General features: G+C 43.4%; 1 protein-coding gene across 6 annotated transcripts; it reads right to left on the bottom strand.

Annotated features, from left to right (window-relative positions):
• Nucleotides 1-20250: 20250 nt before the first annotated feature.
• BCAS1 (brain enriched myelin associated protein 1) lies at nucleotides 20251-58062 on the bottom strand. 6 transcript variants are annotated; one of them, XM_031616155.2, is made up of 12 exons: nucleotides 57959-58062; nucleotides 57765-57846; nucleotides 51980-52560; nucleotides 46682-46840; nucleotides 46082-46126; nucleotides 41900-42037; nucleotides 39202-39237; nucleotides 38664-38867; nucleotides 32941-33105; nucleotides 29052-29117; nucleotides 25549-25818; nucleotides 20255-21330 (listed from the first exon to the last, which is right to left on the bottom strand). In XM_031616155.2, the coding sequence occupies exons 1-12, from the start codon at nucleotides 58025-58027 to the stop codon at nucleotides 21256-21258; spliced, it is 1890 nt and encodes a 629-aa protein (XP_031472015.2). In that variant the 5' UTR covers nucleotides 58028-58062; the 3' UTR covers nucleotides 20255-21255. The 6 variants fall into 6 exon arrangements, with proteins under 6 accessions (XP_031472051.2, XP_031472034.2, XP_031472025.2 ...); XM_031616174.2 differs by lacking the exon at nucleotides 38664-38867 and having other exon boundaries at nucleotides 20253-21330; XM_031616165.2 differs by lacking the exon at nucleotides 41900-42037 and having other exon boundaries at nucleotides 20253-21330.
• Nucleotides 58063-72089: the final 14027 nt, after the last annotated feature.

Raw genomic sequence — 72089 nt, 5'->3', positions numbered from 1 at the left:
GCAAGTGCAGACGCCCATAAAGCACTTTTACACCTCCTCTGCGTCAGGTCGTTAATGCCGAATAAACGCTACCATCTCCATTTCTCCGATGGAGAGTGCAATACAATAGGAAACCGTAAATCATCTAGGTCATTTAGAGACAAACGCAGCGTCTTATTCCACATTTATTATCACTCACTGCAACAAAGTAACTCAGCAAAATGTGTGTTATGGGGTGAGTTTTACCCCCATTGCCAAGCGGCTCGAGGGCAGCTGGAAACTGAGCAAAGCAGAGTGCCTGCGTGGAGTGTGATTCGTCATCGGGATCTTACGTGCTTTTGGTGCCGTGGGGACGTAGCTAACAGAGGAGGGTAGCTACAGCACTAATGATTTGTTTTCCACAATTTGGGAATATCAGTTGTACCTCTTTTTCCCCACAGTGGGAATCCATTCTTAATATTTACAAGCAATTCACTTGTAAGCAGGTAAAAACTCATGCTCAGAATCAAATTACTGCACTCCTGATGATACTTCACAAAATGAGCACTTTATTAGGAAACAAAAGCTTCCAGAGAGACTATTTAACGATAAGTACATTGGTTTCTTTAATACTCCAATGATAATTGCTAGTGAGACAATTATTTTTCTTGCCCAATGACTTTTCCCTCCCCTAGTGAGAATTGGTATAGTCAATACTTAGAGGATAATATAATTATCGAGTTCATTAATAGACAATATTGCTTTTCCATTCATTAAACTAGATTTGTGCATCTGTTTGAAGAAGGGTATATAATTCCCCAGCAATGCAGTGTGTAGTTTTTAATGCTCTCTGACAGCTAAAGGAAGAGCCGTGTGAACCCAGCACTGTGTGCCCATTTCAGTGCCCTTTGCCAGTGAGAAAAGTCCTTCCATCGCAGGATTTCCACATCAGGTCTCCCCCAGCTGGCTGAGTCTGTGCTGCAGCACAGCATTCCTGTCTCAGGGGTAGGTGGATGGAAATAAACATGAAATATTTTTTGTTCAGCTATCCCACTCTGCAGCCAGCCGCAGTCATTAGATGATAGCAGGTGTAAACAAGAGCTGAGTAAGCCATAGAAAGGTTTGAGTTGGAAGGGACCTTTAGGGGTCATTAATCCAACTCTCCACAACAAGCAGGGACACCCCCAGCTCCACCCGATGCTCAGAGCCCATCCCTGGCCATGGCTGCAGGGATGGGGCACTGCCTCCTCCCAGCCATGCTGTGCAGTGCCTTACAGCCCTCAGCACCCAGAGCTTGTTCCATACACCCAGTCTAAATCTCCCCTCCGTTAGCTGTCATTTCCCCTTGTCCTATCACAACACTGGGAGGGACATCCCAAGCCTGGAATCACACTGAGCTCAGGGCCATTGCAAACCTGCTGAGGGTGCCCCCAGCACATCGTCTGTGTCATGGACGAAGATATTAAAGAGCAAAAGGGTGAAAGGTAAATCAGAAAGGCACTCTCACAGATAGGATCAGACTCTCACCAGGGCAGAATTAGAAAGTAGAGTCAACGACAGAGGTTGTTTAAGCTACCTACATGCAGATGCTCCACCATGAAACATCAAAACAGCCTTCTTCCCTTCTTACAGCACTGCAGAGCAGCACCGACTTCACTGTGATTAAGATCAGCATTACCCAGTTTTACCAAAACCTTATTCTTTTTATTTTAAATGGTATTAATTCTGAAGGTTTTGGAATCTATTTGGGCTTTTTACTCCATAAAGTTCTGGTCATTTTAAAAGCCAAATTTCCATATCAATCGGAGGAAGAAACTTATCTATTAATTTCTGTTTGTCCCCACAGATAAAATAAATGTGCACACTCCTCACACAGCACCTTAAGGTAGTGAGGAGGGGAGCAGTGAGGCAGCAGCACACCATGCGAAGGCATGAGCCCTGAAAGGAAACCAAATGTAAGAGAAAACTGTGGAGCTTTATAAAGCAGAGAACCAAAAACTAAGCCTCTCCTAAATACCATTTCAAACTGAGTAGTGGGAAAAGATGCCGAGCAAGTGGACCAAGACAGGGACTTTCACTGAACATTCAGCACAGTGTCAGTAATTTGCCCACAGTGAGAACAAACAAGCTGCAGTTGTATCATAGTACCGCAGCACATAATGCTGTTTGAGTTTCCCTTCTGTATGGTTTTGTATGCTGGGTGCTGATAAAGATCTTTTCCTCTAGTTTCATGTTTGCATGGTATTCTTGTGTAATGGCCAAACCTGTCTGGTTACAGATTCTCCTGTCTCTTCTGATTAATCTTCTCCTCTCTGGACCCCACAGGAGAACCTAGGAAACTTTCGGTGGGTTTTGGCCACTTGCTGCATTACCTGGGCTGTTGCTCTGTTTCAGCCATGCATTGCTCAAAACTCAGCAGTCTACTCTGAGCACGGCTTGAGTTTTTACTTCTGTTGTTCAGAGCAACTTTTCTCTGAACCCAGCATTAGGAGCAATCAGTGCCATAGGTGTACAACACAGATATCCTGGTGTCACTTGGACCCAGAATTTCAATTCCTGGTCTGCAGGGAGCCAAGAACAGCACAGCTGTTACAAACTGTGTGATTCCAGGCTTGTGAATTCCCTCTCACTTGACAGCAGTAAACAAGAAACTCTGGATTCTTTAGTTTTCAAATGGGGAGGCAACATGTAGTATGCAGTACCAAGAGAAAGCACGCCAGTGTCACATGCAGGCATTCCAGTGGTGCCAGCAGTGTCCTCTCCCATGGCACAAACTAATGGCTGGAGGTTAGATAGTCATCCATTCCTGCCAACATCAGGAAAATGAGCTACACCTGCCCTGTGGGGTACTAGAGCTTCAGCCTGGAGAACCTGGCTGTATGGGAACGGCGGGCACCAAAAGGTGAATTAAATAAAATTATTTGAGGTGACATTCCCATAGAAACTGTTGCTGCAGCAACGAGGCCTTAAGTCTCTTAAAAAATAAGTAATAACAGCAAAAAGGACTTTGTCTGCTGAGCTGCTTCTTCAGAAAGGAACATTCTACCTGGGCTCTGTTCTGCTCTTGGCATACCCAGCAGGTGCACAGCAGGATGGCAGCCACCACTACACCCCATCCATATTTTGAGGCACTTCATCGCCCTTTTCACTAACAGCATTTATGAGCTCCCCTGGAACATGAAAAGAAAACAATGCGTTTGTCTACAATGTACTTATTTTGAATGGCTAATTGGGAAACAGGGGAGGGCTCACACATGAAAGTTGAAGAGTAGTTCTTAGCAATGCTCACTATTACATTTGCCAGATAGCATTTGCCTCCAACCTTTCAAACCAGAAGTGGAACAGATGTTCATGAAAAGCCAGTTAATTTCCTGCCATTTGTGAACCGATTAGAAACTGAAACATTAGCACACTGACACTTCTTTATTTTTAATCTTGCCCATGTTTAGAAAGGAAAAGAACCACCGGGAGCTAAGGTCTGGTTTTCAGAGAGGGGTGGCCACACATTTTTATTTCCTCTTTTAACCCAAACCTGTGCTGCCGAGGAAATAAAAGGAAAGCAGGACAGACTCCCTGCAGCCCAATAGGAAGCAAACCATCAGCTGATGCAGCACAGTGAGCACAGGGAAAGGCATCGCTGCCTTCTCACCTCCTCCCACAGCTGCTGAGCTCCTGAACAAAGGCTCTGAGGCTGTTTGCAAACACCGCTATGAAACAGGCAGTTCTGCTGTACAGGTCAGAGTCAAAAACTCCGTATTCTGCCCTGTAATGAGGAAGAAGGAAGGAGGAACTTTCCCAGTTCTAGTTTTCAGCAGCAGTGTTATGGAGCTACATCCATAGCAGGCCAAGCAGGATCTGCTCTCACAGTTCCCAGAGCAGAAATCCAGACCCAGGTACAAATCTGCTATCAGCAGGCTGGATTCCATTCTAAACTGAATGCTGTTTCCAAATCTACTTCAGGGTCAACTAGCTTTTGTTAGACATATTTACGTGCTCTTATTAATCCCAGTGGGAGCACCTCAGACATGCATTATCAGCAATTTCTGTATTCCTGCCCCAAGAATGCCTTTTGCTCTCCCAGCTGATATGCAAGAAGTTACTCAACAGTAAGACAGGTCAGAATTTTTTGGACCTGACCAGGTTGTGTTGAACAGTCACCATTCGCTGAGCCTGCAGTGCATTGCTGACCTCATCCTGGGCTGAGGGAGCCCTGGCCCCAGCCCAGGCTGTCCCTGAGGCAGCTGCTGGGGCTTCTGCCCCCCCACCAGGCTCAGCACTGCTCTCACAACGACACATGGGGGTCCCAGCTGGTGGGGGGGGGTTGGAAAACCCACCATCCTAGGACAAGCAGCGCGTTCAAAGAAAGCAAAACCAAACAAACACCTCATTTTTGCAAACTGGAAACCCTGCTTTTCCAGCCAGCTGTACCTGGGAGTGATTAAAAGATGAAAAAAAAAAAATGCAGCAAGATTTCTGAACCTAAGCTCGAGGTTTAAAGGACAAGAATCTGCCAGGAAAGACTCTCCAGCCGGTCACTGGGACAGTCAATGCTGAATATCCTTTGCTCACATCGTGCATACATCCACAATGGGAAAGGCATATGCTTTCAAGCATGTAATGTATACATTGCTTATCTTTGCTTATCTAAAGCCTGAGCAGCGCAACTGTGATCAAACAGAGCCTCAGTGAGCTGTGTGTGTGTGTGTGTGTGTGTGTGTGTGTGTGTGTGTGTGTGTGTGTGTGTGTGTGTCTGCACAGAAATGCAGGGCTGGTGTACAGTTTGCTGCTGAAAGACAAAAGCTGATGCTTCTATGAAAATTGTCTTGACTGCAAAGCTATTCCAGCCAAGGTGTGCCTTTCTGGGCGCATCTGGAAATGCACATAATTGCTTTTCTGATTGAGTTTCATGTTTTAGTAACAGGTGGTTGGACTAATCCTCACAAAGTGGCATGCAACACAAAGCTTAACTCATCCCGACACTGCTTTTCCCGTATTGAAGCAGCACACACCCAGCTTAAAGGTTATGAAACATTTCAGTGAAACTCTGAGCTCTCTCCCCCCCCCCCCATATATGTGCAGTGAAGACGTTACACAAACGTGCTCACCTCTACTTTATCCAAGACCTTCAGGCCACACCTTTGATTGGAATAAATCAGAGGAACTAAACTAATAGCAGCAGGATGGTGCACGTGCTTAAACATAAAGCCCATGGAGTTTTCAGTTTCTCACAGACTTTAGCTCTCATTCCAAAGATTTGCTAAAAAGTGCACAGTTCCCCTTTAAGTCCCTTTCCTTACTCCACTTTCCAGTTTTCTTTACTATTTAATTCCTTTCTTCTTCCCACTTCTACTGCTCCTCTGCTTCCCTCTCTACTGGGGGAGGGGAAAGGGAAGAATAAGTGCTTTGTTGTCCCTCCCCTCCCCCAGCCTGCCAAGTTTGCTTCTCCTCCCACCCTCTGGAAAACTGCATTTCCCAACCATCTGAAAAAAAAAAAAAAAAAACCTGCAGTTTTTAATTGACAACGTAATGTTTGAAAAAGAAGAGAGGGGGGGAAAAAAAGGCTTTGTGGGCAGAAAGAATGCTTTTTTTTTTTTTTCTGGCCATGTGATGCGTAACTGCAGAATGGGGCTGTGCATCTCAGTGCTACATTTGTGATCACATCACTCCCACCAGCGAGAGTAAAGCAAACTGAACTCTTTGGGAAGTGAGAGGAGCAGCTCTGCTCCCCCCAGCGACTGCAGCCCCGCATCCTCATCCATTGGGCTCCAGGTCTGTTAGGGTTTTACTTCCCTGCACTCTGTTCTGCGGGCATTTCCTATTCCCAGCTCTTCCAGTCGCCCTTTACGAGGTGACCAGCTGTTAGAATGGCAAGTGGCACCGCGCAGCAACGCGAGCTGCAGCCCATGCACTCCCACAGCAGCACCCCAGCATTGACAGCACTCTCCATGCCATCCCTGCTGCACTCCCTGCTTAGTTCTCTCTCAGCCTTAACTTCACTCCCCAAACTGACAGCTTGGAAGAGGCGATTTATTGGCTCACATAGGGCCAATTGCAGAATGAACGATTTCACATAAACCATAAATGTGCTAAATCAAATCATCATCAGAGACTGGACAAAAAATGAGTCACAAACTGATTTTAAAGTCATACAAATCCAACTGAGAAGAGCTGTGCTTGGAGAGGAACGTGAAAAAGCTGAGACCTCATTTGCACAACGGTTATAACCCTGATCCAGAGCTTTAGAACTAAAACCTACACAGAGATTTACAACTAAAACCAAGCCTTAACTCTCAGCTCTGGGGCACGCTGAAAACCTCCTGCCTCCAGGCAGCTCCTATCCCTGCAGCTCTGAAAGCACAACCCAGCAGATAACCAAAGTGAAACCAAAACAGCATCAGCCCAACTTCCCCGTGAGCACAGGGCTTACTCCAGACTTCTGCTCCCGAAGCAGGAAGGGCTCTCCTAAAGCCTGACACATGCTCCCCCCCCTGGGCAGCACTCCACATTTTGGGCCCCAGAACAACATTCTTTCATCCAAAAGCGGCGCTTTGTGACACATGAATTATAGCAGCCATTCTTCTCACATAGAGTCATGTTATCACCAAGGTTGGAGAGGATCTCCGACATCACCCAGCCCAACCAAGACTTCCCCACTAAGCCATGTCCCAGCACACTCCAGAGCACAGACAAATGCTGAAATACCAGGAGAGTGAGAGGAGCAATGGCCCGAGCAGAAATCCTTCTAAAACTAAAACTCATAATTTAAAAATTGCACTAAAAATCTCCAAGTAAAAACTGCTGAATGAAGATTAACACTCATATAGTCATCCACAGTCAGAGCCTGCTTGTACATAACAGCACTGAGGTGTTGTCATATTTATGTTTTATAAACCCAGACTAGTCAGAAAATAGCCCTGGGAGTCCCACACTGCCAGCGAGGTTTGCAGTGTTTTTACACTTCCAGGTAACTCCCCCTGTTTAAATGGCCAAAGCAACAGCACAATTCACTTGTACTAATTCTTTTTATATCATTATTTGTTGTGGTTTTCTCAATGACTATTAGTCAACAATGCTGGGACCACAACTGCAGTGCAGAGGTACAGGGTGAGGTGCATGCTGCAGTGTTTCCAAGGCATCTCTGAGAGCCATCAGTCTGCGTGCTGGCCGTGCACTGTGCCATCATTTGTGCACGCAGTTGCAGACTGTTTGTGCTCATGCATTAAATGAACACTGTAAGCACTGCCAAAAGAAAAGAAAAAGAAGCAAGTATAACAGCAGCAAACCTAGATTTGTGCATCTTTGTGTTGAAGAGAACTGAAGAAAAGCAGCTGCACCATGAGCCCTGATGCAGTGCTGGCTGGGAAGAACAGTCACAACTAAAGTTGTTCTTAGAGCAGTTCTGAACAGCTTTAAAAAAAAAAACACAAAACTTAATGTAGTTAATAGATGATTGCAAGACCTGCCATCTCCTATCCCAACCACCAAATGGGAAATAGCAATAACAGAGTGCGACTTGTGACCCATCATGTGACCAACACTGAACAAAGCTGAATCTCTTCCTGCACTGTCTGCAGAGCAATCACAGGACAGGGTTTGTTTGCACGAGCTGGTTGATGAATCACTGCGAACGAATAGATTCGAATCAGGTGGTTTAGAAACAAAAAGGAGTTAAATTAGATAATTTGTGATGGCTGCGATCAAATTTGTAAGCAGCTTGTTTTATCTCATTTCTTTTTGTCTAAACAGACCACTCAAGGCTTAAGGCACTTCAGTGTTGCTTTCAGTGAGCCAGACTGAGCAATACTTTGAGTGATGAATGAGTTGAGCCTCCCACAGTTCAGACTCGGGTTGCTTGTTTGGTTCAGTCCAGTCTCGTTCGAAACCCATGACCCTCACTGGTGTTATGTATACCACTCCCTACTCCAGGCACTGTGAGTCTCATCCTTCAGCACATCCCTTCTGCATGGAAACCAAAGCAGCCCTCTCTGTGTCCATAAAAGCAGCAATGGCTCCCAGCACAGCAGCCTGGGATAGCTTATCAGCAGCTCCACATGGGTCAGGTATAGATCCCCAAATCTCCCTGCGTGCATCAATCCAGGATTAGAGTGTTTGACTTGGGTCTATTTTCACTTGGTGGCCCAAGAAGAAGAAACTGCAGTTGCTGCTTCAAAATGGAATAAATTGTCCTGCCCGCAAAATATTGATCTCTGGGTCCCAATAAGCCACCCCACACCTCGCATCCTGCATCCCAAGCATGTGAGAGATCGTCCTGTCAGAGCTCTCTGTAAGGAGCTTTATCAACAAGCCTCAAATAAGTGATTTCTCAGAGCAGAGATGTGCTCTTTCTAAGAACACAGATATCTCTTCTGAAAATCTGCAGCAAGACATTTGAGCAGCACTGGTGCACGTGGGAAGCTGCATTTCACAAGCATCTCACCACGCTGCCTCCACTCCATGTGCCAATAAAACAGGGCACTGGCCCTCGGAGGTTAAGTGCTGCATTTATTTGGCCTTTAAGTTTTGATAGAGCTTTAGCTGCTGTGTGATCTTTATTAGAAGCAAGGAGATACTGTGCAGCGTGTCAGGCAGCAGCAGATGTGAAGGAGTGTGTGGTTTCTTTTGTTTTGTTTTTGACTCCTAGCAAGTCCTGACAGCCCTGCAAACATTTGACCAGACGCTGCATATCAGCACACAATGTGCATTTCTTTATGCTTTTTTGTTTCAGGTTTTCATTCACCGTAGTGTGGTTATGGTCAGAAAAGAACCATCTGAAAACACACCCAGCCCTCCCTGTGATAGGCCTTGCTGCTGTGTTCACCACAATAGCTACAGGCACGTTACAGGACGAGGCAGCACATGAAGCCAACCTGTGCAGCTGCCCACACTCACCCCATTGATGCTCCCCATCGTGCACAGTGCAGGGACACTTCCCAGAGAAGAACTTGGAAGGAGCTTGTCACCATAATCAAGTCTCCATGCCCACCCAGCTGCTCCTCGCTGCAGCTCTGAGTTTGCTGGTGAGCTGATTGTTATGGCTGGGCCTGAAATCAATGGAAGTAAGCAATCAAACAAGGTGCTTTCTATCAACCTGGGTCACATTGCCTGAAGCAGGTCTGGGACCAGCCGTGCCAGCAGCAGGCAATGTAGGGAATTGGGCAGCTGGGAAAAGACATCCCTGCCCCACAGACAGCCACCACCTCATGCAGGGAGCTGCAGCTCACACTCATCCCTGAGGTTCCTCATGCCCCAAGCATCCCAAAACAAAGCTTGCTCAGAGCTCCAGTGCTGGAGGAAAGCCACCTCTCTTCTTCCATGAAGGTGACCACGTTACAGCAGTGGCACTGCAGAAACCACGGGTTTGGCAGACAGGCAATAGAAATAGCTGAACAGGTTATCCCACCCTCGCCGATGCCTGGCAAAGCCATAAGGAAATGCAAAGATCGTTACTGGACCAACTGACACATTGTTTTTCTCCTCCTTCCAGATAAGCCCCGAAACAGAGCCCTCCTTCACAAGCAGACCAAAGCAGAGGCATCCAAGCAGAGAGACTGAAAACAACAACTGCACATCTATGTTCATTGCTGCGTTTGAGAGAGCAGAGAGGTGCTTCTGGTGGGATAGGAAGAGTTGCTGCAGGGACAGAATGCAGAGCACGTGGCTTCCCAGAAAAACAGCCTTTTCATTACTGCCTGTGGAACACGCAGGGGTTGCTAAGGTCTGCAGAGAGGGGACAGCACACCTCCAGCACAACAGCAGCAGCTCCACGTCCGTGATATTCAACATCCAACTGCATTCTGAGTCTGAGAACTAACATTTCTAACTAACATTTCTTTTTGGAATATTTGTGGGCTCCCTTGAAGATCAAAGTCTCAGAAGACAAAGAAGGCAGCTGTGTAAAAACAAACAAACAAAAGCACTCTGGGGCTCTGCTAACTCGGAGGCTTTTCTCCATCACACGATTCAAATGCACATAGAATCAGAAATACATACACAAATAGATACCAAACTTCTCAAGGATGAAAACACTGCAGTTGTAAACAGAAGGGCCACAAAAATAATATTTTCTTCCTCTTATCTAGGCGCCCGCCCCCTCCCAATAACTTCTGTTTTAACCTGCGAGTCGTGATTAAAGGACAGCCCGCTAATTGCTTCAGCCAACAGGCTTAAATACTCATTCTTATCACCAAAGAAATCACAGCGCAGAGCGGTGCCCGTCAGAGCCAGCCGAAGGACCCGAACATTCTCCTCATTTACACAACGATTCGATCCGGGTCCGTGACTCACATCTGCCTGAACCAGAGCGCTGACAGTGACTGCCGGCAACTTCAGACAGCCCTCGTGTAGGAGCCGTTCCCTATCTGCAAAGAGAGGGTTCACAATACGCTTTTTTTCCATTATTAAGCTGAAATACGTATTAATCAGTTTTAGAACCGTTTCACCATTTTCAGTCTCAGGAAATGCCATGGTTCCTAAGAACTGCAGCCAGAAAGCAGAACCCCGTTGTGTCAACAACTGCAGCAAAAGACCGAGACAGTTCACACAGCCAATGCCTACGTATAGGGAAAGTGGGAAATTAGAAGTTTTCTTTTATGCCAAAAGGGTTAAAGGATAATGCACACTCTGTAACTGCTAAGTGTGCTCGTTAAACCCAGCTGAGTTTGCATTCGAAATAATACAGGCAATGCCGGGAGATTGCTCCCAGGCTTCATTTCAGGGCAGGGAGCACAACAAGCACAGGGCTGGTGCAGGAGAACATCATTTCCTTCTAACAGCCACTGATGGCTCTTGCACTCAGGTGTCCCGCAAGGGATCCCCATTGCCCCGGTCCGTGTGAGGCTCTCGTTAACAACGCGGCTCTCTGGGGATGCTCAGCCAGTCGCAACAGGTATGGCTGCACTCCTACCTCACTCACACGGTTATCACGGCAATACGGTATTTAATTAATCACGTACATAACCAGGCAATTAATTATCTCAGGAGGCGGTTACACAGTTATCTGTCTGATGCACGAACCAAAAACACAGACCCAGCGGTGCAGCCGCACACACACGTGTGGCAAACCAGCGGACCTGGCTTAATTTCGAGCACTTGCCAGCCACCATCAGCATTTTTGTGCCAGGCATCCTTTGTCAGTTAGATGGCGGCGATAGGTGGGAAAGGTTTACATCAGGATCTGAAGGTCTCGGGCAGAAAACCGATCGATGCTCTCTGAGCAGGTTGTGGTGACAGCAAACAACGCAGGGTGCCCGCCGAGCAGCGCGGGGGGGCACACAGGTAAGCGCGTCTCTCCTCCAACAGCCATCTGCCCCAGCAGGGCTTTGTCCCCCTCTCGCCATTTGCATTGCTTTTATTTCATCCTTAATACGAACAGGGCAGTAAGAGAGGAACAATCCCACTTCCACAATAGCACAAAGAGTGACTTCCGTGTTATGGTGTCGGCCAAATCTCTCTTGACCTTTTTGTTTCTTCTGCATTTGAAAGAGAAAGAGAGAAAGGAGCGGAGAATGCATCTTTTCATATACATAAGGCACTTACTCTCTTTCATTCTTTTTATTTTTAACGGCATTTCTAAGGTGCTTACTTAATGCTCCTGTTAAACTATGCACCGCTGCCTATTTAAAGTACGTTATTATTTTTTTCGGGCTTAAATACATTCGGTTTTGAAACAGATGAAGCCTCCAAAACTCTCATTCCTCCCTTCGGCTCCTCATCACCCCGCTCCCCCCGGGTTGCTGAACCCCGCGGGGTTCCCCAAGGCTGCAGGTGAAGCTCGGTGCTGCCCCGAGCGGGAGCTCAATGGATCCAAACATGCAGAACGAAACCACACCGCGATGGTGTTTTATTCTTCGTGTAGAGAAGCTGGGTTAGCAGCATCGCCGAACAGAGGCTACAGGGCACAATATCTAAGTTGAGTAATGAATCACGGAGGGTAAAAATAAAAAATAATTAAAAAATACCCAGAATAATAAATAAAACGTGAAACGTATCTGATGAATACCCAGAAAGGAACGCACAGAAAGGAAGCTGCAGGCGCGGAGCTGCGCGCTCAGGGAGCGCTGCTGAGCGGAGCACCGCTGGGGTGAAACGGCTCCGGGAGATTTTTGGGGGCAGCTTTCAGTGCCCCACAGAGAGGAACGAGCCTCCAAAGGACAGCACGGCTTGGAGCCCACCGACACGGCGGCATCGCTCCCTGTGCCGGTCACGCTGGCTTCGCCCGTTTCTGCTTTTAGCCTCCCGGTTTCTATGAATGGGACAAGGAAAAAAAAAAAAAACAACAACCTGCAAGAGCAGCTCGGAGCGCTTCCAGAGACAGAAGCATCCGAGACCTGAAGCCAGGAGCCCTCCAGCGGCACGGGAGAGAAACGCGCGGCCGGAACGCGGCGGGCGGGTGGGGGGGAAGAGGGGGCAGCGCTGGCAGCTGATGGAGGAGCGGCCTCTGCATGGGGGGAGCTGAGGGCACTCCGCTGTAACCGCACTGCTGCTGGCACACAGCACCGCCCCCCCCTTTTTCTTCTTTTTAATATCACACAAATATTGAGAGAGGTACAGCCGGGAACCTTTGAGTATTCCCTACTTAACGCCTTGTTTTTAAAGCTGAGAAAAAATATATCAGTTGTGCAACAGTGACATCACCACACAAATCTGGCCCTGGAAGGAATTATATCACATAGTGCTTATAGGAACTTAATCCATGAGGTCCCAGGAATGCTGGATGCTGTGTGTACATGCACGCACGCCTTGACAGAACTGCTCATGGAAAAATCTGTTTCAGACTGTCATTTTTGGACAGAGCCACTCATTCTTGCCCTGTTAAAAAGCGCTTTGTGGGATTCTACTGGTGCTGACATTGGGTGAATTTGCAGGATCAAAAAATTGTGTCATATACAGTTATAGGACAGATTTTAATCGAGTTTGGTAATCTATGGGATCTTATCTATGTCCTGACTAATTAAAACAGAGGTAACACTGCTATGGACAAACAAAGGAGCTGCATCAGAACAGTGGGGCTAAGTAAGAAAATAGGAAACAAATCACAGGCAAACCTTAACATACTGGTAGTTAAAAATACACATAATTCCAGGAAAGTACTTTTCATTCCTGCAATAACAGCAGCAGGTTTCTCGGGTTCACTAAAGAGAACACATCAAACATGACAGCATCCCAGCACATAACAGTGCAGGGGGAAGTGAAGCCCAGAGCAGGAGGGCTGGATGGAGATGGGATTCAGCTGTCACGTGAGGAAGTGACTTGGGGAAATGACAGCTCTGCTTTTCTGGCAGGAAGGGAAGGGAGCAGCCTTGCTCTGTGCAGCCTGAATAGAAGTGGACAGGGTTGCAATTACTCACTGCAAGACTGAGGCAAGTGCTGCAGATCTGTGCAGTGTCACTTTGCCCTGCTGTCCCAAATCAGTTTCAGACGTGTCACATGCCAGAGTCACACAGAATGTAGCTGCAGTATTTATCATGCTGGGAGAGGACTACACCAGTCATGATCTTCACTACTAGATCTGCTCTGCACTCTGCAGTTCACTTTAGGTAACTCTGACTTACACTCATTCAGTTACAGTAAAAGCAAGTTGATTTCTCACATGTGAATTATTTTAACATATGTTGAAACCCATAGAAATGGTGGTAAAGCCTCATGTGAATTCAAGTTTATGCACCATACTTTTTATATATTGCATATTTGTTAGACTGGAAGCTGATGTGAGGATTGGGTTCTCAGTAACCACCACCTCCAGACTGACCTGAAGCTTAAGAACGTGGTCACCTTTCTGATATACATTAATACATATATATAGCCTGCTAGCCAGTTGGCTTCGGATCTCTTTCTGTATGAAACACATGTTGGTATTTGATTACTCGCTATAATAGCGTCCATCTGTGAGAAGGGCTGCAGTGCTAATACACACAAGAAAGCAGTAATCTCATTCTCAATACCATGAACTGTTTTATCTGCTTTTATCTTTTATATTTCCCTGCTGAGAACAGGTTGTGCATAGGGCTCTGGGGCAACTTCTTTGCAGTCCTTCCACTGTGAACACCTCCCCTTTCCACACCTCCCCTTTCTCATTCAAGCTGATCCTTTACACAACCCAGCGTCGGTTTTCCTGTCATGTTCATCATCTGGCCCAAAGCCAAACCTCCTCGTGGGCCGGATATTAAATCATAAACAGTTCAGGACTAGTTCTGGTAATGGAAGTCGAGTATCAAATGCAATAAGAGGGGAAAAAAAGTCAGTGTTGCTTAAACGAGGACGTCTCACTTCAACAGTGACAACATGGGTGTCAGGGCTGGAAGCATCATCCCCCAGAGGCAGTTACCAAGCCTACCTTGTCTCAGGTAACATACACTGAGAACAATCAAATTAAACACATGCATACACAGCTCTGCTTTATATCTTCTTGTTCAGCACGTTGGGAAGAGCCCAACCCATCCCTGCATGGCCCAGTCCCCACTCAGCGTGGAATCTCAGCCTGGGATCTCCCAGCAGCAGCACAGACACAAAAAGCTCCACAGCTGTACATTGGCCCTTCACCTGCTCGTTTTACTCTACACAGAGCCAACAGCAAGACTGATTGCAACCACGACTGGATTAAAGATCTTTTCAAATATCTGAGATGCTTGCTGGTGATGATGGCTGGATTACTTTCATTGGCTGTAATTCTCATCTCAAATGATGAACTGAGATCTTTCAGAAGTACTTTGATACTTCCCATTCACTTGTTGGTAGGGTAGAGATCACCTAAAAGCGTTAAGACGAAGTCAGACAAAGAACAACACTTAGATCAATGGACTAACCCACAATACACATATTTGATCCTGAAAACAAAAACAACGTCCCCAAACCTACAACACTGTTTCTGATGAACACTTCAAGTCCATTTCTGAACTCAGCGGCTTTTTCAGCTTGTATGGGAAATAACACCGCGGTTTTACGAAGAGCCCAATGGGGAGAATAAGTTCAAAATAAACGAGAAGGTTGAAATATGCCAATAGCATCAGTTTAAAGGGATCACCACAGATCTCCCTGTCAAAGAAACAGCATTCGTCAGAAGCTCTTTGAGAAGTTGGAAGCCAAGCACCCCAAACAGGAGCATGCATAACCATGAGCTGCTTGGGAAATTCCTGGCAACCACCACCTAAGAACAAAGATACATCTGTGAACAAAACGCTTAAGGAACACTCTTTGCAAAGCCTTAAATACCGCTTCTATCCTAGAATACAGACATTCACAAGTCGTTTTGCCAGCAAGCAGTTGTAATTTTAGTACAATGTTTGTTTCCAAGTACTTGAAAGCACCTACTCTCGTGTAACGGACTAGAAATAGTCACTGCCAATTTCACCCCGTCTGCAGAAATCACTGGTTTTTTCCTCCCTGAAGCTGGAAAAATGAAGCACAGATTTATCAGAAAGAAAGAAAAAGGAATATCCTCTCTAAATACCCCCACTTCCAACATATGGTTTAGTTTCAGTTTCCTCCAAGCTACAACAATATGCTTCACAGGAGACAAGATGACGAATGCTTGATTTTGGGCTCAGGAGAAACAAACAACTTTCTCTAGAAGCACATGCTTTGTTTCAAAGTGACATTCGGTACAAACCCCGGTGTCCGTATTGTGTTACATCACTGCAGGTCAACGGCCGGGACTGACACGGGACAAGGCAGGCTGCCCTTAAGCCTTCGTGCTCTGCTCCTCCTGGGCACTCCGCACGTCCCAAGTTCCCTCTGCACCTCTTCTAAATCACAATCAAGGCTGACTACGAGCTTTAAATTCAGAGGCCGAGAAAGGGATTAACCCAGCAACCGCTTCAAAATGCACCAGAGGAGCGTCGTGCACGGCGTGCACAGACAGCAGCGCTGTGATGCAGCCGTGCCAGGAGCCATCGCACACCGAGATGCTGCACACAAACCTCCTGCCTGCAAAGACATGCAGCCTCCTCTCACCACGGCCAGTGCAAAAAGGCAGAGCTTGCTGTTGCTCTGAGGAGGATTCCCACTACTTCTGCCTATCAGTAAGTTTACATTTTAGCACAGCCATTCACCTTTAACAAAGTATCAACCGGGATCAGAGTTGTTTATGTTTCCAGGTTGAAGTTAAGTGGCTGAATCCACGTTTAAACTCGTAACAAAATCACCTCACTGGCTGACATCACCGACTTACAGGTGCACAACATTCCCAAATCCTTCACAAACGAGCCAAGATATTGCCACAACCTTCCCAAACCAGCCACACCACAAACTCCACAAGACCTAAAACCAGACAGGCTTGCTTAGTAAGGACCAACATCCCCTTCAGAGGCCATAAGACTCCCCATGAAAGACTGAACACACACACCAGTACAGCACAAACCAAACCACCCCCCACCCAGCCCATCTGCCCCCATTAGGAAGCAGACCACTCCTACCTGGGTTCTCTCTGCAGTCAATCCCCTCCCAGGGCAGCTGCCATGCTACCTTTATATTCTTTCCCAATCCCTCTCAAAGAGAGTTTAGCTCCTTTACTGCCACCAGCTGTGCCGGCCCACCCCACGGCGGCAGTTAACCCTTGCAGGACCTGTGTGTGTCCCACCGCCACAGCAGACTGTGGGAGACAAGGCCTGGTTTCCCTCATAAGCTTACCAGTAGGATTGATTGGAGGTTAGAGAGTGCGAGAGGGGACCCCAAAAGTTTTTCAGGAGCAGACATTATGTTTCTAAAAGCCTTAGTATGGATTTAGTTACACTGGAATGAAATTTACATGGCTTGTGGTTCTGATGGAGTCCTTTGCTATAGCACAGTTGTAAACAACCACCAAAATGCTTCTGTGCCCAGCATCAGTGAGTTCCCTCGGTACTCAGAGCTGTTCCACATTTACCTGGGTCTGCTTCAGGATTGGGATTGTGTTGAGGATCTGTGTCATACACTGCTGTGGTCATAAGGGACCCCGCTGCTCTGTGTCAAGGTGACGGGGCAGTGTCAAGTGCTGCATCACCTGATTACAGTGGGATGTGATAAGGGAGGAATTTGGACTTCGTACCTTTCCGGTTTAAAAGCAAATTGTTAATGCTTCCTCTGCAGGATTAAGAAAAAAAGCAAAGAATGTTGATAAGGGATTTATTTTTCTTCAAAGCTTTTGATAATTTGTTCTCAAAAAAAAAAAAAAAAAAAAAAATGCAGTGTTGAAGGAATCTGTTCAGTCCTTCAGTCTCTGTCAAGGCGGGTGCAGAATTTCCTGTTTTTGTATTCTCAGAACTGCTAAACTGCTGAAGTTGCCAGTAAAGACTTGGGTGTGTTATCCAGAAGAGGTGGAGCCTATAGCAAATCCAGCTTCTTCACTGATATTCTCAGATGAATATAAAGAAATTACAGCTATCCCATTTCTGTGCTCGCAAGTGGGCTCAGTCCCCACAGCCACAAATCCTCTGCACTCTAACCCTGTGTGTATTTATTGCCATGCTATCCTTTCTCAGTCTGAAAGCACAGATTTTCTTGCATGCCTTCCCAAAGCCAGCTGTAAATGCTTACATACAGAAGAGCACAAAGGCAGGCACAATGCTGTAAAAGCACAAGGTGCAGGGCTAGCAGTGTGACACACAGCCACATGTACCCACCCTGGCAGCAGCTCTGTCCATTCCCTGGCTGGAGCCTGCTTTCAGTGTGAGCACACCTCCCCAGTTATCTCTAACGCACAGCTTTGTCATTAAGGGGCAGAACACAGCTCCTGCTCCCAGCTGGAGTGCTGCTCCAGCTCCATACCATGCAGAGGTGGGATACAGGCCTGGCATGGCCAACAAGTAGACAGCACAGGTGTGAGGTGCTCTCAGGTGTGTTCCTTTCTTTGCTGGTCTTCTCCTTGGAAACACAATTCAGCAAGTAGTTTCGGTAGACATGCAACCCACAAGGAACCTCAGAAGATGTATTACACAGGAACCAGGCCATTATTATGATATTTTGGGGCATATAAGCACGGCTAAGACAAAGCTAAGACAACATGAAAACCGCAAGAAGTAATGTACCATGAAACTCAGTGCCCCAGCAGCCTGTGCTCTGCATGACAGTCTCATGCTCAGATGGGCACCCAGGCAGTGAGCAGCCCAGCATGCAGGCAGTGGGGCTGAGGGCACCGGGACGGTGAGGGGCCCAAGGGCAGCCCTGGGGCTGGGCCTGCAGAGCAACAAGGGCTGCTCAGAGCCTCCAGCCCTGCTGCCATGCACAGGACAGGCTTGGAAAGGGTGGTTTGTTGTTGTTGATGTATTTTGAGAGAGGCTGTAGGTGATGCTTAGACCAAACAAGTACTAGCTGCTGAAGTGCAATTATTTATTTTGTGTGTACTGGTAATTAGCGGCTGGTTATGCATACAATTAATGGGTGGACTGTTTAAAACCGGATATGACATTGTTCTGTGTGTTGTACGAGGCAGCGCAGGGCAGCTTAGCTGGGAATTATCTGTAGAACCCACCTTGAAGTGTAACGAAGTTAGACATCTGGACAGATTCCAGAGAAAAGCAATTGAGCTCTGATACACTTTCAAAGGAGATGATTTGCTTTCAGGCTATGAAAACCCACAGCACCCAGGCTGCTGCGATGGTGCTCATCTCCACATGCTTGGACAGAGCATGGCCCAGCCCCAGCCCTGCACTGCATGAAGGAGGGCAGACCAGGGGGTAAATGCCTGTCCACCGGAGAGGAGTGCTTCACACGCAAAAAGCAGCAGTTAAAATCCATTCCCTGGCTTATTTATATCATCATGAGATCTCATTCTGTCCTTAAAACTCTTTTGCACGTGCATACCTGAAGCAGTCTGATCTGCTTCAGTTCCCCTCAAAAGATCTTATGTACAAAACCAGGGCTGTTTGCTGACAGCACAGCCTAAATGCAATGCCTTGGTTTGGCTGCTCTTCTCCTTTGTCTAGGATTGCAGTCCTTCCCAAAGCTTTGATTTCCCAACGACTCGTTAAGCTTTAGCGGGCCTGAACACAACAGCTGTACTTTCATGTTTCTTATACAGCATGTGGAATGCGGAAGCTCGACTTCACTGGGGATACATCTCCTAAGACTTCAGTTCCTCTTGGGACTCCCTGTGCTGCATTATAAGAAGGCTGACTCGCTTCCTCAGAGCTCTCCTTTTCCTGTTGTCAGAGAGGAATCAAACAAAACGGGGAATTTCTCTGCAGGAGGCACTGCCAACAGAACCCTTATTTCATCTGCAATAACAGCTCCGTGGCACCGAGGCACCCGCAGCCAAACTTGCTGTTTTTCTTGTTTTTCTGCCAAGAGGATTTCCTGATTCCTGAAGTTAACCCCACTGCCAAGGGAAAGGGACAGAGCACATCTCAGCAGCCCTCATTGCCTCAGGAGGACAGAATGGCAATCAGTGCAGTTCTGCTCCAGAAGCACTGACCAGCAAAGAGTCATCTTATACAGAAGATCTGATCTATCCATAATGTAATAACATTTATACTATCTGCAATGCAGTAATAATAATATGGTGCCTATAATACGATTAATTAGCTTGTTGTTTTTCATTTAAAAATAGATGAGGTGCTATTCTAATACAGAGGCAATTACATGGGGCTTGAAGTCACAGTTACAGCATGATAGCTTATTCTCTTTTTCTGATGGCATTCACTGTGCTGATATCTAGCTCTTTCATACACACATGTAACCATGCTGATTGTCACACTGTAGCCTTGCATTCACTGATTTAATTAAAACTGTGTGCTCCTGTGGCATAGACCAAGCCTAAAACCATTTTGTTTTGTTGCGGTGTTGGATATAACAATCCCAGTTCTTCCCTCTTGATGTCATAAACGGAGATCCAGGTCCCACGCAGCAGTAGAAGTACACTGTTATGAATCAGGTTTGAAATCTGTAAGCAGTCACTGATGGTGATATCTCTGTATGTTAAAAGCCCATGGAGCCTGGGAGCAGAACAGAAGGTGCTCCTATAACTCAAAGGCCTTTTGTCTCTGCTTTCTACACCTGAAGCATGGGTGAGTTTTGGTGGTCTGCATCGAGCCCACAGGGCAGTACAGAAATACTGTCCATCTCCAGTGATTCCTGCAAAGAAAAATGACTCTTTTACCTCGTTCTTCTTTGGCTCATTTCTAGTTAGAAATGTGGTCCCACAGATCTTACAGAATTCACATTTGGTTGCCTGTAGTAATCCTTTCTCAAATAACGACAGCTATTCACTTCACAGGCAGGACTTCAGTGTGTTGATTTATACCTAAAGGTCACATCAATCATCCGAGAACAGGGATGTAAATAAAGAATTTTGTCTCAAGAGTAAAGCAGCTTTTAATTTTTTTTTTAAAGGATTAGTATTTATTTATTTAATCATAAGGAGCCAATAACGTACAGTACTGCATCTTTCAGACACAAACGTGCCTTAAAACATCAGGCTTACGGCTCCTTGTTTGAGTGAGCCCAGGGCTGAATAAGGCACCAACACCTCTGTTTTCTGTAAAATTTATTAACCACAGTTATTACAGGAGCCTCGTGAAGCAGGGAGCTGCCTGGGCAGCTTTGATTTTATTAGGATTAATTACAAATACGAATATAAACAAATATCGGAAGCAGCTAAGCATTTCTTCCTATCATCTGCCAAACATTAGGAGCAGGATCGGAGGCGCAGCCTGGCGTTAGGGCAGCGTGGGGACGCGGCTGCCCCCGTGTGTTCCATTAGAACCTCAAACAGCTTTAAATTTGTTATCCTGCCTCGCCAAGACAGGAGAGAAGTTGCCTCAACCACGGAAAAACCTTTGCGTTTTAGCTTTGTAATTTACATTAATAACCAAGACGAAGCGTAACTTTAGAACCGCTGATTCTATCGGACTGCAGGCTTATGGTTAATTTCAGCACTATAGAAAACCACAAAAGGGGACTTGGTTGTTTTTACATTTGAGTATAACGTTTATCAGAGGAGATTTTCTTTTCCTGGCTAATTTAAAGCTCTCTAAAGCTGAGGATTTGTTGCTCACACCCTGCTGCACAAACTGCATTCCTTTGTCACGTGCACTTTTTCTGCTATTTATTTAATTCACTGCCACTTTCTTACCTTACATTCCCTACCTTCCACAGGCTAAAAATCATCCACATGACCTTTCTTTAAATATACTACTACACATTCTTGATGATCTTCACATTTTCTTTCTAACATCTAAAGAACAAACCCTGCAAATGATACACCTTACAAGATACTCCAGCGTTTGCTTGAGCCTTGGGCATTTGATGACAGCCACCTAAAGGAAAATAATGCGTCATCTCTGGTGCAGGTGAGCTCACAGGGAGCTGCCCATCCTCCCACAGCCATTACTTGGATTTCCCAGCAGGTAGGATAGACACTGGATCTGTCTGCACTTCAGCATCAGACATCCTTTTGGAACCCTGTGGAATAAGATACAGAAATGTATAAACTTTTTTTTTTTGGTTAGGTCAGGGATTACATGTTAGAGCTTTGCCAGTAGACATCATCCACTCATTCTCATTCCTGCCCTTTGCTTTTCCTAATTGACTGCTCACTTAGTTTATATAAGTATATGAACACATCCTGACAGTCCCAAAACAACGCCGCCTGTGAGTTTGCTTAACTTATTATTTTAATGTATCTTTAATATAATTTTCCCAATCAACATAAAAAGTGATTGTGCTTAGGAGGTGGACCAACATACCGGAGACATGTTGCTGCTTACTTTCAGCATTACAGTTCTGGCCAATTCTCACTAAAATATCTCTGGCCTAAATGGTTTATTGAAGCCATGCTGGGAGCCTCTCAAGCATGATTAATAGTGTATTATAGCCAGCCTTGGTCTGCTCTGAGTTAAAGGAGCATTAAATACTTTCATGCACGACAGATATTTGACAATGTTAGAGCGATAAAACTTTTCTACACGACACATATAATTCCAGGTCTGGAACCAGTTCAAGACACTAATCCAGTTTAGGTTGAGGAAGTGTACAGATCCAGCTTTGCCAACTAAATTTTTGGCTAATAATTAATAGAAACGTGGCTCTAGTTTAAGGTACCTTGACCTGATTTTGCTGGCCTTAAAGCCATTGAATCTCAAGAACACAGCAGCAAAATGGATCCACAAACACGAAGAGATGGCTGTTAACAGTGCGTATGGATGCTGGTTCTGTTTGTAGCCCCATGCCTAAATCATTGCAGGCTGAGCAGAAAAACACAGTGACAGTGTTAAAAGGGGCTGTGTGCTTTCTCTACAATATGAACTGTGCAGAATCGTGCATGAAATGTCCATTCACACAGCATGCTTCATACTGGGAACCTGACTCATCACTTTGAGACACCATGGGACTATTCTGTGTCATATGGGGAGAGAAAGACCTCAACTTCCTCATTCCTTTCAGAGAAATAAGATCAGTGTTTTTTTTAGAGCGATTAGACTTCACCGCACTGATACGCCTTCAACTTTTCACCTTTGTAAATCTAAGTATAAAGAAGAACAGACAGCAATTGCAATGGACTGAAAACATTTCCTGCCTGAACATAACTGCAGTCCTGTGCTGGGGTGGGTGAGTGAAACACCATTGCTGGCAGTGGGTTTGCTTCTAGTTACATCATTTTGAAGATGCTAGAACAGAATGATTATTGTTTTGTCACTTACGTGCAGCAACAAAGAAAAGCCACTTTAAAAAAGTAGCAGGCTGTAATGTCTGTCACACAATGCCAAATGTCATTTGTTTGGTGAATGATTTGTTTGCATCATTAGGGCTCGTTCAGCAAAAACCTCAAGTTAGATTTCCTCCCCTATAAGACTCACTTTGAGCTGCAGCTATTCCATCCAACACGTGAAAATACTGAAAATTTCTATGCTGACCTACAAAACAAGATGATACCATTTGCCATCCTTCCTGTAAATGATGCAGATTGGGTGGAGGAAAACGTAGGGGAGGTAAAGCTCATTTCAGATAATCCCCGTTTTGACTCATTTAGCACATTTGCAGAAGTGTCTCACGTTATTTGCCAATAGAGTCTCCCTGCTGCACCCATTTTCAAGGTGATTGCTGAGCAAAGCAGGAAGCTGTGAGGGAGAGGGCTGATGATTCTTGCTAAACTGGAATTTCCAAGCACCACATAAAATAAAGAACTTTGTTCCTGCCCTTTTAATGGCCAAATTCCAGCTCTGCCATCGGATTCTTAAGCACAGGTATTACTGCCCATGTCTCGCTCTCAATTACTCTGCATGGCCCTTTTCAGTGCAGTGAAAGTTGTCTGCATTTGTGACAGCTTGGCTGGAACACTTTGGGCAGAACGCCTCCAAGTGCACACCCAGGAATGTCACAGTGTTGGAGGTTGTTTTTTTTTTGATCAGAAGTTCGTGTCAGATCTGAACAGATCAGAACATTTCCCACGTGCTGAGCACTCCCAGCTTCTGACAATGTCAGCACGAGTTATTGTAGCTCAGAAAATGATGTAATTATTTGTTCTGTTATTATCAAATCTAACTTTTCTAATTCTCACTGAATGCCTTTGTATTTCATGTAGCTTAGAAATTCATCTCTTTAGCCATAAGAGCAGATATTACACCTTATGTTCTGTGCCAAAATAAAGCAGCCAGGCCATGGTATTTTTTGCCTGCATAAGTGGCTTCATTTGTATTTAAAATTCCAGTATTTTTCAGCCCAAGTGGGAGCAGATGTTTGAACTGAAGCTTCTCCATCAGCTGCATTCCTGGACTATGACATCCTCTCACTCTTTGCCCTTTCCCAGAGGACTCAATGCATTGAGGAGAAAGTGGTGTTAAAATAGCTGCGATGGAAATAGCTTGCCAGAGTTCAGGAGGAGCTCCGTGGCCATGGGTTACGCAAGTGAGGCCTCCTGGATCTCTTTCTTAGTGTGTCCTGCTCCTGTTTCGTCAGCACAAAGCTTAGTATTTTTTCTGAGTTGTTACCAGAGATCTGCACTGTTATCTCAACAAGAAATTTCTGGCGTTGGTTTGTGTCTAATCTAATACTTTCAGATTAATGAGTCTTCCTTCCTGAGACTGTGCCAAGGAAAGATTTCTCCTTTTGACTTCACTGGGTCCCAAGCTGAACCAAACCAGTGCAAGTTGGTAGATACTCCAAGCCAGTTCCAGAATTTCCTTGCTCCTATTAAACATATAGGAACATCCCAGGGATTCTTTACAGATCAGGATTTTACTCTGAACTGTGTGTGTGTGTGGTGGGGGGGATGCAGAAAACAGAAGCTGAACTATCCTACTGCCAATCATATTGCCAAATGACATTTGCTTTTGTTCTTAATCCCCCTACCAATATTTAATTATTTTGGTAACTCAAATAGCCTTCTCTGGGATACAGAGTAATTCAGTGAAATGCGTGCAAATTAAACACTTCTTATGATGTGGAAAAACGTCTGCCTCAGAATGACTCACACTGGTCTGCATGGCAGCCGGACTGCATAACCCCAAGTCCTAATGGGGCTCATTTTCAGATCCATGCTACCATTTCACTCTGTATTGCTTGACATTTCTTTCAGACCTGGAGGATTTCTTGGCTGTCTTTTTCTTCTGTGACACTCTTAGAAGCAGAGTAGGAAGGAAGGGATAAAAGCTGACCATCTCTCAAGAGGAACCAGATTCACTGGAATCATGGCAGGTAACGTTCAATCAGTTCATATTCTTTGCACCACTTGAACTTTGTGATGAAGCTCGGGTTACAAGTTTTCCAAAGGATGCTAAAAGTCACCCCATAACTCTATACTCATTGTGGCAATGTGAGGAAAGATGCAAAATGCTTCCTTTCAGATGATCTATCAAAAGTAATGGAAATCTGCACTCTTGCAGAGAGGCTCCAGAGGCAGTTCCACATCTAACCTGCACCCTGAATGCAAACAGGAGAAAAGAAATCTATGCATTTAGTGCTCTGAGGAAGCATTTGTTGCATGAGTAATAGCAAGCCTTACAGAAACTCAGATTTTTAGTGTCCTGAATTCTTTCATATCTACATTTAAGGTTTCAGTGAAAGGGAGCATATCAATTTTACAGTACATTTTGACAAAAAGAGAAAAAATAATGTGTAATTTTTCATTTGCTGGTCTGTGGTTGATTACTAATTCTTGGAGCTTATCTTGTGACATCTGTGCTCGTTTCCAACCAGCAAGAGGAATGCTTTGATTTTCTCCTGGAGTTTGGTCCACTGCTCCTTGCAGGGATGCACCATCTGCTCCAGAGCAGCAACTGAGCTACCAGTGTGGAGGCAGCACGCCTTGGCAAACTGACACCACCCTCACTTTTCCTTCATGTACACACACCATAATTTGTAGGTGGTTCAGCACCCGCTACAGGAGCAGTTGAATCATCCCCATGGCCAAGGCATGAACCTGTGAAGCAGGGGTGTGGGAGCAATTATGGCTGTCCCACAGTTCACTGTACCTGTAAATCACTACCCTAAGGCCCAAGTTTTCTTGCCTTTGACCAACACATTGCATTTTAGCTCTAATCCTGCAAGCTGCCTACAAAATGACACTCCTGACATGGACTCACTGTGCATCAGAGCACAAATCTCACAGGGTTAACAGCCTTCAGGTTGGGAGTTAAAACTAGTTAAGAAATAACTTATAAAGATAGGATCAACATAACGTACAAGGCCTTTAAAAAACCCTCCAAACGACTGCCTCTTCTCCATCCTCTTGAAGGAGGTGGGGTCCTTGGCAGCATCCCCTCCGCTCTGGATGGAGTCGGTCTCAGCTGCGTGCTGCTCCCTGCAGTCTGGCTGCTCTCTGGTTTCCTGCTTGCTGCCCTTCTGCTTGCTCAGCTCCGCTGGCGGCTTCTTGTCTTTGGAACTCTCCTTGCTTTTTTGGCCCACTGGTTCACTTTCAGCTGTTGCAATTGGCCTCTCTGTGGAGTTTAGCGTCTAAAGCAGTTTCAAACAATGGTTATTTTTAGTGGGAAAAGTAAACATTTTGGAAAGCGATCCGTAAGTATGTTTAAGCATGAAAGGCCACCTGGCAGGGAGAAATCCTGCTATCCAACAGGTGTCCATTTCCAGAGTTTGAGCCTTGACTCATGGAAGTAAGAACTCCCAGGGAGCTGACTGACCCGGGCAGAGATGGCAACATCAGGCCATCATCCAGCCTTACCGACAGGTATGTGAATGCTCCAGCTGCATTAGGAGTCAGGGATCACACACAGAGGCACAGAGCATCTCTACAAAACCCCAACACCGCATCAAAAACTAAAAATTGGGCATGGCTGTGGAAAAACACACAGAAAATGCCACCCACAAGTGCAAAAGAAGAGATGGTAATATCCCAAAGACAGCAATGTCAGTGCACTTATTTGTAGTGAAAGCAAAGATTCTGAAACTCAGAAAAGTACAGGATGTGCTTGAAGATGGCAGGAAAATAGGTGGCAGGAGAATGAAATTGTCACTATTTTCACAGTAGCAAATGACTAGATAGGTTTTTCTCTTATGCAAAAAAAAAAAAATATCTTATTAAAATATTAAAACATTGAGATAATTAAACACATGAATTTGCCATGTCAAAAAGTTGGAAATCTTACATCTGCACAGCTCAGAGCTTAAAGATATGTCACTTTTCCAGCTTTGGGGATTTTACTGTTACTCTTTTAATGGCTGATGTTCTTCTAAAGACCCAGAGTCTTACAGGACGAGCTTAGCTTCCATTTAAAACAAATGCATTTTTGGACATCATGGCTTCAGAGAAAAACCAGAAAGGAGAAACTCTCTAGAATGCAAATATGCCTCTCAAATCTACTTAAAAAATAATAAAAATAAAAAAAATCAACCCCTTAGGTGACTCTAATTTTGGGCAGACAAGAATGGGAAGCAGTAGCAATACTACTGGCTCTCTTCACTTGATTCTCCTTTCTTCCCAACCTTATCTTAAAACAAAAACAACCACTGACTGTGTGTCATGGAATCTTTAGTCCCACATTTAATACATTCAGTCTTGACCATTTAGCTTAAGTCCTCAACAAAATGTGCATGGATTTAACTATTTCCCAAGGGCAGACATATGTGGGTATTTGCTCACAGCTGGATTTGTCTGCTTTCAGAATTGAAATAAAAAGAGAGAATCATGAAGTTAGCCTTTGCTCTTGTTCTGCAGGACATGTAAAACCAGCACAAGAAATCCAGAGATGCAGCTCTGCGACCCACAGCCACATAAGCCATGGGTAGGCAGCATCTGAACTGCAGCAGTTGATGAAAGCAAATTCAAGCAGCTCAGAATTTAGGGGAACAGTGAGGTGGGCTGCACAGGCACCACCTGCACCTCCATCTCCTCACTTGAGGAGAGTCCTGCTCCAATTTACAGCAAAGACCCAAGTGATGCGCAAAGCTCTCCCAGCATGAGGGCAAGCAGGGATCCACAAACTCCAGTTTAATACTGTCTTTCATTCTGACCCATTTTAACTATCAAACAGGAACCCACGGTTGCTGGCTCCATCAGTTAGTCTTACAAGAGCCTTCTTCTTTACCTTTGCTTGCTTTTGAAATGTTTCACTTCAGTGCAACTGCAGATGTGCACATCCAGTTCAAAAATAACCACAGCACTCAAAATACACCTATAGATGGATATATCAGAGTTCAAAGGTGGCAGAACAACTTCCAGCCCCTGCCAACACCCCGTGAAGTCTGTGGGTTTATTCTGTGTAAAATTAGAGCTGAGTCTTCCTCACCACACACTGAATTGTGTCGGTGCCTGAGAGTTGCAGTACTGCAGCCCAATGCAAATTGGATGCAACAGGGCTATTTCTGTGAGCAGGTCTGGGCCTTTGATGTTTTTTTTTTAAAAAAAAAACAACCAGAACACTAAAAAAATATTCACAATATATTTTCCAGGCAAAATAAGAAAAAATATTCAATCGGATAATCTCTTTGAGGTGTTTCATATTAACCTTGAAAGGCAGGAAATTGGCATATTTTATATTGACAGGAGCAGCTCGGGAAATACGAAGTGAAACCTATGAATAATGAAACATGCTAATGTTTCTTATTCTACAGGCTGATCTGCACCTGACAGATTGCTTTTGCTCTCTCAGCTTTAACAGTGCCACTGAAAGGGGAAAAAAAAAAAAAAGAGATTAACGGACAGTGGTTTCCCCACGGTGCTGCAGGAGGCTGTAATCCAAGGCTGCATTTTAAATGTGAAAGAAATACCCCATAAATTTCAGCAGACGTTGGGTGAGCGCATTTTGGTGGGGCACAGAACGGCAGTGAGGAAAAGAGAAGAATCACAGCATTCCAGAAACACCATGGCAAAATTTCAGGAGATCATTGGGCAGAAATTCTAAAAAAGGAGAAAGCCAGCAGCAGAGGCAGCCCTCCTTGTGCACAGTGCTGCGTTAATTTCTAGGAGCGCAAATAAGAAAGGCAGCAGAACAAAGAAGTTGTTCACAAAAATTTAAAGTGGATGCTAGTTGAAGTAATGAAATATTAAAGAACAGATCCAGGACTGCAGCTTTTAGCCACTGGGGGTGGTTATGCTGGATGTCCTAAAGTTGTGTGTCTGGGGAAAGGTAACATTCCATGTCCAATGAAAATACGGGTTTTTTTGGAAGCATTTTTAAAGCTCCAGAGCATATAATGTAAAGTTCACATTTCAACTTTCAGTTGAAATGATGTGACACAACAAAACAAAACAAAAAAACAAAACAAAAATAAGACAAAACGTCTTGTGGCTTTTGGTAAACTGCAGTGAGAAGTTTTCATTCTCTCTTTTTTCCCCTCTTCTATGAGAGTTCCCACCTAAATGATCCTTTCCTCTGCAATATAAATCAGCAAAGTCAGAATCATCCTATCTGTCTGCATTTAGCTTTGCTGGCTAAACCAAGGTAGGTGCAGAACATAACTAACAGGCGAGAAAGGAAATGAAACTTTAACCATTGTAACTAAAGACAACAAAAATCCCATGATTTCTAACCTGGCAGTGGCCTTTGAACGCTGGTTTAATGGTATAAAGGGATATAATATAGAGAGAAGGAAAGAAAGAAGGCAATACCAGAAAGTTGGTGAGCACACAGCACTGCTGTGTCAGTGACTGTTACACTGCAGAAGCTAAGGCTGGATGGCAGGAGGTGAAAGCAACCCTCCACCAACAGAGGAAAGCTGTGGGCACTTACTTGGTGGTCAGGGCTGGGGACAATCTCCTCTGCCAGGGGGGTCGGCCCTCCACTGCCCCTGCCTGACTGAAACAACACAGCGTTACCGCGCTTCTGAGCCGGCTCTGCTGTGCAGCGGTCAGTAACATGGAAACATGGACGTGGAACAGTGCAACGTTTGGTTTAAGGACATTTTCCACTTTCAGAATCCCCACCAATGTTTTTTAAATAGCCACGGTTCAGATGTAGATTTTTGCTGCTTCTTTTTTCTGTGCTGCGATTGCCTTCTGCAAGGCAATTTTCCCGTGGAGCAGCAAGAAATTCCAGCGAGGTCTCAGTCAGTGGACCAGAGATGATGGCCAGTAAACAAGGCAGTGCTATCAACCCTGCCCTGTGGTGTTCTAGGAAAGAGATTTGCTTGCTTTCCAGAGACAAACCCATCTTTGAACATCTAGAGCGACTTCCTTTCTATTGAACCATCACACTAAGTGCACGTTCCTTGAATAATAAAAACCCACTTATCTTTACAGATACATTTTTATATATGTTTTTTCCAATCAGAATTCATTTTCCCAATTTCTGCCTGTTTATGCCCTCTCTCTGTATACATCTACCTAACAGCCCCCCTGGGTGCCCACCTTCCCATCCCAGTGCAGCACAGTGGGCTGCCAGGCTGCAACACATGCAGCTCACTCACAGCAACCCTAAAGCATCTGAAATATTTATGAAAGAGAAAAACACTGCTTGACAAAACGAGCCCGAGGAGTTAACAGTGCAGGATTTTTGATCATTAAAGTTCAGTCACAATTAGTAATATAAAGGAACTGTATGTGCACGTTTAATTAAAAAGCACGTTAGAGGGTTCAGCGTGGTATTCCCTGCTGTACCACAGAAGCCACGAAGCTTAGCAGCAAAGCATAAAGTAAACTCCAGAATTTCAACGTGCCCAAGTTCAAATGTCATTTTTCATTGCACATGTTCAGTGAAAACAATGAAAGGATGTGACTTTTGCTCCGAAGATACAACAGGACGATTTGTGGTTTTATGCAGCTTGCAGATTTGTTACTTGAAACACATTATCTGCTTGATCCTATGCATGCTGTTGTTGCAAGGACTTTTTTCAGTCTCTGATTTTCCTATGAAGCCACAGAAAAATCAGTATGTAGCAGCAGCAGCATGAGAGAAAGCTGAACTGCTCCACAGCAATTAATTAATTCTCACAGACTGTGGGGGAAATATCCCTTCTGCAGCCTCTGCTCAGCCCCTTGCACATTTATGCTCATGAATCTTTATCTGTGGTAGAAATGGGGGAGAGGAAGCACTGTGGGCTGCCCTCAGACTGCAGAACAGAAACTCAGACCAGAGTGCATGAAGATAAATGGAGGTAAGGTTTAGCTTGCAGTTCTGTGTCAGCGAGTCTTTAAGTGTTTTGAGAAATATTTACTAACTTTAAGAAAGTTTGTAGCACAATGGCAACCCCCCTTTCTTTTTAGATCTATTTTTAAGTAAAAAAAAGCTTCAGCTGACCTTAGATCGTCTTCCTCAATTCGCACCAGAAAAGCATAAATAATCACACAAACATCTTGCAAACTTTGCCTAGACAAAGTCTCCTCTTGTCCACAGTGAAATTTGGACTTAATGACCCCAAGGATGTCTCTGCAGAGCACTGCTGACTCCTTACTCCACTTCTGGTTGTTTAGGATTGCTATTGCTGGAAACGTGTTGAAAATACTTTCTGCTTTCAGCAGCAACGAGGCTGGATCATCATGTCTTTAGATGGGAGCAGGTTGTGACAAGCAATAAACTTGCCATGTTTTTGTAAATAATAGGGGAAAACTAGGATGAGACAACTTGATTCAGGCTACAATTAATTTCGTAAATATCTATTTATATGGGGTAGCAGGCTAGCACAGCTGCTGAGAATAATTCCTACCACTGCAGATACCATTTGGAAGGTTTTGTTAGTTACTTACTCTGCCTAGGAGCATTTCTGTTAGCCCAGAAATGGGTTACTTTATTTACAGACCATACTCAGGGCACTTTCAGACCACCTGTTTTGCTCAGCATCTTCCTGGCTAAGGACAAGGGCTTTCAGTCCCAGTTTACAACTAGCAATCCTGCTCATCTGGATTAAAGAATGCTATTTTATACTCTCTTACCTCCACAAAAGAGATATTTTGAAAAGATTTCTCTTATTTAAACTTGCATTCCTGTATATAAACATGAAGAAAACAGGAATTTTAAAGGCTCAAATCATCTGATGTGGTCTAGATCCAAAGGGACTCTTGCACTGCTCAACTCTACTCATTGCTTCTACAGGGCATAAGGGGGAATGGCTCACATGTCACCATTGCCACTGAAACACCTGGTGTGGGTTAAGCTTATCCCATTCTGCACGTGGTAAGACAGCTTTTTGATTTGATTAATGAGAAATGAGTGACTTCCAATTAGCAGCCCTGGATTTTGTATTTGTGTAGACACGGCCCATTTAGATAACACAACAGGGGGATCTGATATCAGAAAATACTACTTAATGGGACTGTTACACAGCACAAAGCTGCATGACAGCTACATGGCTAGGATTCTGTGCAACAGCATGGCAGTTATCCAGCAATCCAAAAGTTATTCAAAGGAAACTACTTGGGACACACATCAAAGGGCAAAAATTATGTTCAATATTCAGGATCTGGTTGGAAATTGATGGCCAAAAGTAGAGTAGATGAATATGAAGTGCTTCAAAAAGCCACAAAACCACTTGTCTGAAGGTCTGCCTACATTCTACGTCTGTCTGTCTAGGCCAAACTGTGGATTAACCCTCTCCTCTTTCAACACAGCTGTTTTTTTCCATAGTGACTAAGATGGGTGTGGAACATAGCTTTATTTTCAAACAGTGCTTTTTTTTTTTTTTGGTAGGGTTATATGACTTGAAGTCATAATTGTCAGAGACTTCAGTGTTGGATACATATTCCTTATTCATAACAGACAAATTCTGAAAGTGCCCTTTGAAACCAAAGGCCTGTTGGGTCTACAGTGCCTTGGCTGATCCTACAAATCATGGTTTAGGTACTCAAAGCCACCAGACTGGCTGTGTAGCAAAGTAATACCAGAAGAAAAAAGTAAAGGCACCTACCATGTGTTGGGCTGAAGCTATCAAAAACCATAAAGCCAAACATTGCAAAATTCAGGGGGTGGGGAGAGATTTGGAGTGTTGCTTTTGCATCCTAGGGTCTGACTCATTAATGTTAATCTTTGGCAATGTGATTACTCATAGCTGTGATCATTTGGAAAACTTGGGCTATTACACGGCATTATAAGAAGGAAAAGAAAACAACCTCATTTTTTGATGTTTAAGCTACTCTGATGCCCACACCATGTAGGTGCTTGAAAATAAAACAGTACTGAGTGAAAATAAAATTCTTTCATATAAATGGGCAAACCTTGCCAAAATAGATCAATTGCTGTATAAAAATCCTCAGGTCTGCAACAGCAACAATTTATTTAATCGGAAACATTATTTCTGGACTGGGATTACTTTCCTTGCTGGACATCACTCTAGAAGCTTTGGAAGAACCCTGCCATTTGCCAAGAGATTCCTCAGCTCTCCACGCCTATTACTGCACGCCAATAGCAGCCACTTCATCACCTCATTGCTTTCTTTCTCCCTTCCAGTTCTCTTCTGGGAAAGAGGATGAGACTCTGTGCCTTTATTTCACCTATTTCATAAAATCTCCGAAGCAGCAACTCTCCCCCTTTATACGTGGCAGTGCAATAGGGGATCCTGCAGCAGCAGGAAGAAGGGCGGCCGGCAGCACGGGGAATTTCCACGCCGCGCCGCCAGGGGGCGCTGCAGTACGCGCCTGAGCCTCGCGGCGGGCACAGCGCTCAGCTCGCAGTTCGCAGCTCTGCTTACCAGTTTAAAAAACTTCCTCAGGTTTGCTTTGGGGGTTTTGCTTTCTTCTCTTCTAGGTTTCACTTCCAGCACTTCTGGGCTCCTCTCGTCTTTGTCGGGAGTCACAGCTTCTAGAGATGCGTCTGCTTTCTCACTGTGAGCAAACTCTGCTTCTTCCGATGCGTTCTGGGGATTGTTTTGAGCAGACGTTAAGAATGCAGGAAAAAAATAAATACAGACTAATCAGTGAGTAATCAGTAATTTTGGATATTAAAAAAAAAAAAGTTACAAAGTAACCAGTGGTGGTACTTGTTCCTAAACCCAGTAATTTGTCTTCAGCTGCTGTTTAAAGAGAAAATTTAAATGAAATCACTTACAGGAGGATGCAATATGAGCAGGTGACACTTGCTGTAACCAGTAAAAATGAGCAGTGCCAGACCCAGGTGGTCACATATGGAAGCAGGAATATGATGATCTGATTCAAAAAGGAGCAGCACAAATACACAGACACCAATAGTCAGAACTCATCCTTCTCTGACAGCAAAACGCAGAAGCTCTCACACTCACAGTGCTGGTTTCGTCTCCTATATGGAAATCTAAATGACTTCTTGAGGTACAGGGCATTCATGTGGCTCATTTATTAACTCACCTAATCCCAGAGGTTGGCCCTATGGCAGTCTTGGCCCTTGTTTGAGTTCAGGAAGCTCTGCTGGGTACCCTTACAGAAGGATTTTGAGTCCTGCTGCACTTTTGTGAACAACTGGAAAGTTCCTCCTGTTGTAAAACACTTCACCAAGGGGCATGCAGCTTGTGGTTCCTTGGAAATATGCATCCCCATGAGATTTGATTAATCTCTATGGCTCATTTCAAAGTTATCCTGGGAGATCTCAGTGAGTTTGAAGGAACAACAAAAACATCCGCAGTGCAGGATGAGCGAATGGGAGCTCATTTCTGCTGCAGGAGATGGAGCATACATCTGCTTAACTGCTTCTTCTGCCTTCAATAAACGCCCTGGTAAGCAACATTCTCCCATGCCCTAAAGAACCACTAATTAATTTCCATCCCACAGTCATTGTATGAAGTAGTATCTTCTCTTCTGCCATAAAGAAGCTATTATGCTAATAACCAGGTAATCTGAACTGAAGCCAGCACTTTGTCATTCTGGATCCTTTTGCAAAAAGGCACACAAAGCTATAAACACAGCATAAGTTACACCTTCAATACACAGCCTTCAATACCAAATCAAACAAAAGCAGTCACTCATTATTGCCATCTTAAACACAGGTTGCTGGTTAAATACATAGCAGTTACAGCTGAAATGTATGCTGCCAGCAAAAGGAAGCAACTGCTGTAAGTAAAGAATAACTTATATTAGATAGTTTTAATATATCTATCTAGGAACTCACATTTAATGCACACAGTCATTTTAATAAAAGTAATTTTAGTCATATGCAGAACATAACAGTTTAGAGGATCAGACCAAAGATGCCCTGCAGCGCCAGATGCATCTCTGACCAAATAGAGATGCCTCCTACAACAGCAGCTTTCTGCACTGCTGCCCTCTTACACTCAGTGATTGCCATGTAGTACATCTGGTTTCATAGTCCCTGATGGACTTTTCCTACACAAACTTAACTAAACAGAGTTGGTGTAGACTCCTGGCACCCAGCAGCATCCCACAGCAAAAAATCCTGCAGCTGAAGTATGCGATGTTTGCTAAGTACTTTCTTTTTATCATCAAATACTTCCATTTGATACTTTGCTGCTTCTATTTTGAGCAACAACAGCCGATCTTTCCCATTCACATTTCATCCTACCGTAGTCACTCTGCATGTTGCCATCACCTTCTTTTCTGCCAGTTTTTTTGAGCCAAAAAACTCTGAGTTTATGTATTTCTTCTAACAGAAGCCATTCCATGTATTTATGCACTTCTTCCCTCTTAGCTTCATACTTTAGCTTTATGATATGCTCTGAGCTGGGAGACCAGGGCTGCAGCCATGTGCAAGGCATGGACTCGATGTGTGCTTCAAGAGCAGCACAGCAGCTTCTCTGCTGTTTTTTGCTCCTTTTTTATGGATGAGGTGACTTTGGGAGATGACAGGAACAATGCAGGTATAAACATCCCTTGTCCCCACCTGAGATGACAGCAGCACAGCCTCCTTCCCATGGAGTTGTAGATTTAATTCGTATTTATGAATATTTCGAAGATAATGCCTAATAATTTTAATCTATACTTATCTCATTCACACAAAGTCATTCACTATTTGCTTGAAGAAAACAGTTCATTGCATGAGTTGGAGGAGTGGCTCAGTAAAGCAGCAGCCTAACTTCTGGGAGCTCATCCTTCAGTGACTGCAGTTTGGGATCAGGTTACTGTTATTCTGTTACAGCTGCAACCCAGATGAGTTTTGTCTCTCAAGCTACATCTGTGCCACGGCATCAGTGTCACTACTAACAAACGTGTCCAGGGGGAAATGCCAAACTGAGAACACTGCCTATTTAAAAGAGAGCTAACAGTTGACTACTTAGAGAGATGGATTTGTTTAAAGTAATCAGTATTTCTTTGTACATTTCTTGCACATTACTCAGAAGCCTTCGGGAAGATTTGAATTCTGCTTTAGCACCTAATTGTGATTTATTGATTGAAACAGATGAACCATTTACCTACTGAGTTATTTTAATTTCTGCTCTACTAGACAAGGTTGTTGCAGAAGTTATTTTATCTTGAGATCTTCACCTTGCAAAAAGGACCAGAATCCCCTCCTGTCCTGCCTGCCAGGGTATGTGTTCCAGGTCCGGAGCAGGGAAACTGTGGTGGGAACTTCATAAGTCCTGAGTAGTTTTAACATTTATCCTGCAAGCTCTGTCCAAAAATTTATCTTTGCTTTCCTAATGACACAGTAGCAGAATCAGCAGTAAAAGGTGTCATTCTGCTTCACTTAATAGCTAACCTGATGGCTATTTGTATTACTGGTACATAAATTCTCCTCAGTAAGAAGAGCACTATTGTGCTGTGTTTGTATGGCAACAGATTGTAATGCATCAACTTGTTTTTTTAGCTTTAAATTGATCTGCTTTTAAAGACAATTTTTTTACTTTTAATTTTAATTTTTAAAGACGGCAGTCTTAATGCCCTGAGATTTCCTCCAGTCTTTACTTGCACACTTTTGATTCACTGTAAAGGAAGCACTGCAGTTCTCTGCCCTGCTCCTATATCTGCAAGGTTTTGAAGCAAGGTTTTCAGCACAGATATGTGAAATTATGATCTGTAATTTTATTTTAATATTCCTTAACATTTGCTAGAAATGCTTCTATGATAAACAGTGAAGTAGCACTTGTTAGTGTTCTCATGTGGAACAATCAGGAAATGGTGTAAATAGGGCTGAAGCAGTTTCAATCTGCAGAGCTGATTGAGGACTTCTTTTCCTAACATATATATTCACTTCTAGCCAGAGCTGCAGCATTAACTGCAACACACTGACAGTCACTTCATTAGCTGTGCTTTGAAAGCTCATCAGGAGATGGATATCTGAGAGTCTGCCTGGAAGGAGAGCAGTTGGGTCTGAATTCGGAGTGCTTCAGTTGCTGTTTGTTAGTTCAAAAGAACTATACAGGACTGAATTATGGAACAGCTGTGAGCATCATCGCTCCCCCTAGCAAAAGAGCTGTGCATTCAGCATGCCAGAAAGAAACTCAGCAAAACAAAACTCCACAAGCAATTTGAGAGAATCCTCAGAGCAAACCAAGCTGGAGATTAACCTCTACTTGAAGTGCCATTATACACTATGCCTCAAGCTGGTTGGGTCACCCAGATATCTCAAAGGAGAGAATTATTGTCTGCCAAGAGAATCCAGCAAAGCAACTTGAGGCTCCCATAGGTAAGGATTCAACCTCAAGCAAGCAGGTTTTATTTATTTACTTTTTAAATCCTAAGGACCACATTCAGTTTTGTACTGCAGAAGTTTACCCTCAGAAAACTTGCAAAAATAATTGGTCTCAGGGTGATTCCAGAATCAAAAAGCTCACATTAAGCATAAAAAAGCTTATTCTGCAAAGCTTGATGCCAGGTTTCATCTACGAATATAGTTCAGGTTATTTGGTACAATGATTCAAGTAACTCTTAGTGGTTTTGGTAGCAAGGTAAACAGCTTTATTTTTATGTAAAATTAGATCCAGCATTATGAGCAGAAAAGTGAAAGGATTTTGGCAAGAAGAGTGCAGCCCTGAGCTGCTCGAGATGCCAGAACTTCTGTGAGAACTGTTGACAAGTTAAAAAGCCACATGGTAGTTATGTAGGTCTAATTTAAATACAATATGCAACACAGGGATCTTATGGTGATCACTAAGGACAGAACCTACATTAACCCCAAAGATCTGTACCTGCATCAGTTTGAACTGATCTTCCTAAATAAGGTTTTGAAATCTTACTGAGGTTCTACCAGACTTCTGAGTTCACCAACCCCTCCCACACAGGCCCTCTTTCCCTGTTTTTCTACAAGAAAAAATTCCTGTCCATTTCTTTTCGTTTCTTGAATACAAAGGGCTTTGTTACTTCAATTATGAAAGTACTGAGCTTCAGACAAGAATTATTACTCAACTTTATGCTGCAACTGCATACAAACATTGAGCAGGACTCCTCATTTCACCCTGATGTTCAGCAATACATCCTGCTTCCCAGCCTAGCTTTCAGCTAAGCCAGACTACTCAGCGACAGAGGCTTCCGTAGCAATAGAGGCTACACAAAAATGTTCCCTTCCCTCTTCCTCCCATACAGGTTTCCTGTCATTCTATTTATCCAATTCATCCAGTTCCACTGGAAATAAGGTCCTCAATAACAAATGTTTCAAGCTTGTTTACTCTGAAAATATCTAAACTTTTATTATTATTATATTTTTAATTGCTAATAACACCCAAACCATTTCCATTTTCTCTGCCCACAGGAAAATACAGCTGCAGAAGCTGCAGGGCTAGCTGCTCAGTCTGCATCTGTGTATTTGGAAGCATTTCATTTCTGGGATTGGAACTTGAACAGAAGCCCAGAAAAGCAGTTATCCCACATCCAACGTTTCAGTGAAGTTTAACCCAGCTCTTCTCTTAAAGAAGGAAAGCAGCAGCCTTCAGCTGGTAAAGCACTCAGGACCACAGAAACAGACTCAGTCCTAATTTAAGTCAAAATGGCAATTTAACCTGGGGAATGCATTTCTGTAAACAACTGACCTCAATTGCCAAACTTTAAGATGATACGTTCTTGTGATTTCTTTTCTACTGAACAAGAATAGACCCATCAGAACCAAATCATTAGATATTCAGAACTAAATCATTTCTCAGAAATGAACTACGTTTCTACGTAGTTATCTCTACGTTATCTCTATTAAGGAGATAACTTGATAAATAATATTATTTCTGGGATTTTTAATGCATGTGTGAAATTGATGATTGATATTTTTTCACTAATATTATTACTCGAAAATACTGCAGCCAGGTTTTAAAGATTGCGGTTTTACAAGATTTTTCCAGAGGAGCCCAATTGCCATTACTGGCAAGGTGTAGATGTGACTGCCCAAAGTTCGTATAAACATGTGCAGCTGTATGTATTATTTGTGTCCCTACACACTTAGCGTGCAGGATCTGCTCAGCTTTGCAGATTTGCCTGCTTTACTGTAAAACCACACACTCCACAGTAACTCCAGCCACTGGGTGATGAGCGAGCATTGGGACAGACCAGCTTTAAAACCCAGACATACCTTTTTCCAAAAGAGTTTGCTCAGTGGCATGGGGGTGGATGACCCTTTCTCCTTTGCTGCCTCTCTGGGGGCTTCAGTGGCTGCTGCCTGCTGCTGGGCTGTGGGCTCAGGAGCCTTTGTGTTCTGCTTAGCTGTCTGTGGCTCTTGAGCAGAAGGAACATTTTTGTCTGATTTTACAGAGGTGACAGGCTGCTGTTCACTTATCTAGAAATAAACAAACACATCAGCTGCTGGAAACATGTGAATGATGAGCTGACTGCAGTGCATTTGGGCATCAGCTGGTACAGGAGGCTGGTGCACAGCAGGCTGCCCCTGCACCGGCCGTGCAAAGCAGCAAGGTGCAGTTTATGAGCTGCCTTGCCCTGTCTTGAAGTGATGTCTCAGAGGAAGCAAATTATGTAGCAACCCACCCTTCCTAACAGAGAGGATTAATTGATAAAAAAAAAAAACTTAACCACTCTTTGAAGCTGAGAATGACAGAATAATTACACTTAGACTACATTATTCATACACAGATAACTGGAATCATCCTACTCACTTTGGTGTTAGTCGTCTGTTGGGTCTCCTTCACAGCCTGGAGGGAAACAAAAGAAAGACAAGTCTGACAACATCAGCGCTCAGTTACACAGCTCAGGAATTGTCTGTCACAATATCTCATATTTTTAGTGAATGTTTGTGGAAGTCCTGGCTCCTGCAACCATGGAAACTGATCCCTGACAGAGGCAAGGCTGCCCGGAGGAACCGCCGGCGTCTGTCCCACCTACAGCACCTCCCCAGCCTTGTGCTGAATCATTTCACGTTAATTGTGCTGTGCTTACAGTCTTCAACTTGTTTTGTTTGGAAATGTTTACATACACATTTCCAATCTCTTCAGGTAGGACGCAATACAGGGGTTTAAGACATTAGATTTTCATTGCTGGCTCTGCCTGTGTTGCTTTTCATGCACGCATGAAAAATGGAACCATGTCTGTTGCTGGTCACAGGCACACGAGCATCAGCCTTCCAGCAGTAGGCTTTGCCCTCTGGGATACAGAACAGAAGGCTTCCGTATGGAGGAGGGTATAGAAAGCCACAATCTCAGGTAATTGCCAGCCCAGCAGCTAGGTTTTGCAGCCTGCAGACCTCTTAAGAGAGCTGGTGAGAGTTGTTTTGCAGGAGCCAATAACTTGTTTTTTCTGGTTAACGATAAAGAGAAAGAGCCAGAGCAAATTATAAAAAGTAATGTCAACGCCATGAGCTGATGTCAGTCCTAACACTGAAAATAAGTGATTAACACTCTTCTTCTGAGTTAGAATTCCGTAAGTCAGATGCTCCAAAACTGGCATACAACACAGCTATGCATGGAAGGGAACAAAGGTATGGACAGCTGTGAAACACCATTCAAACTCAGTCTGAAGTTGAATGGTCAAATCCCGATGTGGATTTGTATTAGGATGCTCATGCATTGCTTTGAAATTAGTGCATATTTATGTAAACACAGGACACTGAGAAACAAGGTTTTTCTTAACCCAGTAGTCAGTCTTCTCTTAATTAAAAGAGATAAGTGCAGTTTGAAGACATGCAGAGACAGAACCTCCAGAGGAACCAGGGAAGTGCCTAGGATTAAATGTGAATATCTATGCTCTTAAAGTGATCATTTCAAATAAATGAATTTGTTACCTATTCATCTAGTTTGGACATTTGGCATTTCAAGGATATAAAACCTAAGGCTAAAATCAGGGCTTTCGTGTCACATCAGTGTTCTGATTCGAGTTTCTACTTTCAACCAGACTTACAAGTAAACATGCACCATTTTAGTTCATCTTGTTTATTCTTAATACATTATGAATAATACCATTTTTTTCCTGTATGTTTGCGTATGTAAATAAAATTATGTAAATAATATAGTGAAGTCACATAAGACATGTTTTTTAATCTTAAAATAAAAGAGGGTTTGTTTTTCTTAAGCTAATGGCTCTCATTCCAGACCTAGATATTAAAAAAAAAAAATCATATAAAAGCCTAAAGCAAAAAGGAGCCATTTCTCCCAACAACTCATTTCAAGACTGAGATAATTTAAGAGGTTTAGTGCCCTAAAAAAAAAAAAAAACTAACTGATTATACCTTTTTTTTTTTTTAACCTAGAGGGAGCCCTAATTAATGGAGAAATGATTCATATTTTAAATGTATTCAATAAAAATTAATCGGTGTCATATATACAACATCTTAATTGTTTAAGTAGTTGGCAAGAACTGTAGTCTTAATGCATTGGCAAGATTCCTTCAATGACAAGCAGATGATGGTTTTAATCTCAACAACAGGAAGACAGTGGAAAGAACTTAATTGTTTCAAAAATATTAAAGAACTCACCTTGCCTTGTGCTCAGATATAACCTCAAATACAGAGCCCCTGAAATGGCCCACAGATCCCCTGTGGGTGTTTTGAATGAGCATTAAGTATTAATTACTTTCCTCCCCCAGCCCAAGGGTCTCCGCTTCTGATTTCTATGGGCTAAACAGCTACAGCTCCCCTGCCACAGAGCAGCATGGCACGTTGCCTCTTCTGAAAAAAGCAGAAATGCCTTTCACTGAGGATGATGAAAAGTTTCAGTACTTTAAAACTGCTGAAAACCACCATTTGCATGAGAAGCGTGCTTTTCCGACTATAAGTTATTTTAAGTTACCCTTGAAATCCAAGCTTTTCCCATCCAAACTAAACTTAACAACTAGCTATCAAATTTTGTTTTGAAAGAAAAGTAACATTTTAAAAGGAAATTTCTCATTTCTTCTCTCCGTTGGATGTCCCAGTTCATCAGGTCACAATTTTAGCCACTGATCTGTGCATCTCAATATCAACCTTAAACTTTAGTTGGACTGAGCTCTTAAATCCACCCTCCAATCCAGACATAGATGTGTCTGCATGCTCCATTGCTTGTCAGTACATTTTATCTTCCCTTTAAGAAGCCAGTGACATTAGCAAGCATTAGTAAGCATGACCTGGGCAGCCCATGGCACAGCAGCTTCCAGGAATGGTTTCAGAACCCTGACTCCACACAGATGGTATAACACGTGAAACATTGCACACTGACGTTGTTTCAGCAACGTGTGGCACAGAAAAGCTCACACTGTTGGTTTTCAGAACACTGCAAAGCGCAGCTGGTCAGACCCAGCTCAGTTCAAAATTTAATGATTTCATTCTGGGGCAGGAACCATCTGTTACTGCTCAGGGTTCTGCTCATCCCCAGCTTTCATACAGACCTTATGCCTAAAGAGTTTGCTAAACGTGCTGTGTCCTAGCTTGGGACTCTCCGCCTTCTTTTTCTTGGCTCCTTTGGTTGGGGATTCTGCAGTCTTCGGAGCAGGCTGCCCACCACGGCCTTGTTCTGCTTTCGATCCCTTTTGTGCAACATCATTTAAGTTCAGCACTCGTTACAGAACTTGCACAGTTTGTTTCATGAAAAAGACTCAAACATTCACGTACTTTGCATTCAAAGCAAACATATCCTTTCTACTCTGGACAAATTCTACCCCCCACCCACCCCCAAGTCATTTCTCAGTTCAACAAAACTTTCACAAGTAGTGAATGAAATACAAAAGATACAGCAATCCACTCGATTCCAAATAGAATCAGTTCATTCAAGTATTGAGGGTACACTTGTGCATTATCCTAAATTCTTAAGCGGCCAACGGAATTTGGGGTCATAAGTTTAAACAGGGTAAATATATAAATATTTGAGAATATACTGAACAGTTTTCTACAGACTTAATGTTGTGCATAATGAAGTATTTCTGGAACGTGCAATATCCATATACATGAGACACCACATGAAATATTACAAGTTCACACTAATGTTCATAATAGAGAGATATAAGAATATAAATAAATGATACAATATTACAAGTGTTGAATCAAAAAGCATTGGTGTTCTTGCACTCCCTTCTAGGTGTCTTCAAAGGGCACTTTTTTGCAAGTCACTGCCCTCCGAAGTTGGAAACAGGATCTCTAAAGATGTGAGCACCTCACTGTAAAATCCATTACAAAGAGCTATAAATCAAAGAAAAACATCAATATTTGTTTTTTACTTCCCTCCCCATTACTTTCACATATTTTGACAAGGAAAAAAAGGGGGAAAACCCAAAAGCATTGCTTAAGTGAGCTGCAACATACAAACAAGTCAGCACGAGCTGTGCTGGCAGCCTGGAGCACATGCCCACAGTGTGTGACTGACCACAAACAGGGCAGCACTCTTCCCACTGCAGGGTTTCAGCATCCAGTCTTGAAGCACTGAGATGCATTTGTTATTACTTACCATAAAGGAACACGTAATATTTTAAGCTGATACTTGCTAGCATCCTGAATTTCATTCCCGTCTCCCATAACATGCTCCTCATACAATTTGTTTCCTGATTTAGTTAATATTAAACAATCCAATATTTAATTAAAAAATATTTTCATCATATTTGGTTAGAAAAAACTACACACTCTTCTGAGAGCTTTGAAACAAGCTGACCAAAAAAATTTAGGAACTACAGAAACAAGTGATCAAACTCCAAAGAAACAAATCAGTCTGTGGAATCTACACCATAAAGCATCAAGCACTGTGGCTGACAGCTACCAATAGGACAGCAGAAAAGGTCCGAAATACACAGTGCAACACTTGTGAACACGTTGAGTTGAAATCTTGGCTTCAGGTTGTTTCATTCAGTGCGATTACAGGCTTCCCCATGTCTGTCCTGTCAGTTCCTATTGGGGAAGACTCCAGGAGCCAAATGAATGCTTTTTGGTTAGTATAAACTTACAAAGGATCAATTCACCCCTATGACTCACTTGAGCATTGTTTACTCTGTAGGCTAAACTCTATGTTTACACGGATGGAGTGACAGCCATGAAGGGTGTGCCTGTGCTGCTGAAAGCACACATCTTTAGGCAGCCAGCTAAAGCCAGGGGCATCCCTGATAAAAGCATATTGCTACATAGCCAGTATTGAGCATGAAGCCAAACTCAGTGGTGCTGCACACCTCTGCATGTCACCAGGAGGGAGCGTGCTGCCATGCTTTGCTATGATGTTTCTCCAAATTATCAGGAAAAAGAAAATCAGAAGAAAACCTGTCTTTTCAGCAGTGAGAAAACACTGTCGAGTCACTTGGAATGTATCAGCCCACAGGCAATAAAACCCAGCTCCTTCCTACAAGGCAGATGCATAAGCAGCGACACAATTGGGACTCAAATGCACAGTGGTCTCAGTGCCACTCAAGCAATGCAAAACAACAACAAAAAGAAAGCCAACCAACCAACACCAAAGAACTCTGGTGCTTGGGAAAGGCTCAGCCACACTTGGAAATGCATTTAAGACAGAAATGTTTTCAGAGGTAAAAGTGACCATTATTTCATTATGCACATCAACTGCCGTAGAAAGTGTAAAAATTTGATAGCTGACATTACCCATTTTAATACATTTTTCTTGGATATAGTGAAAATGTCATTCTTCAGATCAAAAATATACTAGCGAAGATAAAATTCTTCATAAAAAGCAACTCACATTCACCACAGTATATAAAACTTCTGCATATCCTGCTAGTCATCTGAATTTGTTTACCCTCACAGGTGTGATAGCAAACCAAACCCCAACTGCATATTTGTTTCTAAATTACAGCACGCCTTCACCAGTCACCTGTTGCAGGAGCACACGATAAAGTATGGAAACCACACTGAGCAGCTGGAGCTCTCAAAAGCTGTTGAAAGAGCCCCAGTCTCACACTGAAGGGGCAGGTTCATTTGCCTTCATGAATATCTTAGAAAGCATCAACCTTAATTAACAGCTCCCAGAACTGAGCTAAAAAAAAAGATAGTGTACCCAAAATGTTCTGGAAAAAAAACTTCATCGTAGTACAATACTATAGAAACTGAATCAGACAAAAAGGTCAAAAATGGGATAGAAAAAGATGCTGATGCCAGAAGTAATTTGTTACCTGATAGCTGAGTGGAAATAACATTTCTAGGGATTTATTCTTGGTGTTAGATTTCTTCATAGGTGTTGCAAGGGAAAAAAAAAAGTTGTTCTAGTCAAAACAATGTAAGCACATTTAATCTGGGTGTTCCCAGCTCTGGGACAGCCCGTGATGTGCCTGCAGGCTTCTGAAACTAAGCGAGGAGAAGGCAGCTTAATGCAGATTGTCTCACAATTCAGCTTCTGTTGAAACTGTTACAAGCTTTGGCATGAATTTAACAGTGGGAAAGAAGGGGGAAGGAGAAATCCTTCAACACCTACATTTTTTTCCATTTTAAAATATTATATTTTCAACTCTAAATTTTTTACAGCCCTCGCAGTTTTCACAAACTTGGTGAACACATTGAGACAGTTTGAGATTTTCACTATGTTATAACAAAGAAAGGCCATAATAGTGAAGTCTTTCTGAACTCACAAATAAAGGACCCTCACTGCTCATGTGCTGGAAACAAGTCTCCTCCTGCCAGTGGAATCCAAGAAAAAAATGGTTTATTAAGGGGAAACACAAGAGGCCATGTCTGCCCACTGCAAGAGGAGCAGTTCTTGGGTAGCATTGTGTATCTGTTTCTAGACAATATGGAGTTGATCTCCCAGCTGGAACATTAAAAACATTTGCAGGCAGCTTGCAGTATTGCATTAGAACAGCCTGAGTTTAGGTCTGCCCCACTGAGGTCTGAGTCTGGGAAGCAAACAGATCCTCACTGCTGCACCTGGGCAGAGGAATCCTCAATGGCTCTGGGAAGTACAGCTCTCTCTCTGCAAGTCCCAGTCCTGCCCATAGCAGCTCCCTCACCTTCCTAAGGTCTGTGCTGTGAGGGACAGCCCACTAGCTCCAGCTGTAGCATGGGCCAAACAAGAGAGCTTCCAAAGAGCCCCAGAGAGGAAATGCTGGGATCTCCTTCCTTGTTTCCTGCTTCCCTTTACTGATTTCAATGGGAAGCTGCCTCTTCCTCTTGAAGATGTGGTCCTGCAGTAGGTGGGTCTGCCCCGATCCAGCTAACAGAGCTGCTGTGCCTGGGGGCTCACATGTCCTTGGTGCAGCACTGCAGTGTGCAGGGAGATGGCAGAGATGCACATCTGCCTTATGGCATGTGAAGAGCCACGTGCTTTACTCAGCTCTATGAGAAAAATGGGCTCCTGTGGGCTCAGGAAGATTCCATTGCAAGGACCTTGCAAGGGCAAGTCACCAACAAACAAAAATGTCAGGACTCGAGTCTTACAGAAGAGACTGCAGATCTGATCTTGACTGCAATGTATGAAATAGAGTCACACTTTATTCATGCTCGTCTTCCTTTCCAACTTATTCAGATGGAATAACATTTTAAATTATTTCTGCAAATGATAATATCAGTGGGGGAGGAAGCAACACAATGAAGAAATACTTGCATTAAAGCCCATACATTTACCAGTGACAAAATGAGGATCTGCCTACCTTGTCTTCAGGTTCACTTCTGGCTTCAGCTTTGCTTGGGGAGACCTTAAATACATTTGAGAAAAAAAAGTTGTATCTAAATCTTTCAAAAGCTTTGAAGGATCATCATAAGTTGATTTCTTTTTCCTGAATACAAAGGTGAAAGGCACAGACTTTTTTCCCCACATATGGGAAAACTTCTAAAACAAATATTTCTCAAGAGTAACCTAAAGGCAGTAGCAAAGATGAAAGATATAGGGAGCAAAAATTATGTTGGTTGTATAAAATCCAATAACACCATAAAAGTGAAAACATTAGAAAATTTAAAAAATCAGTGCTTCAATACACAGAAGATATTTAAGGCAGCCAAATGCCTCCAGGTCTGCAGGTGTCTGTGCAGCAGGGAACGATCTCAGAGTAGGTCAGCATCATTAACTCACAACTGCACCGTGCCTGCATCTCCCTGTACCTCTCACACCATTCTCTAAGGCATCTGTTTGGCTTCATTATTCCTCAGTGCACATGACAGTGAGTACACTGCATTAACCTAAGCGTGGCCACACAGGATTTTTACAAGCAATCAGTTTGAACATGCAGATGAAGAGGAAAAGCAGTGCTTACCAGCGTTTTAAGGAAACTCATGACGGGGTTGTTGTCCACTGCAGCAGCTGCTTGGGTGTTGTCTTGCTTTACCTCTGCCTTTTCAGGCTGCCCAGCAGGGAGACCGCTGACACCTGCTGAGTCCTGCCGGAGGTCCCTCTGGTTGCAGTCATCTATCTCCTAAAAAATGGGGACAGAGTTCCCTCAGTCTCAGCCTGCTTACTTTGCAGTGGAATGCAAAAGTAACATTTGTGACTCGCATTATGTTCCTCAGAGTCACAACCTTAATTCCAACCATATTTCTCCAGCCTACGTCTTCTGAACAATTGAGCATTTATACAGCTCTTTCCCCTCTTTTCTAATATATTCAGTGTTTGCTGTTGATTGGAGAAGCATTGTTCCAAGCTACCAAGTATAACAGAAGTAAACTTGCACACAGCATCCCAAACAAAACTGCTTTTCTCTTTCCAAGGCCAAACTTGTGAATAGAAACAAATACTGAGATTTCAGCCTTCGATGGCTCAGTGTCTGATTGTACCATACAAAGATTTCTTCCAACACCCTGTTATTCTGCAACTCCAGAAATAAATTATCTTACAAATACAAGCATGGTATAGATAAAAAAGAAAAAAGCAACAACTCAAAGTAATGCTTTTGAGCCAGGTTGAGCTGTCTCCTCTCTCTGGAATTATTTACCAGAGCCCAAAAATAGCATTCCAGTGCTCAAGCACTCACAAGCGTATAATATTCTTAAGAACCACCTTGTTCCTATTCAGACACTGAGACAAATGTCTTTTAGATCAGTCTTGGAGAGCTTAGAACCCCTTTACACTGAACTGTTATGCCATTCTGCATGCTTTTGCTTTCAACCTGCACAGGTAATGGCAACACAAACCTTTCGCAGGAGAGATCATCTTAAGAGAAGTCCTCATGTCCTGTTCAACATCTCTTTAAAGACCAACATTAATAGCATCTAGTTATTAATATCCAAATCTTTTGAAAAATATTCTTTCCTTTTGTTCATCTGTACATCATAAACGTAAGAGTGGATCAGTCATTGTTAGAGAAGTAGTTGTGCACAGCATGATGGTGACCTGGACTTCACTAACTGGAGCATCCCAGCCATGCTGTATTCCTCCAGAAGCTATCATCCCCAAAGAGACAGCAGTACACATCTTGTCAGCCAGGAGGCACAACTAGAGGAGCAGTAGTTAGGACACTAGATACCCAGATGACTCCAGAAATAAAATAAGACAAGAAATAGAAGAGAAGAGCCTGTCCAGGTGTCACTAGTGCACAGCATCTTTGAAGTACTGACCAGCTACAGTATTAAGTGACACCAATATTTAATTTTTTATTTTCCTATACTTCCAAATAGAAATACTCATTTGATTTTGACCAGAAAAAATATTAAAGAATATTAAATTGTACTCCGGAACATTTTCCCTAGACCAAGGGATTTAAACCAATATTTTTATAGGCCTTTTAAAGAGTCTACTTTTTCGTAGATCTTTTAGAGGAGGAGAATAAACATCTATAAGTGAGTGAAGACTTCAGGAGGTTAACCTGGCATTAGAAAAAAAAATGAACAGAGTGACCAATTTGATGCAGCTTTTAAGGAGCTAAACAGGCAGCTTTACTTACAAGAACAGAATTCTCTAATTCTCCACCCACCACGTTCCAAATTTACCCATGAAGAAACACAGTACAGTAGCTCAGAAGTTTCAACAGGCTGTTTAGGAGTTACTTTCAAGGTCCTAACACACTTTGTCCAGCTGCCAGTTCGAGGCCCAAGTAGTTCCAAGAACAATATGTCCTATGCAGAACGCATGCAGACATGCCAGCTCTGGCAGCCCTTCCTCCAGGGATGCCATCTAAAGAGTGCTGGTTTTATGAAAAATGCTGGCTCTATTTCAGATATTTGAGGGGCAACAAAAGCATGAGGCAAGAGACTCAAGTTGTCAGAGTAGTTCACCATTTAGGCGGAACAACATCACTAAACAAGATTTCATTAACAAAGTGTTTGATGCGATAAAAAAAACATTTTTACACATGACCAAACCCGAGCTCTCCCTGCTTAGACTGTGCATCATTTAGGAAGAAACCTGTTAAACATCATGGCAAACAGCTATTATGAGCAGCAGCTACTATCTGAACCTATTGCAAAAATGACAGCCACCACCACAGGCAGTACTAACAGCGTCTCCCTGCTAATTCTAAACTGCCCAGCAAATGTGGAAGCTATTGCAGATCACGAAGAGCTGGAGGCACAGTGCTTCAATCCAGAAACGCCTGCAGCCTGGCATGCAGAGCACAAAGAAGCCACCAAGCAACAGAGCTCCCAGGTCAGGAGTTCCAAACCAGACTGCCACTAGATACCCTGATGTAACTCAGTCAAAGCTGGCCTTGCATAGATGCAGAGACCCTTCTTGCCTTCATGGGAACACTGTTGTAGGAAGGAGTACAGACTCAGGCCTTCAGCATATAAATCAAAGATAGCAGAGTCCCACAGTAACGCACTTTAAGAGCCATTGTGAAATGACCACAGAAGGCTCTGCAGCAGCTCACTGTGTAATGCATTGTGCAGGGCCCTGAAGGCAAATAGTAATGAAAGAAAACTCTCAGAGTGACAGAAGAAAGTCACCATTAGAAGTTAGCAGATCCTGTGCAAATGTTCAATTCATTTCTTTGGGGATCCAAGTTTGGGGGCAATAAACACCTTAAGTACTTACACTGGCGTTTCGGTTCAGTCATTAGAAAATGATATCAAAAGAATGCATTCCTGCCAGCACTTTTGTTTGTATGAATCACGGCTCAGTGAAACATTACAGGCATATAATTTATCTTTTCTTTGGCTTACATAGTAAATGCTTCATGAATTCATGAATTCTGCCCTTGTTTTAATTATGCTGTCTTCTGAATGTAGTTTTGTAGACCACAAAAATAAAGAGTGTTTCACCAAACACAGAATGTTTGTGCAGCTCTTAAGATACAACTGTGGAATCTCTCTTACTTACCAGCAATGCTGCTTGTTATGTGCTGGCACTCAACTCAGGGAAAGTCTTCCTTCTCTTTTAGAAATACTACAAGCCATCATCCAACAAGAAATTAAAGAAACCGTGAGCAGCAATATCTGGATTTTTAGTATGGTTATTTGGTAACAGTTTAGAGTTAAGAAAGTAACAGTAATTAATTTAGATTTGGTAATTCCTCCGTCCTACACGAGAATGAGCAACTTTAGAGGAAACAGAAGCAACTGCACTGCAAGGCAGAGTCTCAGATTCTGTTTTAGGAATGCAGTTAAAGTCTGGCAAATACCAGGAGTGTTCAGCTGCTACTTTTCTCCCAGGAAATGCCCTTATCAACTGTTTCCCTGTCCCCAGGGCATACTCCTTCCTTTGTATATTTGAGGATTGAAAGACAAGAATTATCATCAGAAAATTCAAGGATAAGGTTAAAAATGTCACTCTCCCTTATGATACAATCCTCCAGATAAGCAGTGCTTCTAATTCATCCCAACTAGCAAAAAAGCTTTAGAATTTCTTGTCCTGCCCCCATCCCTTGATGGATGCTCATCAGAAATGCCTGATTGATCTTTCCCAATCACCAGCAAGTCTGCAACTCAGACTTCCAATTAAAGCTACTTCAGCTTATTTCATTAGAAAACATTTCATGCCATGGTCCTTCCACAGGAAGAACTGTGACCTTTTGCATTCTGTTTACAGTCTCAGCAAAACAGGAAATGATTTGTCATTATAAAACAGACAATTGTTTGTAAAAAAATAACTATTCCAGCAAGCAGCAAATCTTACGCAGTGTGTATTAGTCAATATCTGCAGGAGTTTACAACACTGAAAATCTTTGTTGTAATAGCTACAAATAGAGACAACAGCAGCACATCAGAGAGATGATTCATTCTGATCCATGTCTGAGTGAATGACTGGATGCTAAGGCTGAGACTACAGATGCTTTACAGTAACGTAAAGATGAGATACTGGTGGTGGGTTACACTTCTGAAACACAACAGTTAAAACTGTCACCTAAGTCTTATGAACTAATCTTAAAAAATATTTCAATTTTTACATTTGTACAAGTAATGAGATCTTCTCTATTTTATATTTCCTCAAGTGTGAAGTAGAAGAATAGAAGTTGAAGAGATGTTTGGGGATAACGTGTACTGTCGGTTCTAGCAGTGAGCATCCTCTGAGACACGTTCAACATTATTTTAAACAGTTTCAGTGCAGCAGTGTTATTTGAAAGCCCAAAGTAATCAGATAAAAACCATCACCATTAAAGTGGCACTTAGAGATTCCATTGAGGGAAGGACGTGCAGCCAGTGCCTCCCTCCTATTCCCAGCCCTGCACAGCACTTGCACTAAATCCCTGGTAGTATAGACTGGCACCATTCCAGTGAAACTACGAGCTATGCTACTTACACTCAAACCAAAGACTGAATGTTTTCCACAGTTAGCAGCTGAAAATCAATCCTACAGTGTTTTTAGTGATTTCAGACTTACCAGGAAGTGTAAAAATCTCATCATCCTGTCCTTGAAAAATAGACTTTATTTTAGATATGTGTTGGGGCTGAAGTGTAGGCAGTGAACCATCCCAGTGATAAGCCTGAGAACTGAGATGTTACACCCATTCTGGTAACAAAGGACAGTAACAAAAGGATGAATTCTGACCATTTTTATCTTCTATTGCTATCTGCCCTTCCGTTTCAGACAAAAGGATAGCATTTGGGTTATAAAACAGATACTGCTAAAAGTAACAACACATTTCCTTGATGCACACACTAAATCCAGATCTGTTTCCAGCTCCTGTGTCTGGCAAGCTCTCCATGACAAGCTATCTTATATTGCATTCTCCCCTCCTGCAAAATCAGCCCTAAGGATTGGATTTCTTTGACTAGAATTTGCAATGACAAACTTTTACTACATCTTATTCCTTAATGGAGCTTGCATGGGATGCAATAAGCAGACAGTGCTCAAGAAGAGCAACCATTCCATGAGAATTTCTTTGAACTATCTGGTACCAAACACCAAAAGCACAAGTAACAAACTTACCTTCAGGTATTTTGGCCCTCATTTGAGAGATGGCCACTCTTCGCCATCCAAACTACTGAGCATTAATACTGTTACCTTGCCTGTGCACAGATCAGAGCTGCTGCTGCCCTGCCATGGGTTCCCCTCCCAGGGATTACCTCCAGTAAATTTTAAGACCACCAACTCACCCCACTGAGCCATCACTGCAACAGGTTGTCCTGTTGTTTCTAGTTGTCTTTAAATGTGGCATGGAAAGCCCTGTCCCAGCACTTACCTTCTCAGTCGGGATGCTGTGGGAAGCACTCCGCGGTCCAGCTGCCTCTTGTGCAGTGCTGTGCCCGTCAGGAGCACCCAAAGGCTGCCCACCCTCCTGGGCACCCGGCTGCACTTGGCTCCTCTCCTTCCCCTTCTCCAGTTTGAAGATCTTGTCAAAAAAGTTGACTTGTTTTGGCTTCAGCACGACCGCATCCTCTCCCTCAGGTGTCCCTGGCACTGTGGGGCTGCTGAGTTGAGGTGCGGCTGCTGGCAGGGCCTGGTCTGGCTCTTTATGGGTGCTGTGCTGAGGCGCAGCTGCCGCAGGGGAGGCCGCGCTGTCACTCAGTGCTTTGTTCACGCCGTGCGCCTCCGAGCTGACATCAAGCTTCGCCAATCCGACCGATGAATCCAACGCTGGGTCTTCAGTACGCCCTGGTACAGACCATGAAAACGCAAAGACAGAGCGGAGCTTTGCAGATGGCAGAGCCCTGCTGGCAGCGCTCCCAGCAGCCTCCCTGCCCACCACGGCAGCACTCGGCTCCTTTGTCTTTGGGGAAGAAGCAGCTGCATTATCCCGTGCACCACTCTCCTTCACTGCCACTGCAAAAAAAGTACGGAACGGTAATTATCCCACACAGCAAAGAGGTTGTAAGGGTTGTACAATTAAGCACGGTGACCACCCTCCTTAATAAAGTAGTTTGAGATTGGAGCGCCTGTATGGACCACACAGCACAGCTTGTTTAAAGCCCCTGTTGTTTTCCTGCACTGAGCACAAGCTGCAGCTTATCTGTAGGACCAGCTCGTCCGATTTTCCATCCTGTTGTCCCACACTGGTATCAGTGCAAACTATGCTCTGCATAGCCCCTGCTCAGCTGCCAGTGCTGGGTTGTACTGAGCTTTTGGGGTACTCAGCATAGCAGGCATGTTACAAGAAATAAATCAGCCCCAATGCCCTCAGCATTCTAATCCAGTGGTCTGGGTGAATTCACTTCATCTGAGTATAAGCTACTTTCCAATTAAACTTAAAGAAGTGTTACGCAAAAGTATTGATAAAACTTGAGACAAAGTTCCATATTATTATATTATACTTCCCTCTATCAGAGCTGGACAGAAATAAAGATCAGAAACAGAGGATTGATTTTGTTTCCTGGCTTGCCAAATTCCCTGTGCAGTCACAGCCTATCTCACTCAGTTTTCCAACCCTGTTGTCTCCCTGTCCACTCTCCATAGAGCCATTTCTACTTAGAATCTTCTGTTTTTTATAGACTAGTTTCAACTTAATTTGAGCAGTTATAAATCACATCTGAGCTGGACTTTGTATCCTCCTGTTTTTGTCTCTTTTCACTCATGAGGATAAGACTATCACCTTTCTTTCCTCTGCCAAAAACTCTCACAAAATTCTCCCTTGAGTAAATATAGCCATTACACTTCAGATTAAAAAAAAGACTTCCATCTTAGAGGCATATTTCATGATTGATATTACATTGATACTTCATTAATAGACATGAAGTAAAAAATCCCAAGTACTTTATAAGCAATGAGAAAGGATCTTGCATTGTACAAGACAAAAGCAGCAAGAGAAAAATGCCTCTTATGTCTGTTTTGTTGATAGAAGACCAAATCTGATGCTTATGTTGTGTGAAACCACAGAAAACAAGGAGTCTTGTAAGGAGATAAGCCAGCCTTATGTCTTCAGTTTCTCTTCTTTGCTTTGACTGGGATAGATATCTATTTTTGCTGTCAATCACTAACACAGACTTCAAGCGTAAGTTTAGCTCTACTTAATTATAGCTGGGCAAAATTGTCAGTCTCAACCTAACTTGCTAAAATTCAATTTAAAAATTGCTGTTTTCAGAGTAAAGTTGAAATTATGTCAAGTAATTATTATAATCTTTAGGCAATATTGCATTGCGTTGTAACAAATGAAATTCCAGTTGCCAATAAATGCCCGTCTCCCACAGTATGTATTCCCAATGTTGTTTCATTTTAAAAATTCCTTTTCAAGATAAGGAAAATTGAACATTTTTAGATTGCAAAAGCCCTACCTACGTGTTAGCTTTTCACACTAGAGTTACACCAGCTTCCCAACAGAGATGGGCCAGCGTGTTGGCATGTCATCATTTACACATTAAGCAAATTTACTGAAATGCTCTCCAGCTGCAAAGGCAACAGCTGTCAAAGCACAGACTGCCACTGCAGCAGCCACAGCCAAGGCCAGCATCTCAGCAGCCACCAGGAGGGCATGGAATCTGCTTCCAACATTTTACATCTGACATTTGCTTTCTTATTTGTGTGTGTGCGTGCAAACATGCAGATGGCCCAGAGTTCCTCCATACAACATATTCTGCCCAGGTAAATAGGTGTTTGTTTCTTTGTGCCCTCTAATAGAGAAAGGTTCTTGCCCTGAATTGTTACTATTCAGGCAAGAAAATGACTCATGCTGGCAAGATTCCTTTGCCAGTAATATTATTCTACAATATTCCACCAAAATCAATTTCAACATACTGACATGCAAAGAAAAGGTGCAAATAATTCAGCTCCCATATCTATTGAGGCATCAGTTACAGTTTCCCAAACCTCCTCTAGTGCTATATGGGACAAGGAACTGAAGATGTAACTACTAATTATAGCTGGAAACTTGGGAAGAAAACAAAAAGCAAATCCATCTCCAGCTGAAGCAGAAAAAATATGCACTGGAAAATAATTGAAATAAATGCCAAACTTCTGTTTCATGTAATAGATAAAAAACAAAGCACAGTTTTTAGTATAAAAATAGAATATAAGATCATCTTCAACAAAAGTAGCTCATGAACCTATCAAGCTACTTTTATCTCTAATTGTAATTGCAGGAATGAAAGACCTGGAAAGCATCACTGGCATGTGCTCTGCAGCACATCTCTTGTGTCAAAACAGTCCCAAGTACACCAGAGAAAGTCTGCTCAGACACCAGGCAAAGCAGATCCTCCCACCAGAGAGGGGGTATTAACGTGGTGGGTGAACAGAAGGATTTGATGCATGCCATATTCACAGCAAACTGCAAAGGAGAAAGTTTTTGAAATCATTGTTTCGGTGGAAATGTTGCCACTTTGACAAAAACATTTTCCAACCTCTTGACACATTTCAGCCTTTTTTTTTGTTCCCATAAAGGTTTTCATTTTTAGCCAAAGTCTCTGTTATTGCCTGGAAACGTACAGCAATGTCTGACTAAAAGCATTTCTGCCCAGCACCTCCAGACTGCTTTCCTCACTTAACCCAATTTTCTCTGAATCTGTTTGCTCTTTAAGTCCCTAGCAGCAGCTTAAGCCACATTCTGGGTGAACATCTATTTTTAATACTCAGGTTGTACGGTTACATCCTCCAGATTCCTTCTTAAAACACAATCCTTCTCCTTAGCCTGTGCTTGCTAGTCTTCTTTCAGCAGCTACGTTCACTCCCATAGCTAATACTGTCAGGGAACATCTTCAGCAAGATCCTGTGATGTCTCATGTTTGCAATTTCTTGCTTCCTGTCCTTTATCCTGCTGAGCCTTCCACAGTGCACCTCATTTATAGCTACTGCATGAGGAACAACCTGAATCGCCAAGGTCCTCAGCACAGACACATCCTGCTCTTGGCTACTAGTGCACGCCATAAAACAAGTGCTAGGAGAAAATGGGTCTGTATTTTTTTAGGGGGGAAGGGGAAAGGCAAGAACTCATCTGATCAGGGCATTAAAAATATGATCATCTTATCCCTGGCTATTTGAATAAAAGCCAGTTGTTTAGCAATGTAATTATAGAACTGCAGCATTATTCTCTTACTTGGAAGTCAGACAATCACAGAGACAACAGGCATGTGTACTCTGTGTGGTCCAAACCCAGGGATAAACTGCTGCTAGCTCTGTCCCCCTCCCTTGTTGTTAACTGAGCACTTTTATCACTTGAGGTTCAGAAAGGCCAGCAGCAGACATTAGAAGTCATTATCTTTTTGCCACAAGGAAGATGTAAGGGAGCCACTGTATTTAAGTGGCTTTACAGGAGGAAAGGTGGATGATAGCACTGTGCAATGCCTGCAGCCCAGAGAATCAGGAGAAGCAGGAAAGGCAAGCAATGGAAAGAATCCCTAAGCCCACACATCTGTCAGGCTGTTAGAGCAGAAGCAGTGAAGTCACCAACCTGCTCACCCAGATGTGAAGCAGATGGTGATGGGGCTCTCCCAAATAGCATTACTTCCCCTAGTCATATTAAGTTAACTTTCACAACTCCATTTTTTCATTATATTAGCAGATATAGATTTCATACGCTCATTTATCAACTCTATCCTTTAATGCACAGCACATGGCCGTATCTCTGGCAATCTAACAAGATGAAGACCACAGACATATCTGTTATCACAGCCCACTTGCTTCACTTGCCTTTTGCTGCATGAAATAAATAACTGCACTACTTTTTGCCTTTTTTTTTTTTCCCCCAATATCAACCAGATTTTCTTGATCAAATTACAAAATCTGGCATGATTTCAGTGGTATCTCAGTAGTTAATGATTCAACTATTCCTTAAACATTAATAAAATTACAGAGTAATATCAACATAGCCTAGTCCAATTTTTCAGCTTGCTACTTAAACTTGTTTAGTAATTACATTAATTAAGGAAACCACTTGAGTAAAATAATAACATATGCTTAACTTTACATGTTGAAATTAAAACATGCACTTACTTCCTAAGTCTTTACCTGGCTTTTATTTTGCCCAGAACTCTGCTGGTTTACACTAGCAGGAACACACAATGACAGGCTTGTAGTTTTTAGTGGGCAGCCATTTCAACTGACTTCTTACAGCTAGGTAGCATTAGGAAATGTAGCAGGGAACAGGGCATTCTGATGGCAATCAGTACCATCTGCTTATTTCCATACCAGACTTGATTATTTTTGTCTACATTTAGATTTTTCAACTGGATGTAACAGGCTGAGAAGTTTTTCTTAACAATGAATAATAGAATAATATTTTCTTTCCTTACTGAGATTGGAGAGAATTGTTGGCTTTCATTATGTTCTGAGAATAGAAAGAAACCTAACGCAAGGAAAACAGTGGTAAAATTAACTTGGCTGGATCTGCAGAGACATGAACTGAAGCAACGCTGTGACAGTGAGCGCTGCTTAATACGGCTCCAGAGCCAATGAGAGGTAGTAGGAGAAATTAATGAGGTGCTGAAGTGTAAGGGGTGAGAGAGAGAGAGATCTGAGGCTGAGAGCAATTGCCCATGAATACGTGGAGACAACATTTCAAAATCGCTCACAGCCCAATTTTTAGCACTTAAACCATGTACTTCACAGCTGATATTCGGAAAGGATGTGAACAAGGAGAGCAGGGCTGAGCTGTTGACAGGCACCTCTTTTCTTGGAGACCAGGATCCAGCCTGCCTCCACTAGCATCATACACCAGCCTTATTGCTGCCCTGCTATACACATCATGAAATAGGTGAGAAATGGAATGCTCTTACTGAGGCAGCGACTTACCCACACCCTCCAAAAGCACCTGATACCTCTCTTCCTTTTTCTGTTCTTTACTTCATACAGGAAAACATGCACGAGCCAAGCCACAGCAGATACCATTCTACTTCCAAACTAACATTCACAATTTACAGGTATATCAACCACCATCAAACCGTGCTTGCCATGTATTACTTCATGCTGAACAGACTCAGAGATAAGAACTAAAACATAAGTTCATCACTTAACCTGAGACCATACATAATACTTATTGTTGCCCCAGCATAATATTCTCTCTTTCGTAGCAAAAAGAGACTTAAATGCTCCCCAGTGCATACCTCCACCATTCATTGCAGGAGAATGATCCTGGGCAAATACAGCAGATCCATTTTTAACAGTTGCAGGAGATTCAGGGAGAGCCTGAAATACCAAACAAAATGGTTCTTAGGATTAGATACACCATGAGATCTGAAACGTAATGACTGCAGTAAGTCACAGCCAAGGAAAGTGAGTGTGGGCAGCTCTTAATTACCTGATAGCTTATTACTGGACACGTGTGGTCCCCTTCAACTTCCTCTGGGGCACTCCCTGCGTTCCCCATAGTTTCTATGAAGTGGAGAGGAAGGAAAAGTACAATTCTTCTTTCTCATTTATATCAGTTTACCAAACAATTCAAATTGAGAGAAAACCAATGTCAATAGACTTTGATAGGCTGTTTAAATTCCTGATAAGCCCCACCTGTTTTCTCAAAAACACCTGCCCTAGTCATCAGCCTGCATCAGCCAGACGTGTTCCAGCCTGGTTACTCATAGGGGCTCATAATTACTTACTGGAAATGCCATGGATTACATTCTTCTTTCTTGAGGAAAACTGGAGGCAGTCACACTTACATTGTTTGTTAGGACTCATTAGATAGGAAAGAATTGGAGCTAATAGCAAAATAAAGTGAAAAAGACCAATTTATATGAAAGAATTACAGCAGCTTTGCAGAGGTTTACATTTTTGTTGTTGCTTTTTAAATAACAAGTGAGAAAAAAAGTAGATGCCCATGGCTATGAAATGTGGGGCAGCTCCAGGTGCTTTTGCTACTCAGCTGCAGCTGGTAGATGGGCTGAGGGTTGTTCCCTGGCTAGCTGCAGCAAGGCAAGGACATCAATCAGCCCCCATGGTGTTCTCCTATAGTCCTGGATGTGTTTTTAGAGCTTTCTGCATCTTGTGTTGATACAGTTGCATCGCTGCTGCCCATATTTGGCAGGTTTAAGACTGCTTCTTGCATTCCACACGTTGGAGTCAAAGCTCTGACTGCAATTCAAGCATAATCTTAGCTTGTTAATTCCCATTAGCTTGTTAGATAATTAAAATTTTCAATCTGAAATACATTTATGTCCTCTCTGAATTCTTTGGGACCGGATGCATCCCCTGCAATGTGGCTGAAGGTTGAATGTAGAGGAAGGTTCCTATTGACTTTGGCTGAGGATAAACATTAGGCTTCACAAGCGAACAATAAGGAGAGACCTTTCTGAGCCACTCCTTGATGGAGGGAGGTCTCCAAAGAGAGGAAGTCTGAGGACTGCAGCCTTGGTTCCCATGCCAGGAATCCAGTTCTAGCCCCAGGCATAATGCTGGATTCCTGGCATGGGCACCATAAGTGCCAAGCGTCCAGTATTGCTTTGGTGAACGTCTGCATGAGTCAGGGAGGTTGTAGTGGCATGGTGGGACAACTCCTTCCTTAGTGCTTTCATTAAGCAGCCATTGGCTATTGGAGAAAAGGAGGAAAAGCATTGTTCCTTAAAAATTCAATCTCAGAATCAGGGGGAAGCTCTCATTTCAGCTTGTACCTCCAGTGTCTGCTTTCAGTTATTGTTTCAGATGGTGGGTTCTTGCTAACTACAGTCCATGTACAGAGAAATTCAGGTCTGGTTTCTATTTTATGCTGCATTGTAGTTGACATAAAATACAAACTGGGCCTCTCTTCAGGCCTGTTTTTTGTTCTCTGATTTCCCAGTGCTGAGCTGGACACCAAATGACCCCCTCCAAAAGATGCTGAAACATGAACTGCAGCCATGTACAGTTGAGAATCACCACACTGATAGCAGCTGTAGCACCGAGCCTTGATTTCAGATGCAGACTTATTTTATGTGGGTTTTATCTTCTCAGCTGATATTTCCACTATAAATCAGAACTTCTGATTTATTGTGGAAAACAGCCAGCTTCTCCCCCTGGATGTACAATGGCCTCTTGTCCTTGCTATGTAGTTCTGTTTCTTAGCAACATTGAATATTATTCTATTGGAAGAGAAGAAAACAAGATTCAAATCCTACTGCTTACTCTCAGTGGTAAATTTAGTATCTTGTTGAATCTGGAGGATTTACTTTTGTTTTCCATTCCCAAGGCCTCCTGGTTTATGCCAGGAGACAACTTAAGCAGTGGATGGAATATTTGCAGGCTGCATGCTTCCATTTTCGCATGCGCTGTAAAATCAGAGCACATCTGAGAGAAATAAAATCCTATTTTTTTTTTCTTATTTATTTCTACAATGATTTGTAGCTTGATTCTCAACGGCTCCAGTTTCCTGTTGATGCAGCTCTATTTGCATCAAATAAGTTATCTTTAACTGATACAGAACAGAGATCACAGGCTCTGATCTCTGGTGTATTTTTTCCTGGGAGAAAAATTACTCATCTTCTGCAATCAAGTATATAATACTGATTGAAATAAAACACATACAGTGGTTATGTGGGCTTTTAAAATATTACCCCTCACAAGAAGCCAGAAAAAACTCACAGGCTATTTTTGCTAAAAGACCGGGACTAACTTGCTGTGTAACTGCCCTGGAATACATCCCAGAAGACAGAGCTCCATCATGCATGCATACACATGCATGTATATAATATCTTTTCAGACTTCTACCTCCTTGCAACTGCAGTTGATTATTGCATTGGGATTTAAATGGTGGAAGCAGTATTACGACTGCCTTTTTAGCATGCTCTGGGGCAAAGTGGCAACAGAAGAATGATGGCAACTCTGTAGCTGTTCCTCACAGTACTGAACTCATGTCTGGTCCAGACTGTCCAGTAAAATCAGGAGGATTTTCGTGCGTGTATCTTTCTGCCTTATTTTAAAGAAAAAAAAGTGAAAGATCACTGCCACCTATAGACAAAACTGAGAATCGGCAGAGGGGATATCGTACAAAATGGTATCAAACGGGCAGAAATTCAAGAGGCCAATTGAGCAATGTCACAGCAATTCACTTCTGGCATGGCACCTAGGAGTTGCTGCTGCAGAGACTATGACTATTTATATTATGTTATTAATCATGGCTATTTCTGAGCGGTACAGGACCCATCGGTGCTGCTGGGAGATGCTCATGAAAGCAGGAAAGGATCTTGATGCAAGAACACATTTCCAAAATGTGAACAAACCCTCAAAACTTGAGAGGAAATGGAGTCAGAACATTCTCATCCCTAGGGTACTTTTCTAGATACGGATTTTGTGATTAACCTCCAAAGATATTATTTACCCTCACGAGGGGCTCACAGCCCTGCTGGAATGTAACCGGACTGGTTTGGAAGGAACACTGCCAGTCTGCAGCTCAGACACAGCTCAGAAACCCTTCCTTGCCCAGATAATGTTTCACTGCTTCTATTACAGTAAAGAAAAGAATCCAAATGTCAAATTGTACTTTAAAGATTATTTTTATGTTACACGAACTGTAGTATGCCTCAAGCATGAAATCCACACTAGGTAAAATTTGCTGTTTTCTGTCACTCTCAAAAGCCTTTGTTTTGCTCTCAATGGTGCAGTAAGCATTTTGAAAACTAAGAAGATTACAGCAAAATCTGTGGTCTGCTGGGTACTCTGGTTAAAGCCAGGTGCTGACATTCATAATATATTGACCAACCTACAGCATTACAATCACCTGTATCAAGTGTTTGTTAATAAAGAAAGTACAGGCAGATTCAGCTGATTCCTCACTAAAACTTGTCATATGTTATCCTTAAATGTCAGAAGAGAACAAAGATCAACTTCAACCAGTTCACTTTGCATATCATTTCATTATAGATATGTCTACTCCGTAAGCATTGGAAAAAGACCACAAAAACCTTGCATAAGTTCCAGAGGCAGTGATGGACTTAACATCCACCAATTCACACGAAGAACATCTATATTGTGTCCTCAGGGTGAGGGCTGGATCCTATACTCTCCAGTACCTCTCTATAGCCTGCCTCTTGAGAACAGGTGAACATGGAGCCGTGTCCAGGCAGAGAAGCATTGCTCCTGCTGTGATGCACATGGAGCCAGGCAAGCAGAAGCTTTAGTCTGTCTCCTTACCTTTCTTCTGTGCAGATCTCAATTGCTCCCTGGCAGGAAAAGATAACTCAGACACGTGCTGGGTATGATGAAACCAGGCGACAAATAAAGCTAAGGATTGTCAGTGACCACGGAGGAGAAATGAACAGACAATGGACAGCAAAATGACAGAAGGAAGGATTGAGTTGACTCACCCAGCGCAAACAAGAAACACCCAAGAACAACTCAAGCTGCAGCCAGGCAGCTGGCTGTGCATTCAGGACATGCAAAATTACAGTCCTTGAGGCTCTACGGGCAGTTTTTAATACAATCCCTTCAGCCACTTTGCATTGTAATCAAATGGGAAAAGCAAAATTGTTCAAACATTCACACCCCTGTTCCCAGGGTGGGAACAGCTCAACAATGGCACAGAGGTGAACAATCCCAACCTGGATGGTAGAAACACTCTATCAGAAAGCAGATCCTTTTATTCTTCTGTCTTTTTGCAGAAAATACGAATGCACAGAAAGGGAAAATTCATACGAAATATGTTAATGCCCAAAAATAATAAGCTGAGGGCTTGTTGGAGCTCCCAGACCCCCTTAGCATGAAGCACATGCAGTACCCAAGAGTGGGTCAGAAGTGGCAGCAGAGGAAGACCAAAAGCAAAGCCAAGAAGAGCACAGATGAGAGCAAAAGCAGCACGAGTTACCTCAGGGAAGGCACCCAGCACTCAGGGACCAGCACTGCTTGGGGCGAGGAGCTGCTCGTGTCCACAGCTCTGCCCTGCTCTGCCCCAGCCCTGGCACTGTGCACACAGTGGGTGCAAACACACAGAGGGAGGGGTACTCCTCCTTCCCAGCCCTTTGCGAAGGGTGTTCTGTTCTCCCTGGCCACCCAAACTGTACAAATGCATACCTAAGTTTTCAGCTTTATGGACAGCCCATTGCCTGTTGGTGCTGGAAATTGTGGCTTTGGGATGGACACATGAAAACCCCTTCCAAACACGGGTGTTTCTCACAGTGGAGGAACAAAAAAGTGAATTTAATGGCATGGCTCTTTGCTGTACTTAAAGTGGATCTTCATATCCTTCCACAGTATGCAAACTGACCAAGCACTTATATCTTAAACCTACTGTCACAATGTGCTGATCCCTCGTGCGAGTCACTGAGCCCACACTGGGGTGCCTGAAACAGGAACAGACTTTTTCTTCTGTGCATTCATACCTCCTCATAAAATAAAACCTGGTTCCATGAGCTGGGGGCTCCCAGAGACTGCTGTAATACAGCCAACAAAAAAACCACCTTTATTCTGTATGAAGCAAAGGGGTGTGAAAGGCTCTGCTGGGTGTTGCCATGAACCAGCCTGGGACAGACTGCAGGGCTCAGGGCTTGAATGCTCCTCCCTGCACAGGGGGTGACAGCAGCAATGCTGTTAGCGTTGTCACGATGTGAAGATACTAAAAGCACAGTGTCAACTTCTCCTTAATTATTAATGAAATATCCTGAGGCCAGGGGTTCCCAGAGGTTCTCTTTAGGCTTGCTTTCATCCCGGCCTGCTGTACATAGATTGCTTAGCTGTCAGCTTCAAGTGTTCAAACATATTAATCAGCTTGTTTCAAGTTGGGTTATCCACAGACTACGTGTCTCAAGAAAGAATTAAATTACAGTACCAGTGCAATACCCTCAAATTTTCCCTATTGACTTGCTCCTATCATGTAGGCAGCACTTCTGTTTCTCTGTGTCACTTTGTTTTTGAACATAATTTTGTTACTATGATAAAGAAACAGAAAGAGATCTGCAACTAGGGTGATGTGCTGGCTGCTGGTGGTTCCAGGTGTTTCAGATAATGACAAAGAAAAAACACACATGAAAGCAGTGCTTCAGATTACATCCACCAGCTCAGCAGTGTGGGAAGATGAAGGAATATTCTGATTCCTTCAGGACTTCAAGCATTAGGTCAAGCATCTTTGTCATTTTTTCTTTATTTCATCGTTTTAGATACTGCAAGCCTTTGTCTACAAGCTCAGAAGATACCCAAATTCAGTCTCATTATCCTGTCCATCCTGTCTCTGGTTGATACGTGTCATGGTGGCCAGCAAACTTACTGCAGGCTCAGGCACAAAACACCAACTTGGCTGTAAAATCAGTCATCTAGTCAGTGACTCTGGGCCTGCTTCCATTTGCTTTTTATTTTGGTCATTCGCATTGGATTTAATTATTGTTATGAAATAATTTTGAAATGCAACATTTCTTTCCACAAATACTTCATTCCTTCAAAAATGTCAGCAAGATTCAGTATATGCTTGCAATGTATTTTGCTTTCCTTGGATTTATTGCTCCTAAAGAGTTGTCAAAGTCAGACACAACTTAATGAGTATCACGAAGGAAATAATTTGGAGTAGCATATACACATCTACCTTATGGCATATGCTGTGAATATAAGCAAGACACCACTCCCTTTCAAGAAAGGTTATTCTTAGAACTGACTGGTAACCAGATGGCAGCACTGCTGAAGGGTGTCTGCTTGCTTTCCTTTATTTGCCACAGCCACAGAGACATCCTGTGTGTTCACCAAGGGCAGACCAGAGGTGCCCATGGCAAAGCACTGCCTGCTTCACTGTCGTGGCAGAGATGGAGAGATGAGCAGCAATACAACCTCAGCAGTGCCAGAGAGTGATGAAAGAAGGAACTGCAGAACAGCCGAGGGAAGGAACAATTAGGCATTAATCCAGGTGAATTTTGACAGCTTCAGACAAAACACAAATGATACTTCGACTCAGCCTTTCCCATTTTAATCCCAGTAGGATGAGTGAAGTGAATCACGGACTTCCTCTTTCTTTCCCACAAGGGAGGATCAGCCCAACATTCACACTGCAAAATTTCCCTGTTCCCAAGGCCTGTCAGCCACATCCAGTCCCGTGCCAGCTGAGGAGGAGGAGTGGGTTGGATGGACGGGCACAGGGTGACACACAGGGCTCAAGGTCTGCAAGGTTTGCCCTTAGTATGCTGGCTGAGTAACATCTGTAAACACCACGTTGTGAAATAAGAGATGTTTCATGTGCAGTGAAAAAACCCAGGTTCACTGAGTGCAATTTCATTCCTGGCCAAGACGACAGCAGAAAGGGAAAATTAAGTATATTTTTGCCTTGTTTAGCCAAAGAAAAAGGCTGATCTCTTGGGATTAGAGCTCTGCATTAAAGATGTGCTGGAGTTGGTGAGATAGAACTGTTTCTCATGGTAACTAGATAAATCCATCTGGAGCTACGTAACCACCTCCCCTTCTGTGGTTTCAGCTTAATCTAGATGTCCAAACCACATCTGATATCATCCATCAGTCTCAATGGGAATTTTCTGCAGTGAGAATGTGAGAATGTTTGCCCAACCCATCACTTAATACCCTGTTTCAGAGAAAGCTGTCCTGGCTGTTGCACGTTGGTACAATCATCTCAGAGACTGGGAGAGACCCCAGCTTCTAACACTTCAGTGCAGGTGGTAAACAGCAAAGGGCACAGAGTGAACATGAGGCCTCAAATGCAGCCTTGCATTTCTAGGAAACCTTGAGTGAGACCTCTGCATTCTGCTCAGTCAGACCAATGGAATTCCCTTCAGTAACACATCGCAGAACAGGTTTCCAGAAGCTTCCAAGTAGTTCAGTGTGAGGTTGTTGCAGACCCGGGGCTTCAGCAGCTGATCTACCCCAAAATAGGATGTTGGCACTCCTGTCCACCTGGAATGAAGTTACTAATCCTTGGAACAGATGTAGGCTTGAAGGATGGTGCAGAGACAGTCGGTCTGTGCAGATATCCTCTCCTTTATTCTGTATGAAGCAAAGGGATGTGAGAGCAGGTGCTGTCCTGAGCCAGAGTCAGAAGAGTGCATCTGAAGTCCTGTCCCTCCAAAACCTGCATGTCTCACTCAGAGTAACAGGGAAAACTGTTTCTACTTAAGTTCTGCTTAGGATCTAAGGTTTATTGGATCTGACTCCTTTACAGTTAGCAATTCCTATTTATTACTAAGAAATCATGCTTTCAGCAATTAGGTTTCCTCTACTGTCTCATATTAATTGTTGAATCTGTCTTGTATTTAGCCAATGCAGCCTGAATGGGTAATGAAAGGCAGTGAGTAATTGCTTCAGTGCAGGGAGCCGTGTGGGTAAACCAGCAGTAATCAGTACCATGCTCACAGCTTGCAGTGGCTTTGGTGAGCGCAGCTGCGGCTGCAGTTGCTGCGCTTCTGCTCCAAACCAATTCCACCAGGCTCGGAGGAATCCCTCCAGCCTCACTGCAGTGTGAAGGCAGAATCTGGCTCACGTTCAGCTGACACATCATGAGGAATGAGAGCCATTCGTCAGACTGCTTACCGGATGGAACCAGAACGTGATTTTCCAAGCCGTGTGTCTCAGGCTCTGGTTTCTCCAGAGGGTCATTGCGGTTCACAGTGCCGATGTAGGAGGAGAATTGGTAATCTGTTATTCTCTGCTTTCCTCATCACAACGTCAGGCTCCTGCGACCGCTATTTTTTTTCTAAAGAGGGAGAATTACAAAATATATACCAGCCATTTCTTCATGTGGGAGCCTCTAGAACAAAGAAAGGTTACCGTGTCAGGATTGAAACACAGAGGCATTGTACATATAGCTCCTTAGTGGGTGGGACAGGCATCTGAACTACAATTATTCTCCTGTATGAGCATTTTATGTTTCCATCAAATATGCACTGATGGTAACAATACTATGTTAAATATTTCACTTCATTAATACAGCTTCTGCAAAGGCTGCTTCATTGCTTTCGGCAGCTGTCACAGCTTTGGAGCCTGCAGGATGCACATTCCCCCATCAGTCTATCACCCTTCCTCCTCTCAGGGCTGAAATATGAAAAGTAAGGAACCTGGGGTACTCAAAAAAAAAAAAAAAGAAAAAAGAAAAAAGAAAAGGCTTATTATAGACAGAGTGCATTCTGCTTTGCTTTACAGAGAAACTAGTGAGGTCACAAACTGTGAACCTACAGCTGCACCAACAGTAAGAGAAGCATTTTATGAAAGAGGGTGCTTGACCCATGTGGATCGTATCTATGATGCTCTTCTGTCCTTAGGAGGAGCCAGGTGTGGGGCCAAGACTGCACCAGGGATGAAGGGATGGGATAGGATGGGATGGTGTGGGGTTCTATCCTGGCTTTCCAGCAAAGTACAAGTCCCCACATCAGATTTTGTCTTGGCAAAGGCCTGGTGCCAGATGCTGGGCATGACCTGGTGCTAGCAGTCCTACCCTCTGCCATGGTTTAGATCCCCATCAGTCCTCATGGCTTTGGGCTGAGATACCTCCCACTGGCATTCCTCCTCCAAGAGATCAGTGCTGAAATCACAGCTCTCTGATATTAATTTTGCAGTAAGGACTGATGTTCCCTGAGGCAGAAATGAAACTGCATCGACTTTAATTTGTCACATCTCAAGTTCCAAAAAAAAAGACATCCAGATTCTCAAAGAAATAGAGCTTTTTTTTTTTTTTTTTTTTCCATTTCAAAGATGCACCCCTGAGCCCAGCTGATGTCTTGCTCTCCGATAGCTTGTAAACTGCTTCCCCTGGATGTCTTTTTTTCAAGGTGGCAACTTAATGCTGAATCTTTACTTCTCTGTCTTTTAGGACCAGTTGCAATGACATTCCCCTGCCTGCTGCCCCATTGCAGACTTCATAGCACCAGAACTGCAATTGGCAGCCAAGTGTTGGTTGGCAGGCTCCTTTCTAAGCTCCTTTGTAAACATCAGAGGGTTTGTCTGAGTGGAGGTATTGTGTTAATCTGTCACAATATTCTACATTACATTAGCAAGTGGATTAGAGGTGCTGAAATAAATGTAATAGCGGGTTTTTCATTCAGCACAGGTGGACTTGTGGGATTTGGAAAAGACATCTTTTGCAGTCAGACTCTTTGGAAGCAGCTCATTATGTAGATGCATGATCAAAATGACATTCCCTTGTATTTCGTTGATTTTTAATGTCATGAACTTTAGATGCACCCCCATTCTATGTCTCTCTATTGTCGAGATTACAAGTGCTGTGTTACAAAGTCATGAAGTCTTGTGTATCCCTAAGAATCAACACTGGAAAACACAATAAAACAATGTGGGTGATAGCAGAGTGAGTAATACTCTCAGGAGCAAGCCAATTGTGGATCAGGTAAACAAATGAAGTAAATGTGGGTTGGGTGAAAACACCTAACAGTCTTGTTGGTACAGAGCAATTGCACTTTGCCTTTGGGACAAGTGCCAATGGGAATGTCCCCAAGGTAGAAAAGCATGCCTGCTGGCTAGCTGCAGTGGTGGCTTGGGCAGCACTGGGCAATGTGCAGAGGTGTCCTGGATGCTGCCAGCCCTCTGCTGCTTCTCCAGATCCAGATGGGTGAACTGCTGCTGCCTGCAGCCCCTCCTAAAGGTCCCAAGCATGGAGCAGGAGCTCTGGAGAGGTGATGGGTTGTTCAGTGTGAGCACAGGACAGGTGTCCTCCTGTCTGCACCAGGCTGCACTTGGGTGCTCGTGTGGACACGTAGGGATAAGTGAAGTTACAGCATAGGCTGACTGTCAGTTTCAGCACCATAGGAACTCCATAAAGGCAGATGTGAGATGGCATGGTCAAAGCACAGCGATCCTGGGTTTATAGGCATCCGTTCCTCTTCAAGGAGAGCCAAGGCTTTACCTCAGATTTCTGCTGAGAAATTCAGGTTTCTGCCAGAAGGAATTCATTCTTTCCTAACAAACATCTCTTCCACTGCAGAGATGCAAGCATCCACCTGTGTATCTCCAGCTGTCAGCAGGAATACTTGCCTGGGGGAGGTGATAATCTATTGCACCTCTTTTCACAATAACAAAAAGCATATTGCCAGCTTTGCCCCTTTTATTCCTCACCACCTTATCCTCTTTAGCCTCACCGTCCCTCTGCACGGGGTGAGAAGCCACCTGGGCTGGTGTGTGCATGGCACATAGTGCAGGGCAACGTGATTCAGAACTGTGATTTGTAAGAATGACATTAAAAAGTTGTGGCTTCTCCTAATGACTTTCGTAGAGAAACACTGTTCTGTTCCATTATAAAGAGCAGAGATCTGGCTGCTGCTGCTACTGACGTGCTTCTTTCATGGATAGAAGCCAGTTTGCTCTATAAATTTAATTTGCAAATTACCAACGCGTTCAATTATATTCGATTACTAACACAACTTTAGAAGCGTGTTTTTATTCTAAATTAGAGTGAGGATGACAACACTTAAATAAAGCTATGTATATATATATATAAACCACAACTCCCGGACTGCAGCCACTCCAAAATAGGAAAACGAGGAGGGAATTTGCTCCGCTGGAAACTTTCCCCATTCTGGCCGCAGAGGAGCAGCAGCGAAGGCGGTTCCTGCGGTCCCACCCCGGCAGATGGCAGCGTGCGAGCGCCGCGAGAGGACCGAGCCCAAAGCAGAGGGATGGGGCATCCGAGCTGCCCAGCACACAGCACTGGGATGCGGCATCATCCCAGGGATCCGGGATCCGGGATCCGCAGCGCAGCATCCACCCGTGCGGATCAGTTCGATCTGAGATTGCTTTGGATCCGAACTTTGCTGCTGTGTGGACTGAAAGGAAGTGGCTGAAGAGGCAGAGCTGGCAGTGCTGCAGATGCTGTTCTCTGTCAGTGTCTGTGTGCATCTCAGCAGGTGCTCAGGGACATGTAGTCAAAGTGAGGTTAATAGTGGAGCATCTGTTCCCGACCTCCCGCATGAAAGAGAAATCTCAAACCAAAGCCATGTAAATAATGAGCATTCCAGCTCAGTGAATGAAAAAATTACTCAGAAATGACTCAAAATGAAAATATTTCTCCCCCCAAAAAGGGAAAAAGAAATCTTCAGTTCATCTAGATCATCTGGAAGATTTTGTTTGACCAGAAACTATGATTAAATAGCCCACATTGAATTCATTTCAAAAGAAAATAAAAGCCCTCAAATTAAACAAAACAGAACACAAAAAGAAAAAGAAAAAAAAAGAAAAAAGAAAAAAAGCCACAAAAGAAATGTCACAAAATTACAAACTGAAAACAAAACCTTTGAATTCATTGGAATACTTTTCCTTAACTTTTTCTTCCAGGACTTAAGCAGCTTCATCCACATCTAGGAACAAGTTCCCTCCAGCTCTTTCCTAATGAAACAATTACCTGCTGAAAATAAGTTGCCTGTTCTCATTAATCACAGATGTGATTACTCAGCTCAGAATGTGACACTCACACTTAATACACATCTGCCATGCAAACTGCCCCAAATCCCTTTGTATTCCTCTATTTACCGATTGGCCCACATGTGGCAGCACGAGACCTAAATCCCCAAGGGGAGGCAGACAGGCAGAATGTCATCTTCTATTACTGTTGCTGTGACAGCAGATACGTAACTCTTGCCCTTGTGCATATTTACAGAAAGAATGCCCTTGGTCAACGGGAGCCTGTTTTTTGGCAAAGCCTTTACCGAGTGCTGCTACTGCAAATTCTACAAGTGGAATTGGGAGAATATGTGCCTTGCTGGTTACAGCCACTGATGTAGGCAGCTGACTGAGCACTGCTGCTCCACTACAGGTAAGGATTCCCAGGGGCTGAATTCCCACCTGAATGGCATTTCCCATTTCCCAGTGAGCCAGGAGAGCTGCAGGAAGAGGCAGCCAGCGGTGTGAGACAGAGGGGAGATGTGTGAGGAACAATGCTGGGGAAGCAGTATCTGGGGAGGCAAAGAGAAGTGTCAGTCAGCACTTCTCCCTGATGCTGCCTGCTGTAATGGTGAGTGACTCACAGGGAGTGCCTCGAACACTGCTGCTGCTTTGCATTTCACTTTCCCCATCAATCTGATTAGAAAGGTCAGCTACACTTGTCACGGGGTGAACCATTTCAACCAGCATTTCTTATGGACTTGGGGATTTGGGGATTTAATCATTAGAGCAATACTGCAGATATACCTCGCTGTGCTGCCATTTGTCTCCTTCCTATCCCCGATAAGCTGGAGCAGCGAGGTGAATGCTGTTCCTGCTGCCACTCCTGTCCCTTGCAAGTCTCAGCACCTTGCACTTTTAGACCTGGTATCTCTTGTTTTCCAAAGTCATCGTGGTCAGTGACTGTTGCAAAGGGCGTAGGTTGGACCACAGCACACATGAGGGTGAGATTTCAGAAACCTTCCAAGGGGATTGGCTGCCACATGGAAGAAAAATACAGGACAACAACAGTTACTGCTGGTGTGCTTTTAAAATAACGTTAAGTAAAACACTGTAGGTTTTAAGATATTATCTTAACAGAGATTAAGAGACCTCAGTAAGGAACAGGGTGTTTGGTACTCAGCTCAATCCACCTTTCTCCTGTTGTGCTTCGAAGGTCTTTGAAGTTCATTACTGGTGATGGTGAGAACAGTGACCGACCAGAGGCCTCATCTGAAAGAGCAGTTCCAATAGATCCACGGTCTGATCCACAGTTTGGGTAGGATCTAGGAGATTCCTAACAAGAAGCCACTTTCTTTCATACTAGTTCTATCAAATGGAAGCATTGTATCATCCAAAAAAGTTCCACTGATCCAACAAGCTTCCATTTTGGCCATTGTTCGGGTGATTCTGTGATTTAGTGTTTTCTTCCAATCCAGGTTCAGGCTCCCAGAGGACACTGAAGTGATTCTGATCTGAGCACGTGGACTTCTGGCCCTCTCAGCTCATCCTGCCTGTATGACTTTGGAAATTTGTCTTTTCAAACCTGTTTAGTCTGGTTCAAAGCTGTCCACTGTGTTTATCTTTGTACAATGGTTTTAGACTCAGTTTATGAATTTTGCATTAAAAAGAAGTCAATGCCTCAAAGTGAAGTCCTGTTAAAACCACCAACTGTTTTCCAAGCCAGTGAGATTTGCATAATTTCCCCAACAGAAACCACCTTTCAACCATATGCTGTCCTGGATGCCAAGCTGAAGGCCGCCTGAAATGTCAGATGTAGGATTACCGAAAACACAAATTTGGACTGTCTGGGAATTTGGCAGAGATTGCTTTGCAGTGTGATCTCAGTTCATTTGGCAACTGGTAGAGAGGAGACTTAAACTGAGTTTGCCTAATCGTCCTCAAACCTAAGTGCCAGCAAGGGGATGAGGTTCAGGATATACTTCTCTTGGTAATCTCCATTGCCAGGAGAACAAGCTGCACTCTGCTTTTTTCTCCCCGATGACAAGTCTCACAATATAATCAACCTAATTTTTATGTTTCTGAACGCATCTATGCCTGGAGATCACTCATTCTCATGCAGCTTTGTGCTTTGTAACCGTGCACAGGTACTTCCAGACTCTCCCTCCCTTTTGCAAGGGGATTTTCTATCCGCTCTTTTTTTGCTTTCAAATAAGGAA

This window comes from Phasianus colchicus, chromosome 17 (genome assembly GCF_987193195.1).
Source record: "Phasianus colchicus chromosome 17, bPhaCol1.hap1.1, whole genome shotgun sequence".
NCBI classification, from domain to species: domain Eukaryota; kingdom Metazoa; phylum Chordata; class Aves; order Galliformes; family Phasianidae; genus Phasianus; species Phasianus colchicus.
Note: the sequence above shows the minus strand (reverse complement) of the source record. Positions and strands in the feature narration are given on the sequence as shown.

Bases quoted from the DNA above. Each gene is read 5' to 3' on its own strand.
- BCAS1 (XM_031616155.2), bottom strand. From the start codon at position 58,027: ATGGGGAACGCAGGGAGTGCCCCAGAGGAAGTTGAAGGGGACCACACG. The intron at 57,847-57,958 runs GTAATTAAGAGC...TTGGTATTTCAG, and splicing joins GTCCAGTAATAAGCTATCAG to GCTCTCCCTGAATCTCCTGC. The intron at 21,331-25,548 runs GTACGTTATGTT...CTTATTCCACAG, and splicing joins GAGGGTTTTTTAAAGGCCTT to GGTTCCAAAAGGATGTCTGA.